The sequence below is a fragment of the Nilaparvata lugens genome, chromosome 6 (genome assembly GCF_014356525.2).
Source record: "Nilaparvata lugens isolate BPH chromosome 6, ASM1435652v1, whole genome shotgun sequence".
Taxonomy (NCBI): Eukaryota; Metazoa; Arthropoda; class Insecta; order Hemiptera; family Delphacidae; genus Nilaparvata; species Nilaparvata lugens.
Window position 1 is genome coordinate 29595974 of NC_052509.1, and position 72089 is coordinate 29668062.

Sequence of the window (72089 nt, forward strand, 5' to 3'; positions counted from 1 at the left end):
GTGTGTGTGTGTGTGTGTGTGTGTGTGTGTGTGTTGTGTGTGTGTGTGTGTGTGTGTGTGTGTGTGTGTGTGTGTGTGTGTGTGTGTGTGTGTGTGTGTGTGTGTGTGTGTGTGTGTGTGTGTGTGTGTGTGTGTGTGTGGTGTGTGTGTGTTGTGTGTGTGTGTGTGTGTGGTGTGTGTGTGTGTGTGTGTGTGTGTGTGTGTGTATGTGTTTGTGAGAGGGGTCATACGGGGAGAATTGTGCTCAAGCACAACATGAAACGGGGAGCGGTTACCATATGTGGTGCACCCGTTTGGTACGCTCAGTGTGCATCCACTCAAAACGTCTTCTGAGACTGTTCTGAATCCGAATCACTACTTTACACACTTTTTCCAAAATCACCCTGTTTCGCATCTAGAGTTCACATACTTATGCTTACAGAAAAATCCATCATATCCGTGCCACATTCATCATACACTTTTCCGGTTTGACCTACTAAACGGGACTCTGAAGTGTGTATGCTCCATGAGTATGTAGCCTACGAAATGAGGTGATCTGAGTATGCCTTTTGAGTTAATATCCTACTAAATTGGGTACATAACCGGTATTTATCTTCACATATTATGTTTTGAAAGTGGAAGTCTACAGGTTTTTTCTTTCAAAAGGAGTCACTGAAAATTGGCAACACTGTCTATAGACAAGTTGATGAATACATTCAGTGACAACTTCTACTGCGAGATCTATATGGATTCTCTACACTCTCCACACCACGTGCTATTATTCAAAAATAACTTCTCTCTTCTTCTTTGGCTTTTCCCATTGAAATGGGGTCGGCATTCCTTTCTCTTAGTTTGCCTCTCCACAAAGACCTATCCAATGCTCCCTCTCTCCTCCAACCACTTATTGTGGTTCGAATTATTGGAAAAAACAATGATTCAAATACCTCGTACCTCTCCCTTGATATTTCCAGCAAAACTAAGGGAGGGAAGCTAAAACTCTCTACGATTTGAAGCAACATTGCTAGTCTAGATTGTGCTTAGAGTTTTAGAGGGACTTTTGATATGGTTCACTGTTCATTTCAATATAGGAGTTTTTATATTATTGAAACTGACACAATAATATTGTTGTATAAGCTGTAATGAATGAGTATGGGATTCCCACAGTTTCAGATTTTTCACTTGATTGTAATAAAGTTATATTACTGAGAGTATTCACTCAAAATAAATAATAATTATGTTCAAAAGGGAAAACATAAGGAAGAGTTGACAGAAGAGGAATTCTATGTATTATGAGTTCATACTTTGTAAATTAATGAATAAACATTCAATCCTAATCAAAATAATAAAAACGAAACTCTTCAATAATTCTCGAGGAACAAGAAAACTTTACACTGTATTATAATTGTAGAACTTGATATAATGAGAGTATGATGTATCAGGAGTTGTCTATTATAGTAAGGGATCATTTCTTGAGTATACTATATGCAATCTCCCTTTTTATTCGGATTAGTTGTAGGCTATGTTCAAATTGAGAAGTTTGTTTTGAAATTCATAGAATTGACGAAATTCATTCCATGATAACACTCCAAGTGAACTCTCAATAATATTATTATTCTGTAATCGATGATAATTATTTGAAACTTGCTTGAATTCTGAAGCTGATTAATGCAGTTGAAGATTGATATAATGTATAAAACAATAATTGAACTTGTGAGAGGAAGAATCGTCTACATTTCAAGTCAGATTGAAAGCTTTGAATTTGAAAGAATTCTCTATATAAGGGCCGGTTTCCGAGCTCAGGATTTAGCTTAGTTTTTTCTTATATGGTCCACTGTACATTTCAATATAAAAGTTTTCAAATTACGTATGATAACACTGACACAATATTGTTGTATAGGCCTAAGCTGTAAGGAATGATTATGGAATTTCCACAGTTTCAGATGTTTCACTTGATTGTGATAAAGTTGTATTACTGAGAGTATTCAGTTGAAATAGATGATAATTATGTATGAGAAGAAAACATAGGGAAGAATTGACAAAATAGGAACCCTTAGTATTGATAGATCATACTATGTAAAATTATGAAAATTAAATTTTGATTATAATAATAAAAACGAGAGTTCAATAATTCTCGAGGAACAAGGAAGCTTCACACTCTATTATAATTGTAGAACTTGATATAATAATAGTGTGATGTATCAGGAGTTGTCTATTGAAGTAAGAGATCATTCCTAGAGTATAATTATATGCAATCTCCCTTTTATTTGGATCAGTAGGCTATGTTCAAATTGAGAAGTTTGTTTTGAAATACATAGAATTGACGAAATCTCTCCCATGTTAACATTTCAAGTAAACATTCCAAGTAGTCTCAGTAATTATTATTCAGTAATTAATAAGAATTATTGAAAATAGCTTGGGTTATGGAAAAACAACTTAATAAACTTAAAAGAATTTATTGTATAAAATGAGGATGTACAAAATACATAAAATAAATAAAGATATTAAGGAAGTATGTATATTCTGTCAGGCGCAAGGATACATTTGTAATTTTTAGATGAGCCAATCAGATTGCAGTGGCTGATTGACGGTAAAATGATGAGAATTTATAAGTTATCACTACTCAGTTGATGTATCGAATGTAATCTGAGTAATTATAGAATATAACATATAATATATAGGTAATTATAGCCTAGCAGATTGGCACGGACTATTTGATTATATAATGGCGTAGTAGTTGAATATTCAAATAATATGCAAATTTGGAATACGGAAGTATGATCGTAGAGAATAGGGGTAGATCAGCCCTTTTGCTTGCCAGATGCCACCATGGAACGCCATTAATTTTAAGACTTAGTGAGGCCGTATTAAGGCGTAAGTCATACAGATATTTATTTATTCCTTCGGAGAGGACGACTTCGGCCACCAGAGAACCCAAGACGACGGGAAATTCGAATCGCCATCATCATCTTGTGAATTTCGGCACAGTGAGTGATAATTAACGAGAAATATATCAATCTAGGGCGCCCTCAGTGCTTCGAGTGGAACAAGATTCAAAAAGCTATTTAAGCAAAAATTATAAAGATATAAATGAAGCTCATGTTCACGGGATAAATTGATTTATCTAATTTCCATCAGATGCCGAACCTTTAATATATATATATATATATATATATATATATATATATATATATATATATATAATATATATATATATATATATAATATATATATATATAATTTATTTATATATATATTTATTTATTTATTTATTCGTTGATATTTGTGTGATATATTTTGTACCAGTTTTTATGGTGTGTCCTTTATTTGTTTCCCCATCTCCATGCATGACCAATCTCGTCATAATCCATTTAGTTGACAGTATTGTAATATTAGTAAGATTACCATCCGACTATATTCTTTGCCGAATAAGTTGGTTTAGACAGCGATATACATATCAGAGATTCCAGAGATTTATATAAATTATCCAATATCATTAAATACGACCAGAAGAATCTCAAAATTATAGCATTAAGCTGTAGCAGCGCAAATTCTCACATCTATACTTGCGGATTTCGACAAATCAGTCACAGAAATTGTGAACTGTTAGAGCAGCCGACGTCAGTAACCGGCGAGAGCAGAGAACTACGGGAGCTCCTGGTCGAGCCAGTAAGAAATTGGTATTATATATATTCTAAGAACCACAATAATGGTTATATATTTCATTATTCATGATCTACCGATTGCAGTCAAGCAGGACAACTCGTTATTGACAGAAATAACGTGACAAACTACAGACCAATTTCTAAATTGTAAGTACCAGAAAAAATTTTTAAAAAATATTTATTAACACAATTAAATAAATACATACTCCAGAACAATATTATTTCTAATTATCAGTATGGATTCCAAAAAGGAAAATGCACTGAGTCACTTCTAGTAAATTTTACACATAAAATAAATACTCTCCTGAATGGCAGATATCATGTTCTTGTGCTATTCATAGATTATTCAAAAGCATTTGATACACTTAATCATATGATACTTCTTAAAAAATTACTTAATATTGAAATTACTGGCAAATTATTGAAATTGAGAGTTATTTGAGTGATAGACACTTCATGGTCAACCTAGGGGGCAATCACAGTGGGTTATATAAATGTGACAATTTTGAAGTTCCGCAGAGAAGCATTTTAGGTCCCATTTTGTACAATATCTATGTGAATTCAATTTCCAAAGTGATCAGACATGGAGAAGTATCAATGTATGCTGACGATACAGCTCTGATTTCGGACATGAGAATTTAAAAGTGGCTGAACAATTAATACAGTTTGATTACAACAGAATTCTGAAATTGTCCAATGACAGAAATCTCATAATTAACAGGAAAAAACTGTACTAATGCACTTTAAATCTCCACATCTAAGATGCAACGTAAATCCAACTGTATTAAGCCACGACTGTCATTGCCTTCATGCGAATGCTTCTCAGATCTGCACTCTTTAGTAAATAGTACCCGTTACCTTGGCATTATAATCGATAGCAGCCTGAGATGGTGTCCTCACATAGACTACATTTCAAAAAAAACTTCAAGCGCTTAACGCAAATGTCTTTTATTTGCATAAAAATATCACCCCTGACTGCTTGTATATGATTTATAAGTCCTTGATGGAACCAATAATTAGATATGACATTGAATCATGGGGAAGTGCAGCCAATTATCTTTTATCTAGAGTTGAACGAATACAATTAAGAACATTAAAATGTATAACTACCAGGATTCCTTATGTTAATAATATTGATCCATACAACCCACGTAGCTTTACAAATATTCTATCATAAACTTATCGCTCAAACATTTCTATCTTCTCAAAATTGTAATACTCCACAAAGAAAATTTATACTATAGACTCCTTGTTCCTCCCTCACCCTACAATTTAAGATCTCCGACAATATTTATGTAGTACCCAGATCAATAATATTTATGGTAGAAGATCCCTACATTATGTAATTCCCTACTTATTTTGAAAACTACCTCCAAATATTCATGTCATGTAAAGCGTTTTTTAACGGCTTCACATATGTAGAGTGAATCTTGTACTAAATCAACGGTGTTGAGGTTATAAATTTTGTAACTGCGTGCGTGGACGCTAAGTGTACACCAGACTGATTGATTCACTACAAGATTCAATACAATTGTCGGAATCGCGGGAGGCCTAAACGCTCGGTCACCCTTGATTCTTCTTATGACAGATTGTATAGTGATGAAATTTTCATAAGTAGTGTAGCGGACGCTAAACACTGCATACGGATACCTTAAAATTATTACCTGTGAAGAATGAGCATATAAAATCATACAGGTCGAGCAAAAATCCCGATGTAGATAATTTACGGGACTGCGTCTCTAATAAGTTCTGAAGGATTAAAAGACGGTACTTGGACCAAATATCGTTCAGAATATACTTCGAGAACAGAGTCTTGTCGGGTTTTAAGCTCTATTGTAGGAAATTATATGATCTCTGGCTGCATCTGCGGTATTGTTGATGTATTCGCTCCTAAGTCGAGGTCGGTAACAGATAAAAGCTGATATATGAGCAGGTAAGGACAAAGAATAAATATCTCGATCTGACCCCACTCGCTACATCCACTTAGACCTGTTCCAATATCCAGCTTAATTCAATTATTCCAATGATCGTATTCGATCGGTTCTTGATGATATAGAACGTATCAGACACAATAATTGACAGGCTTAAGAAATAATCGAACTCAGAAAACGAATTAAAAAATTGAAATATATTATAATAAAATATATGATCTCACAGTGCAGATTCAGAATATAATTTACAGATTGAAAGTGGTTTAACATTAACAAAAATGATTAGCAATTTTCTTGTACTTGCATGATACCATGCATGATCCGACAGAATTTTACAATTGATAAAATTTAACAGTTTTGAAAAAATAGTGAAGAATGAATAAAAAATGTTTTTTAAAATTGTTCGGGGTCGTGGTTCTGGCAGCGGAGGATAGTTAATCAACTACAAATTCTTAGAAATTCTATATGAATAAATTCTAGGCTCTTAAATGCTAAAGCGCTTGTCGGCGTGGCCAATAATTTAACGAAGAAAATTTTATATCTTTCTGCACTGAAATATTTTCGAAGCGTAGATTTGGGCCCCTTTAAACTTATAACTCACGTGAAATTCCTTGGCGGTCGTGGTTTTCTTCTTTAGATCAAAATCGTTTGATCGGCAGCAGGTCCAGGCTTTGATTTCAGCACGTGGGGAATTTTAATTTAATATTTCCTTCACCAAATTAATTAAGGGATGATTTAACTTTAAACTTTTAATTTATCGATTGATGAAAATAAATTTACAAATAACAAATAGATTAGCCTAAAATATTGGCTCACAAATAAAAAATATAAAATCGAACAAGAATTTTTTACGAATAGGTCTTGGTAACTATAAAGAGATCTGAACGGTGAGGATTTCAAAAGGGAAGTGCTGTCTTTTTCTCTAAGCTTCTTGGCTAGACCTTTCTTCTGAGAATCTCGGTGTAGTAAATTTGCATAAAAATTTGCCATTGGTAGAACGATTGTGACGTAGACGTGACGTCAGTGGCAGGCAGTAGAGTATAATTCCTTTAATTACAATAATAACTTAGTTTATATAATTCTTAAAACTGCTCAATCTTCTAGACCTAGTCCCTCTTATACAATGTATATGTGCTAGCGTATATGTTAAGGCAGGTTTGTTGTCTGATAGTAGATTAACATATGTTGTTTTCAAACGATCACCTTTTTGGTGCTATGCACTATGATTGGCTTAGGCTTGCCAAAGAGATTTAACCACCATGTGGTTCAGTTGAAGTAATAATTAATAAATTAATATTCTTATACAATTCTTATTATGTTTGAGACTGTTATAATTAATTTCTGCTGTTTTTATCAATAATATGCTGTTTATGATATGACCTAGTTAGTTACAATAAGACCTGACATATAATATAATTTCTTGAGTAATAAATAATTTTCAACAATAATACATACATTTTTATTTTTTATTCGAAATTCTTGGTCCTTTTATTGATAGTTTTTATAATTTTTAGAAATGATATTATACTTGGCATGAAACCGGCATGACATTTGACAATACTTTGAATCAGTCAGCTGCGTTCGAACTGCTTTAAAAACATCTGATCGATAGTAAACAAAGTGTAACCTCAAAATTCAATGAGCAATTCATAAATAATTCGTGCTTTATTTGCAAAATAATTATAATTTTATTGAATAATTTTCTAGAAAATATTCGGTATAGAACGGTACTCTTATCTAATATACAGTTACTGATAAGTAAGCTTTATCGCTCGGTCGCTAACTATTCCTTTAGCAAATTCTTTCATTTTAAAAGGTAATCACAATTTTCTCTCTTCTCATGAGATCTATTTGAAAGATTCATCACACAAAGTATATGTTTGTGTGTGTGTATGAGTGTATGTGCATCTGTGTACACGATATATTATCTCCCAATTAACGGAATGACTTGAAATTTGGAATGTAAGGTCCTTACAATATAAGGATCTGACACAAACAATTTCGATCAAATGCGATTCAAGATGGTGGCTGAAATGGCGAAAATGTTGTCAAAAACGGGGTTTTTTCGCGATTTTCTCGAAAACAGCTCCAACGATTTTGATTAAAGTCATACCTGAAATAGTCATCAATAAGCTCCATCAACTGCCACAAGTCCCATATCTGTAAAAATTTCAGGAGTTCCGCCCCATCTATGCAAAGTTTGATTTTAGATTCTTAATTATCAAGCTTCAGATACAATTCAAACAAAAAAAATTGAGTGGAATAGATAAGGATGAGAATCTCTACAATTAATGTTCATTAACATTTTCACCTAAAATTAAAAATAAACTCGAAAATCGAGAAAATGTGATTATCCAATTGCAAACTATTGGCAACTGTTGATTCTATTAAATGATTCACTATGAAGAGATAGCAGACCAAATACCTACTATTAGGTACTGACATAAGTAGGTATAAGTAATAGTTGGTATTGGCAGACCTCGTGTGTCTCCAGCGTTATTACCCTGTCACCAGCTGGCTCTAATCTTTGAATAGTAGACTTGAGCGCGGAAACACTACCGTAGCGTCAGGTGATCTATTTTCATAACGGCAAGGAAAGTTGTGTGAGTGCGCCACACCAGATTTTTTAACTTAAAATCTTTGTAGTGTAATATTTATTTTGTCCAAGTTTATTCATCTTCTGTAACTCATTTTGTTTCTATAACTGGGCACCCGCCGAAAAACCTTTTTGTTTGGCAGGATCCTCAACTGTTTATATTGTGAATAGAAAAAATTTGATTTGATTTGATTCGATTGCATGTAGGCTGTAGACCAAAAAATATGAGGTTGAGAATAGGCTATAGCCTCTCAATATGCTCTTGTATTGTGGATTATTTAACAGTATTAAATTGTGTCATTGCGGATTTGTTGAAATCCACTAATAGGAGAAGATATTTAAATTTCATGTAAATTCAGAAATAGGAAGTATCGTCGAAAATGAATAAGGGAAGAGATCGACCGGGATGCCAACCAATATGAGAGCAGGAGACTGAATCCCTTATAATAATAAATTTTATTCATTAACAAAGTTTATATCTCAAAAATTTCTAATAAGTAATGAACCTAACTCAGTGAAGTCGCTCTATGACATGAGTGATTTAATTAATTATCCCCATTGGGGGGAAGATGACAGCAGCCCACCAGAAAAAGACATAGGACACACGAGGCGAATCCATGTCACATCTTTAAATTTGTGAAAAATCTATGCACGTGACTTACAAAGAAATAATTTTCAGAGGGCCCTCAGTGCAACGAATTAATAGAGATTTCATAAAGCTTGCTCATTGAAGGTTTTACTTGAAAATCAAGCTGGATTTGAATTCAATTGTGCAAGTAGTTATAAATAAGGGAAAAGTCTTATTGAGAACATTGATAAGAATTAAATATTCAAATATATATCACTATTCAAAGTATTAGATATGCTCAGTTAATGATGTATTTAAATATCAGTATTATTATAATAAGAATTACAAGAACTTATTGGCTGACTGCCAGCTGGGCACTTGTAACTCCAAAAGGACGTTACAAAGGGTAGGCTACTGAGATTTAGATATTTTTCATTTATTAAAATTGAATAGTTATTTTCCCATATTGTGATACAATCTCAGTACAACAATGCTCATACCAGAATAAAAATTTAGCTTCGGAAGTACAGATCTAGAAATCAAAATGCATTTCTAAGCTTGATAGAGCATTCGTTCCTGAAATATTTTCACAACAGTACAATAAATCAGTAATAAAACAGTTCAGGTATAACTGATAGAAGAATACAATACAAATAACAATAATTTTCAAAGTAGAAAAACGGACCTGAGCTGATAACAAACCAGCAACAGAAATGAGCTTCAGGCTTTGCTTTTTTGGTCGAGTGAAGGCTACTCACCTAGAATATTCGTAGATCCAATCGCATTCACAACACAATGTACAAATGGAAAACCAGCAGTCACTAATGCAAGCATGCTGAGTAAAATTGAGTAGTGACCGTATGTAGCCTACTTATTCAATAATGTGCTTACATTTGGAGAAGTAAATGAAGAGGCCAGCTTTGAAAGCGTTTGGGAGTTGTGTCAATAACTGAGTTAGGTCCTGACAATGCAGCATGTCATTATGATCATTGACGATAATGATGGCTAGAGCTATAGTGGCCTGCGTTATGTTAATTGACTTGGGATCGACTGCCATTTGCATATGATTATGCACACACACTGTAATTAGCTGGGACCCCTGAATATTAGTGCTTTTCTCCAACCTCCTGATACAATATCATTCAATTCTCATCAGGTTCACTGTACCACTCGTCTTGCTGCGCTGAATTTAGAATGGAATTGCATTCACCCTTGTAGATTCTGATTAGATAATAATACCATACTTTCTTGAAATGTTGGAGAATGATGATTGCACAAAGTATGGAAGATTGAAAATGCACTCTTCATGAGTGAGTGGGCTGTAGACTGGTGCAAGTTGTAACGTGGTAAGGTGGGCCGTCCACTAGTACCGTTTTCGTCCGATCTAGCATCGGCCGAAAACTACCGAACGCGACCGAACGATTCCCCAAGGAAAGAAATTGGTCGTGCATTGCAACAGATTCAGACGGCAGTGCACGGCCGTCTCCGGCCGATCAATTTTCCGATCCGAATTGAATGGGATTTTCCGGCTCTATCCGGCCGAACTAACTAGTCGAGCTGAGACAACAAAGTATTCCTAACCTAAATTTTTTTAACAGTCTTGTTTGCTTTTGTTTTTTGGAGTTGTTCTGTTTCATAAAGTTGTAACTATGGACAATGAAATTTCATAAGTTTGGTTCAAGAGCATGTTCCATTGTGGGATATGCGAGACAAAAGATATCATCGTCGTGTTCAAGGAATTTGTGAACAAATTTTGTTTGATAATATATAACTCATTCAGTGGATTTTTGTTGGAGGTAACATTGTTGCAATGCATAACTAATTAAGTGGATATTTGTTTATTCAATTTTCAAAATATCAATATAATTATTGTTTATGAGAAATTTTGGTGGTGGCTCTTGTAACATTAAATTGTTTGAACTGTGATATCCATCATTTGTAATGAATGATTGGTGACCTGTTTGTAAAGGGATAAAAGGGGGCGATCCACCAGTTCCCAGACGGAAGCACTGTAATATTGTTGTTGCGTAGCATTTGATGGTAGAGCAAAAGCAGTTGGTTTTTTTTATTATCAACTAGATGATTTTCTGAATTTGAAAGAAAAAAATTTTTTTAAGGAGTCAGATTTATTTTATTTAAAAAGAAGAAATTTCTGTTTGATTTAAATGTGAATTTTAACATATTTTGGTTTTATAAAATTAGTTATGCTACAACTATTCTAATACAGAACAATTAAGGAAGGTTATGGAATTTTTAGCATTCAATCAATTTTGAAAAATTAAAATAAACTTGTTTCCAATGACTTTACAAAACGTTAGACAGAATTGTGTTGGGCAGATTATTGTGTTTTTTATTCAAACAAGTTATATGACAGTTTAAAAAGCATTATCCATTTATAATTAATTTGGAATTTCTAAAATCAAAACAATATTGAAAAATAAATTGAATGTGGAACGATACCGTTATACTGTTGATGTCCATCCTAAGCTGCCATGGTCTGAATGGAGAACCAGGGGATGTCCATCCACGGGTCAGCTCGGTCTGTCTCAGGAGGTAGGCGATGGAAAAGTGTGTGAAATTATTCAGAAGAAAAGTGGAAAGCTTTTTTCACTAGCTGGCTGGAGGGGAGACTAGAATGCTAGCCCCACTTCTACCTCTCCTCAGCGTTTTTACTCTGTCAGCTAAAACTGTCTGATCAGTTTTTAAAGTTGAAAAAAATTTATTTCTCTTCTTAGGGAAGAAACTGATGTTTGGGGGTTTGTCAAACCTGGTTCATGACATCTCCCCCTCCTCCACTGTGACAGCCGACCCTGGCTGTACATTCTTGACTCAATGGGCTTGCTACAAAATGTTTTTACTTTAGAAAATAATTATCAAACTCTTTGCGGTTCCCTTCAGGAACTGTGACAAAGACAATAATTTTCAAGTATGGTTTAAAATTATTTCCCAAAATATACAGTATATATATAGTAGAAATATACTCAACCACATATGTTAACCTTATACAGTGTAATTCATTTTATAATATATTAAATGGCTAAAATCAAATTTTCATTGATCCCTAAGTCTAATAGCTCTGATAAGTGGCACATAGTCAAGAATCATACAATAATATTTTCAAGTATCCAGAACTTTTCTTAATCTCCTATTAATCCAAGAAAATTTGTATAGTAATCCCAAAACTCTAACCTTTCTTTAAGTTCCCCTAATAGGTCTATCTACTCAATTCCCCTATGAAATCATTTTATCCATTCACCCCTATTAAAACTGTAACATAAAGTCACTTATATTTAATAAATGATGTTGTATGCAACAATCGATATTTTCAGTAATAAAAGATTGTTATTAAATATTCAGAGTAGTACTTCCTAAAATATATAGCATTGATACCAATTGATTAAACTTATCATACATTTCCCATAACCTATGTAGTAATAGTTCTTGTAATAGCAATTGACTACACGATAAAGAGAATTTATTTCCAATTTCCAATAGGTGAAAAAGTCTTATTTATTTCAATTGGAAATAATTCATTGTAATATTCATCTTGGTAGTCCAGTAGATTACATCTAATCTTTGCTTATTTACAATAATAAAATTGAAAAATGATTCTATACTAATAAATTCCATCAATTATTAGAATTCATGATTAATGCAGTGCTGATAGGTTTTATTAATTATTAAAATTCAATAATAATACTTTTTTCAAATTATAATATAGTAATCAATAATATCGATTGAATATAATTCAACTATATTAATAATGAAAATTCAATCATATTTTACACGAAATATTTATCCTTAATTACAATCTTTCTATCAGATAATTATTGAGTAAACACATTTTATGATGAAGAATGAAAAATATATGTCAGTGAATGATATTTGATCAATTATGTATAGAATAATATTCGATAATACAACTTTTAATTAAACTTCATTACATATATAATAATAGTTCCTAAAAAATATTTATTCTTGATTGAAATGAATCCTTTTTGTAGAGAAATACGTATAAATAAACATGGCAATGTATTGTGTGTAGATAAAAACAAGAATAGTCTAATATAGATATGAGTTCACATTTTTAGTAGGTACAAATAATTATGTGATAAATCAATCAAATGAGACAAAAATCCTTAACAATTTTTATTAAAAATTAAAAAAGCGATTCTATTTTAATTAATCAATCTCGTAGAGTTGATTGTGAAAACTATACATAATTTCAGTCCTTCAACTCCACCATTTGAATGGCGTGCTTCTGTTGAGATTTTCGGATAATCAGTAGCATGTGAATCTTCAGTAACAAGTATAATAATGCCAAAGTGATTATTCCTAACCAAGCATGAATAAAATAGAATGCCATGGAAGTGGAATTGAAAATATCATGCCAACTGTTTGGTAGTGTTACTTTTTCGAATAAATCTGGAGCTATATTATTATGAATAAACAGAGTTGGTACAGTAACATTCCAGTCATCTTTTAAAATATCTGAGAAATTATCAAAATGCGGATTGTTATGGGGCTGGAAGGAATCTATTTTTAGTGATTTAATATTTAGCCAGTGAAGAGGTAAAGAATGTTGGATTTTGGGAATGATTGGTGCACGGGATTCACAAGGAAAGTTTGTTCTAATTAATGTCTTATTTTTGTACTGTAGCTCACAGCTGCACGGGATAGATAGCCTATATGTAGAGTTCCTGGAAGATTTGTGGATAATATGTGATCTTCCCCTTCTTCACATTTAATTGTGGTTCCTGGCTGGTTGTTTGTTAGACTACATAGAACTCCGTCGGCGATACTTCTGTAATCTCACTATCTGTGCTGCTTGTGCAGGAGAACACACAAAACTGTTGTAGCTGCTGAAGAGTTGATGACGCTACTAAATATTCTGTACACTTTGATGATAATTTTCCCGAATGTTGTTGTCTAGGTAGATAGCAAAGCGTTGTTGTTTGTACTGGACAAAGCTCCAATTGCTTTCCAGTTAGAACTTGAATTGTTTCTTCGCTTCTCGCTATTTCATCGCAATTCATCTCTGGGTAGCCAACATGATTGATTTTTCCAGAATAGCGGGGTTGGAATGTATTTGAATAATGTGAAGTTAGATGTTTTTGTGATGAATGGAACTTTCAGTGTGATTGTCACATCCTCCTCTGTTATTTTACATGTCGTTATTGGTAGGTGGTAGAACTGATGATAATCTTCTATGTTAACTGCTATACGTTGATTTGTTGAATCCATATTCCTTTGTAATTGTGAGAGGTCTTTCTTCAACAATTCAGGTTTGATGACGTTCGAAGGGAGTAATTTCTGTTGACACCTCTCTTTAATTGATGTGATGAAATTTCTTCGAGTCAGGATATATAAGTCGGAGTAGAGATGAAAAGTGTAGCCGATTATTAGATTGTAGAGTGATTCATCTGCTTCTAATTTGGAACTCATTTTGTTTTGGAGTTGAAGATATGCTGTGTGGAACTGGTTGGAGATGTCTTTAGTGAATGAGTTCAATTCCGCCGTCACTTTGATTAAATCTTGGTGGTCCTCTTTCACAATACTTTTGAATGCGTTGAGGTGGTCTGTCAGGTGCTGTTCGTTGAATTCAAGTCCATGAAGCTCCCCGTCTGTTGCGGTACCGCAGCAAAAGTGAAAGAAGTTTCCTATTGCATCAATGGACCTTGTAGAACGATTAGATTGTGTAGTTGATAATGTCTGTGGTTTATTGGTGTAGAGAGTGTAGTCCAGGTGCTCATGTTTGATGATGTCATTTGTTGAATTATATAATTGCTCTATAATATTTGCGATAGAGCAATCAGCGTATAAACATTTCGGTGGAAAGACTTTATCTGCTTGAAGTAGAGTCATCTGCGCCGTTGGAAAGTTCATTTTGTAGCTGAGTGGCACAGAAGCTTGATAAACGTGTACATGAGGGATTGGTTGGAGAATAACTCCTGAAAACACCTTGACAGCTGCCGTTTCCATGAACAATATTATCAAAGACATTAGGGAAAGGGTATGAGGAAGCATGACTGAGCGATGGGGTCTGGCTTCTCAGAGTTGATAAGCTATTTATGATAAGTTTATATTGATTATTTGTTCTGCATCTAGAATTACTATTTATTTTTAATTTAATTTGATTAATTAATTATTGTTATTGAAGATTCGCCACTGTAATTTGAAACATATATACAGCCATAATATTTTTTCTCTAATTTAAAATTTGTCCTATTTGTTGGGTTTCTAAAAATTAATTTCTACCTGGAAAGATTCTAATGTAATTAACATACGCTAGCTAATTCCAATAGTGAAATTCACTATCACTCATCAATACATTCATATATTAATGATTATTCACTCATTATTACTTGCATATGAATAATAATAATAATTAGGCCTATTATATACAAAAAATGTCCAGTCAATAATCATGAATATACCAATCAATGTTCAAAAAAATTAAATATAACTTAATAAAATTGACTTACAATATTTAGGCTAAGATAAAACTTAAAAAGAAAGATAAAAATGAAATAAATTAATACTTAAACATACTTATACTAAATTTACTTGTGTGATTGTTGCGTTGACCGCTCGTTCACCGGCTCGTCGTTCGCGTAGTCGCTGATCGCACGGGTCTCTCGGGTTTGGAGCAGCTTGGTTTCGCTGTCCAAGTCCTATTCGTTCGACAGCTCAGGCGATTCGTCGTCGTTCACGTAGTCGCTGATCCGTGTGATTTTTGAAGTCGCTTTTGGGGCGTAGTCCAAGTGCTACTCGATCGCCGGCTCTCTGGCGACTTGTCGTTCACGTAGTCGCCGATCCGTGATTCTGTAGTGGCTTGGTCTCGTAATGAAAGTCCTACTCGATCTGCAGTTTGGGAAGGAGGCGCAGTGTAGTCGCTTATCTGTTGCAACAGGTTGGCGCCCCGTTACTGCTTAGTAGAAAAGTTCTTAATCTGTTGACAAAATTTACAATATATTATTATTTAGATCTAATTTTATTCTTCAATAAAATGTACAACGGAATATCACATAATCATTAAACATTTTAATCTTCATTTCTATCAAAGTTGTCTCTCTCATAGTAGGGCTTCAACCTGTTGATATGTACAATTTCGTGGAACGGTTGTCCACGCCTCGAGTTAATTATTTCGAAGTTCTTAGGAGACAATCTTTTCGTGACTTTGAAAGGTCCACGGTAAGGGTGATTCAATTTTTTACAGGAGTCTGGCTGTGCTTGAGGGTAGGCAACTAGAACATTTGTTCCTAGTTGGATACTCAAGTCTCTGTATTTCTTGTCATGGGTTTCTTTTTGTTTCTCCTGAACCTCACTCATAATTTCAGGCAAACTTTTTCTGATTGCCACTAGCTCATTAAGGACATGCATCCTGTCTTGCTTGATTGCACTCGGCAGGAAGGCTATGTCTAATGGGCTTAGTGGATGGAAACCGTGGAGTAGGTAGAAAGGAGAATAACCCAGAGAACTTTGCTTTGAAATATTATAAGCAAAACAGACATGACGAATATTGGAATGCCAGTTATTTTGTTAAATGTTCGAATAACACCTGAGCATTGTAACAAGCGTGGCATTATAACGTTCTGTTACTCCCTGAGTTGTGGGCATGTAACTTGATCCAGATTTTTGGGAAACTTCAAGTGATAAACACATCTCTTTGATAAGTTCGGCTTTGAAATTCGTACCATTGTCGGTATGAATAGTTCTGGGTAGACCATACAAAGAGGCGAAATTCAAAATGAGAGTTGCTGTATGTTTAGCGTCTATCGCAGTAGTTGGTTCGCAATACGCAAACCGTGTTGTGCGGTCTAGTGCCACAAAAATATATCTATATCTGCCACCTGATAGCGATAAGGGCTCTACCGCATCAATACAGACGGTGCTTAGGGGTTGATCCGTGATTGCTATTGGGCGCAGTAAGCCAGTAGGGCTACTGGCTTTTCTCTGCTCGTTTTGGAGATTTGACAAGTTGGGCAAGATTTAACATAGTCTATTACATCTTGGCGCATGGATGGCCAGTAGTACTTGTATTTTATTTTCGACAAGGTCTTATCAATCCTAAGGTGAGCACCATAATTTATATCATCATGATATTGCTTTAGTATTTGCTGAATAGCACTACCTGGTACTGCCAAGAGGTATTGCAGCCCTGTTTTAGTTTGCTCTTTATAAAAGAGAATATCATCGCGTAGGGTATAGTTGCGTGATTTTCGCGCAATTATTTTATCTGCTTTATCTAGATCAAATTGAGCATTGTAAATCTTACTCAGGAAAGGATCCTGTTTTTGCAGTAATCCTATATTAACAGTCAAAATATTGTTTATATTTTGCCATTCTTTTTCAATTGTTTTTTCTATTGGCGCTCTGGAGAGGGCATCAACTAATTGTAACGATTTTCCAGGCTTATATACAATTTCAAAGTCGTATTGTACCAATTTCGCAGCTAACTTCGCTAAGCGTGAATTTGGTTCTCGTATGCTTTTGTAATATTGAAGACTTGCGTGATCAGTTATTACTTGAAAATGTTTGTTAATGATTAGCGATCGGAAATGATTCACACTATAAGTTACGGCAAGCATTTCCAAGTGAGTAGCGGGCCAGTTTTGTTCATTGTTAGTAAGTCTGCGAGATACGTAAGCTACTGGTTTTATTATAGCATCCGTATCTTTCTGTGCTAAGCAAGCAGCGATCCCTATGGAACATGCATCCGTAATAACATACGTATCTTTGTTATCACATAAGTGGGATAGTATTGGCTGTGTCATTAAATAATTTTTCAAGTCATCAAACGCATTTTGGTGGCTCTCGTGCCATTCAAATTTGGCGTCTTTATGAGTCAATTGTGTAAGAGGGTATGCTCTTTTGGAGAGACAGGGAATGAATTTCCTATAAAATGATGTAGCTCCAAGAAATCTTTTAACTTCAGTTATATTGGTAGGTTTGGGCATTTTTTTTTATAGCCTCTACATTTTCCGGAAGTGGCGAAATTCCCTGGTCTGATACCATGTGCCCAAGAATTTTCAATGATTTATAGCAAATTTTGGATTTTTCGGGGTTTAATTTCAGATTTGCTGCTCTCAGTCTTCTAAACACTTCTTCTAGATGTTTCTTGTGGTCATCAAGTGTAGAATTCAGTGAGATAAGAAATGTTTGAGGGCTGACGTGTTTTAATTGAGCTCCCAGTTTTCCTGATTTTATAGTGGGTTTTTGTCTGTGTATCCAGCTGAAACTTTGCACACGTGTTGTTGTGAATAGTGGCTACAGGACTGCGTTTTTACTTTTCCTTCACACCTAATCTGAAGCGGTGAAACCACATATTTTCTTGCTCCATGCCGTCTCCGCCTGTTACTCGTGCGGCTGCTGGTTCAAAATTTGGCAAAGATAAGGCCAACCTTATCTCTCATTCACCGGCTGGGCAGCAGCGATTTAATCAACATCAACAACAACAAAGAGGGGTTGAATCAGCCGCATACTTCTTCGTCTTGCTCAATAGCTGACGGCGTTCCTGTTTCCATGACGACCGAAGGACAGTTGGAGGCGGCTCTCGAGAAACTGCTGTCAAGTGATGCATTTGTTGACAGAATTGCTGCCCGTCTTGAGGAGCGCTTGTGCGAGCGTCTCTCTCAGACAATTAGTGCACAGGTTCTCACTGATCTCGATGGACGGCTTGAGGCGGTGGCGCGGAAAGCTAATGATGCTGCAAATGAGTTGGTCAACATCAGAACTCGTATCGCGGATCTTGAGGATAGTTTCGACTCTCGACTTGATGAATTGGCTCAATACTCCAGGAGAAATAATATTCGTTTATCCGGTGTTCCTGAGGGCGAAGGGGAGGATGTGACTGGAGCCGTCGTTAGCCTGCTCAACGACAAGCTGAAGGTCGAGATTGTGCCGGCCGACATTGACAGATGCCACCGTGTCGTCGCCCGATCGCCCCTGCTCCAGCCGGCGGCCCGTCCTTTGCGCGTGAGCCACGCCACAGACAGATACTCATCAAGTCTGTAAGTTATCAGAAGAGGAATTTGGTTATTTCAAACAGGCGCCAATTGAAGGGTTCCGGCTTATCTGTGTATGAGGATCTCACTATGAAGTGACGTGTCTTGTTTAGAGAAATGTGTGGAAGATTTGGTTTTAGAAATGTGTGGAGTCGTGATGGTGTTGTGTATTGGAGGCTGAACGGGAGGGTGGTCTCTCAGTTCTCAAACGGCCGTGATAGTGTTGTGCATGAAAATCAATTATTGCAATGAGTGTGTATTGGCTATAATTCACACGTATGAAAGTGATTTTTTTTTCTTTTTATTGAATCTTTTGTAGGTGTATCTTAAGTTTATTTTCTCCACTCTCCTGCTTGATAGCTGAATATCCTGTAATTTCTTAATGTGTATGAATCTCTCTGGATGAAAACGGCAGAAGAGAAGATTTGACATGTAAGACGGGCTTTTTTGCTCCAAAACCCCCTCCCCCCTCTCCCCCTCGTCCATCCCTCCTCCCCTTCCCCCCACCTGTAGGGTGGGGGGTGTTCTAAAAATAGATTTCCCCTTCCCCTTGCCCAGTGGAGGTGAGGGGGATGAAAAGAGAGAGATATATCTTTCTCCCTTTCTCTCTCCCCTCCCCCTTGCCCAGTGGATGTGAGGGGGTTGAAAAGAGATATCTTTCTCTCTCTCTCTTTCTCTCTCCCCTTCCCCTTGCCCAGTGGGGGTGAGGGGGTTGAAAAGAGATATCTCTCTCTCTCTCTCTCCCCTTCCCCTTGCCCAGGTGAGGGAAAAAAAAATTTCCCTTTTTGGAGGAAAAATTCCCTCTCTATACTGACAGATTAAAGTGAATCCATATTTCTACATCTAATGCTATACTGTCAAATTGAAGTGAATGCTGGATGAGGGAAAAAAATCTCTTTGAGAGGGAAAAATTCTCTACTGTCAAATAAAAGTGAATCCATTCTCAAATTCTCTACTGTCAAATTAAAGTGAATCCATATTACTACATCTATACTGACAGATTAAAGTGAATCCATATTGCTATACTGACAGATTAAAGTGAATCCATATTCCCATACTGACAAATTGAGGTGAATGCTAGATGAGGGAAAAATTCCCTTGGTGTCAGATTAAAGTGAATCCATATTTCTAATGCTATACTGACAGATCAAAGTGAATCCATATTGCTATACTGACAGATTAAAGTGAATCCATATTACCATACTGACAAATTAAAGTGAATGCTAGATGAGGGAAAAATTCCCTTGGTGTCAGATTAAAGTGAATCCATATTTCTAATGCTATACTGACAGATTGAAGTGAATCCATATTTCTAATGCTATACTAACAAATTGAGGTGAATGCTAGATGAGGGAAAAAAATCTCTTTGAGAGGGAAAAAATTCTCTACTGTCAAATTAAAGTGAATCCATATTTCTACATCTAATGCACGTGTGCTCACTCGTCACCCTCTCCCCCGTCTAGACAAATGACACGTGCGCTCTGCTCTCTGCTAGGTTCCTCTAGAATAACTCCTGCATCGAAAACCGTTACATTCTGTTACATGAAAAAATGTCTAAATCGATTTATCATCTGTGACATGTGTTTAGCCTTTAAAGTTACTTCACTCTCTCTCGTAATATCTCATCCTTTTACAAGATTTATGTAGAAAACCGATATAGTCAAAAATGACTAGGGTGAAATTTGAAACTGCAGGTGTTTAAATACTTCACTCTCTCTCACACAAGTGTTTATGCAATCAATCATAGTCAAAAAATGTCTAGGGTGAAATTTGAAACTGCAGGTGTTTAAATACTTCACTCTCTCTCACACAAGTGTTTATGCAATCAATCATAGTCAAAAAATGTCTAGGGTGAAATTTGAAGCAGGAGGGCTGTACTTCACTCTCTCTAATAATATGACATCCTTTTACAAGATTTATGTAGAAAACCGATATAGTCAAAAATGTCTAGGCTGAAATTTGAAACTGCAGGTGTTTAAATACTTCACTCTCTCTCACGCAAGTGTTTATGCAATCAATCATGGTCAAAAATGTCTAGACTGAAATTTGAAACAACATGTGTTGAAGTTCACTCTCTCTCATGCAAGTGTTTATGCAATCAATCATACTCAAAAAATGTCTAGGGTGAAATTTGAAGCAGGAGGCCTGTACTTCACTCTCTCTAATAATATGACATCCTTTTACAAGATTTATGTAGAAAACCAATATAGTCAAAAATGTCTAGGCTGAAATTTGAAACTGCAGGTGTTTAAATACTTCACTCTCTCTCACGCAAGTGTTTATGCAATCAATCATGGTCAAAAATGTCTAGACTGAAATTTGAAACAACATGTGTTAAAGTTCACTCTCCCTCACACAACTGTTTACAAGATTTTATGTTTTCGGAGCCAATATAAAGTCTTTATATTATTTGACTAAATCCATTTTTTCTGTAATAATTTGTACTACCTGATTTTCGGAAAGGTTGTGTTCCTTGGCCTCAATCCAGTTCATGTGAAAACTTACCTGGGCATATTTTGATACAATGTCCAGGGCCACTCTGTGGATGAATAAATTCAGATAGTCAATGAATGGAGCCAAACATTGCAGTCTCATGACAGTACCCTCTCCCGAATTTTTAATTGCCTCAGCTATTTCATCACGAATGCTTTTCACAGCGACTCCCATCTCGTTTTTCTTAATAAAATCTCCTATATCATTTTTAGTTGCGTACTTTTCTGCAATTTGCTTAATTAGAATAGCAATAGCATCTTTTGTAATGAACTGTTCAATACCTTCCATAATATTAGCTCTTATTGCACTCGCCATTTCAGATAATCGTTTTTCAAACTCTTCCTTTGTTAATGAAGAACTAATCAATTTCTGCAAAGCAGATTCTAAATATTGCTTATCAATTGACGATGGCTGTGTTTCATTTACTTTAGTAAAAATTTCTGTACTAAGTTGTTTTAATTTAGTATTGAGATAGTTTCTGTCCAGCACCTCCAAATTCTTAATTTTATCTGATACGGCTTTTAATTTCTCATCTAAATAAGCTTTATCAACTTTATCATTGTTAATACTGAGCAACTGAGATGAAAAGCTGTCTGTTAATGTTTTCACTTCACCTAGAGTGGATTCTAAATTTAGAGTTCTCTCTGCAATAGCTTTATCGATATTAGCACTGAAATTTTGTAATGTACTTAGAATATGTTCTCTTTCAATTATGCTCACTCCAATATTCTTTGTATTTTCCGAAACGAGTTTGGTTATTTGCGAATCTAAATAAAATTTCACAGCTTCGCTGATTCCTTGTTGATTTATCGATTCGATTATCTTCTGTGTTATCGAGTCAATATCACACGTAAGATTAGCAACAGCTCTGCTAGCACTAGCCATATCAATTCGACCGAATCGATGTAGAGTCATCGTAACACTAAACAATTAATTTTGCTTCTTTTAGCTCTTCAATTATAGACGCGATCTCAATATCATGCCCGGTGTTGCCAGTAGCTTTTGAGGAATAGAGTAAATTTAATCTTCCCACTAATTCGTCAAAATTATCAAAGTATTGATAAATTCTATCATGAGAATTATTTTTTGCAAATTTCAATAAACCCCACCCCTTCTTTTTACTAATTTTTTTACTGGGAAATAAATTTTGAATCATTTGCGATTTAATTCCCTGATTCGTTTAACATAGCCTCTTCGATCTAAATGTATGCCTGTAAGTGTTAAGATTTTTTTATACTTATCCAGATCTCTCTGATTATAAAGATTTGAGTTTGGTCTCGCACTGAATAATAACTCAAGTAGACCATGTGTTAAACGAAATCTTTCATTATTAATATCTATATAACCGTTATCGAATATTACTTGCTGATTTCCAATATAATACACGTCATCTTTAGAATTATATGAAATTCCATGACTGATTGAATTATTCAATTTTTCCGCATGAAACGTTTTTAGATATTGTGACAGCACATCATCGTTTCTGCTAGAACCAAGTAAACTGTTTTCAAATTTAGTCGAGCTTAAAAAATTGTCTGTTGAACTCTCATAACTCTGTTCATCCCCCTCCTCATTATCATCAATTTCCATACTCTCCTCTTTTACTTCTTCCTTTTTTGGTTTTACACCAGAGTGTGAGAATTTGTTTTTTCCCAGTTCAATTATGGGCTCTATCAACGGCGAGAGTGTTTTCCTATTGTATTCCTCTGATCGTTTTTCAAAATTGACTAAGCTTTTATGCTTCTCTCTAATTACTTTTCTCAATTTCTTAATCTTTTCGATAAAACCAACGTTCTTTCTATTCAGTTTTCTGCTGCTGTATGACAACATGACTGCACAAAGAATTAATCTCTACTGAACGGTAAGAAACGTATCGAGCGAATCTCGGTATTTGCCGCTATTAATTCCACACTCGCTCATAATAGTTACAAAATTATGAGGTTTACGATTCCAAACTTTATGACAAAGTTTAACGAAATCTTTATAAGAAATATCTCCTCCAACATGATCTCTGTGAATTAATTTCAGACTCAATAAATCTACCTTGAAGATTATAATCATATTCGCATTGTCCCTAGTGAAATGTTTCTGTGTAGCTCCATAACTCTGAATTAAATATGCAGTGTCAATATTACGATGTCGTCCCATGGTAAAATATTCTCTTATTTGAGGTACGTGATTAAGTTGGAAGTCGTCGAATATGACAAGAGAAAATTGTTGAATTTTGTTCGGGTGAGGTATAGATTCCGAATTGCTGTTTATATGAAATTCAATACCCTTCATTTTTTAAAAGACTTCTCTCAAAAACAAGTACTTATCTTGATACTCGCTCTTCGTGTGCAAGTATATAGTTTTAAATCTCAACCCATTCTTTGAAAAAATTAAATTTAATAGCAAATTGGTCTTGCCACAGCCTGAAGAGCCTATTATAAGGATCCTTGCATTATGTGGTAACAACTTACCATTTTTACACCATGTCGGCATTTCTTTCTCTCTTATAACATTGTCGAAATTTACTATCGGAATCATGTTAGTCATGTGTACAGCATGTGATTTGATAAGGAACTGATAAGTTATCAGAGAGGAGGGCGAGTCAGCACATGGCTAGACAGAGGCTCCCTCCCACTGATAGAAGTTTCTCACTTCAACTGGCCCTCTCTTTCCCGCACCCTCTTCACGAGAATGCATCTGTTGCTTGAGCCTTAGCAAATTAGGAAACTTTAGATTGAAATGAAAAGCAATGTTTGATGAGGAGCTATTATATTTTCAACGAATGTACATCATGATATTTACACTGAATGGAATGTATTTACAATAGATTATTCACAATAAATGTACATGATATTTACAATAGATTACAAAAGATTTTTTTCATCTAATAGTTGATCTTTACTAATATAACTAGGTGTTGAAAACCCAATCCATTTCACTAGCAATCCTTTTTTATCACGTTTTAATATTTTTTCAATCAAATACACTTGTCTCTCCGATTCATTTGATTGTGTTTTTTTAATTTCTTCTGCATAAAACCTACCACTAATTACTTCTCCGTTTAGATCTCGCAAGCTATGTTACAGGTTGAGAAGGAAATATAGAATGAATTACAAAATACTCTGCGCTCCAGTTTATGTTATAAGATTCATCAAAAAGAACCCTTTTCTTTGAGATTCGTACAACATCTCCTAGCTTAAATTTCGGTTTTGAATTTTTCAATTTATATCGTCTATTGAATGCAGAATTCAAAGACATTAAAACATGATTACGATCTTTTTTCCCCACATCTTTAGGTTTCATTCTAATGGATGAATGCATTGTTGCATTATAATCACGAACATAACATCTCTAGTTGTGATATCCAGTTTTTGGTTCCATGTTCAGTTAAATATCTATAATTTTTGCTTTAAGTGTTCTATTGAACCTTTCAACTATGGAGGCTTTCTTATCGGTAAAAACATGATAATGTTTAATACTATATCTATCTAATAACGCTTTAACTTTTGAATTAAAGAATTCTGTTCCCTGATCTGTTTGGAACAGCTTAACTCCCTTATTTTTAGAAATAATTGGTTCGAGAGCATTAAATACAGATTGGCTTGCCTTGTCTTTTAATGGTACACAATATGCAAATTTTGAAAAACAATTAATAACAGCTAAGATATATTTGTAACCCTTATTAAAACGCGATAAACTCGTCATCTCAATGAGATCTGCTTGAAGCAAGTCTTTTTCACTTTTCAACTCATATTTGCGAGTGGAATAGTTCACACGCGGCACACTATGAAGCTCTAAAGCTAGCTTAGATCTAATAATATCCATGATATTTACAACAGTCAAATCAGTGGTGTTGGATGATTGTCACGGGACATACTGAGCAATCAGTTAGAGTGTTGTGGGCACTCTATAATGTCCAAATGGGAGAGTATCAACACCATTCTCAGCAATGTACCTCTTATCATCATAAGGACTCAAACAGATTTTTGCACATTCAACCTGATACATGGTGTGATTATAGGATCTTAACATATTAAATTTTTCAATGTGTTCACTACGTTCAAACAATGATTTCTTATATAAATTAAAATTAAGTTTTCTACATTTCACTCCGCTCTGTACACCCTTTGCTATACATTTATTTACAGGTTCCTCATTCTCGTTACATACTAAAAATGAGTAAAGTTTGGATCGAAGTCCAAGAAATTTATGGACAGGTTTTGAGGCGGTCTCATCCTTGAACTTTCCTACAGCTTTATTTCTCTCCATGGAAAAGCAAGGGTGGGAAGGTGGATAGTTAGAAGTATCGAAAAGGCTCAAATTTTCTCTAATCAACTGATACACATCTTCGACTTTTAGGTTTAGAAGAAAACTGTCGGTATCAGTCATACAGAGTTCTATACGATCCCATGGTATAATTTTTTGTAATTTGCAATAGAAAAAATCATACATATGGAATTTACTCAACTCCAGTACGGAAAAGCCGGAATAGACAGGCTTGTTCATTTTAAGTTCAAACTTGCGAGAGAAAACTGTGATCACGTTCGGACTAATTATTTGCCAGAATTACATAGTGGATTTGAAATGTACTTATCTAACCGTTTTTCATCCGTGATAATTTTAACATTCATTCGCTTACAAGCAGATTGAATAGTTTTTCCAAATATCAAGTTACAACAGGCCTTGAAGAAGGATATTTCAAATTTATTTTTCGCATTCTGTCTATTCCGGATATTGAAGTTGATGTAGCTTTTCAGCCAGGGAGATTGGGAAAAGCTAATGACGCGATGCACTTTCAATAATTTCAAACCGAGCTGAAGGTAGAGCTTTAAATTGACATAGTGAACAATGTAATTTTCACGGTCAAAAAGTGTGTTCATGAGCTTTTTGGTTCCAGTTTGACCGTTCTCATTTGTTTGGTAGTTGACAGCAATTCGCGCGGCGGCGTTTGGTGGAGAGGCGCGAGTGGGAAGCTGGCGTGCTTATCATGTAACTCTTGAGGGTACTTGAGATCACATTCTATTATATATCCGGTTTCTGAATTGCTGTCCAAATTCGCGAAATCAAGCTTGGAAATTTCTTCCTCTGAGAGGAATTTGAAATTTCCAACAGGTAAGCTTCGGCTCATAGCTTCCAAGTATAAACTGTTTGCATCGATATAAAGGAGATAATTAGACGGTTTTGAAGGATCGTGTGTTTCGGGTAGATGTTTGTTATTTGCTTCACAATAACGTTTACCGATAAATGACACCCACCCCTCATCTCAGTCTCAAACATAAGATGCATGTCAGGATGAGTGGGCTAATCAATTCTAGTTCGAATTTAGTGTGTTTCAGCATGTAATTCCAGGTGAAGTGCGCGAGAGGAACAAAATGGGTCACATCGAGGCCATATGAGCTGAAAAGCATAGACCTCATGGATTCAAAAACTACCGCTAATAGCATTACGTCCAAACATAAATAAAAATCGTGATATTCACCCAGATTTTTCAGCTTGAATGTTCAGAACACTCTTTGCGCATGCTCATATTCTTCGCGAGACAGAGGTGTATCAGTTAAATCATTATGAAAACATTCGATGGAGGGAAGCGATGTTTCCGCGAATTTTTCGGGACAGCTCATGTACGAGTAAGGATATATTCCTTTTTTCAACAAGAGCTGTCTGTGTTCGCGAGGTGGATCACGAAAATAATCGTTCGAACTTCTTTTCCATGTCTGTACTTTCTACCAAATTACGCACCAATTTTTCCAAGGATTCAGACATAAACTTGTAGGAATCTAAAAATTTAATTTTGCCTACTGAAAGTGTCAAAAATCTCTCTGACGTATTTGCGATGCAGGAAATTTCTTTTTTACATTTACCAAGCGATTTCAGAATAAAATGCGAATCAAAACTGGAGAAATTATGAAAATAACATGATATGTACTCTGGAGTACGAGCTGTTAAATTACAAGAAACATGTGCCGCACACAAGTAATTACGGTTTCATGCGCGTGGTGACGACATTTAATATGCTGTCTAAAAACGGTTCAGCACAAAGCCCGCAGTTTACTGAATTTTGAAATTCGCGCTCTTGACTTTCGGATAAAGCTTGCATCGGAATTTCTCGTTTCATATCCTCATACAAAATGTCGCCGAGATCTGTAATTCCTGAAGAAATTTCTCCATGATTTTTTCGTCTAAACTACTCGATCTATGGAGTACAGGTCCGTAGGCGATTTCCCCGTTAACATCGATAACAACGAAACAATAGCCACAGGGAATATGACGCGCTGTTTTCTTTGTGTAACTACGAGTAATTTCATCAGAATCGGAATCATCATCATCTGTGATATTAACAACATAAGTTTCTGAATCCACGTAAATGGTGTACTTTTTCTTCAACGTCGCGCCTAGTTTCTTGAATTTATTTGTCTCTCCGCATTTAGGATATGAAACGCGCTGAGTTTCAAACTTGGAACAAAGTTCCACATGTTTCAACAAATTTGCATTACCATCACAATTCTCAGTTTTGTTCGATGTGAACCGGTGAAAACAAAAATTGCAAATGTGTACTTGACCGTCATGTTTTGAAAGGTGGGAGAGAAGACATGATAGCCCATTGTTCCCGTTCGCGGTATTTACTAAACAGAAATGAGTTTTTCCTGCATCGCCTTTTAGCATTAAAAGATTAATTTGGTGTTTACGAGTGGGGAAAATGCTTGTATGGAAGGGGAAAAACTTTTTGTTCTCGTACGTGATGACGTGAATTGCAATATCCGGATTGAGTATTTCAAATTTCTTAATATCGCGTGTCGTCACCGGGAAATTTACACCTCACGTATTAAGTGTGTGAGCAAACTTGCTCAAATACTTTACAGTCAAGTCCGAGTTCCTTGGCTTCTGATGGAAATACGCGAGCACTGACCATAAAAAGCATTTTTCGTCAGAGAGATTTTTGACATTTATAATGCAATGTTTGTTTTTCAAAAACTGGGGTGTTTGGATGAAACTGGATGTGTATATAGGATTAAATTTAATCACGTTCACATCCAGTGATTCAATTTTCTTTAGCACCCATCCACTCCCATGTCTTACGAAATTTTCGAAAAATGAGAGGATTTTTTTCACAGCCAAGAAAAAATGCTCATTAAAATCTTCATAGTTCTCAAGCACGTTTAGCGCTATGTTGGAGTAACTATGTAGATTTATTAGAGATGAGACAGTCTCACCAACCTGCTTGTCATCCATCACCACTAATTTATACGCAAAACATTTAATACTATAAACCACTTAACATTCCTATCATGGCGTGCCGCATGTTCCCTAATTATATCAAAAACTCAACGTTTTGACCTCTCAAGCACATTGGTGATGTCGATATCCTCAGCCTCGTCATCGAGGGTGATGCGATGACAGACTGCTGCGGAATTCACGCCACGTAGTCTGCGTTCCCTCGGCATGATTCTGAAAAACAAAAGAATAACGATCAGGATGAGATAGAGTACAACAGCATGTTTAGTTGTGAATTGTCATTGGTAGAAGAAGGATGTGTGTGAAAATGATATCTCAAGATCACATAATGTTGTATGAGAGATTAAGATTATTATCTTTTGATAAAAGATGGTCGAAATCTTCTCCGCATTTGTCCGCAGAAAACATGGCGAAAGAGGGATTTATATTCTCATCTGCACCAGACATTGTGCGATGTGTATTTTTTTTCAATTTATTTGGGAAAATGGGAAGAAAGTGACATACCAGCAATAGAACATGCAAGGTACAGTCCGAACTGTAGAAGGAAAGATAATATAACAATTGAAGAGGAGAATTTCGATAATAATATTCTACGAGAATATGAAGAAAGATATTTAACTTTTGTGTAGAAGATTCATCCGTTCAAGGAGAGTATTTTGAAAAGCATCATCATCTACATTGTGACTTTTGTAAATCATTATCCAATAAAGCAGAGTATTTTGCGAGAAATGGTTATTTCTTACATAAAAATCCATTCTATCTGCAATGTGTCTATTGCAAATATATTATCGAAGATCCATTTGAAAAAGTAATACATTTACCGTTTTGTTTATATGAAGAGTGTGAGAAAGAAGAGCGGGGCTTGGATGTTCCGGATATACCGTATTGTAAAGATGAAGTAAAATCGCATGCATGCAGTATATTGTAGAAGGTTTTTTTATCCTCCGAGGACAAAAATCCTCTCCTCCGAGGACAAAAACTGTCCTCGGAGGACTATTTTCCTCCTCAGAGGATAAAATCAAAGTAAAAATGTACTTACATGTAGTGGTTGATGCTGCGTGAATCTCCTCGAGTGTACAGGTGTAGATAGCGAGCCTATGGTACAGGTGTAGATAGCGGTCTATGCTATGATTGATCCCCCTCAGGTGTAGATAACACCTTTGACTCCTTTTCAGATTGATTCCTCTCAGCTGTGTTGTCTCGACGAGAGCTCAACTGGTTATGAGGTTCGGAACTCGAGTTGAGAGGCGAGAAAATGCTGTGAAAACAATGAAATATTTAATAACTGAACTGAAATCATACGAGAATGCTATTCCTCTATCTTGAAATGGTGTGAAATATTTGATAATATTAGAAATCAATCGAAAATGCTATTCCTCTATGTTGAAATGCTGAGAAATATTTAATAATATTAGAAATCAATCGAGAATGCTATTCCTCTATCTTGAAATGGTGTGAAATATCTAATAATATTAGAAATCAATCGAGAATGCTATTCCTCTATGTTGAAATGCCGTGAAATATTTAATAATATTAGAAATCAATCGAGAATGCTATTCCTCCATGGTGTGAAATATTTAATAATATTAAAAATATGTTTGAGTGAGTTGACATGGGGGATTTCAGCTTCTAGCAGGTGTTTTCACCCTCTCATGCTGAGTTCTAGACGAGATTTTTTTTTTTCGTCTTCTAACACATGGATGCTATTTGAAAAATGATCGAGTGTCGGGAAGAGAATACTTACAAACCGATAACGATGTGGGAGCATGTGTTGTTGGGGAGAAATTCAAATTTTTTTCGCCTTGTAGCACGCTCTCGCTCGTACGAGCCTGGAACAGAGAGAGAAACGTATGCTATATAAACAGAAGCAATGAGAGGAAAATTATCATTTACATCTGAGCCACCTTCACAATGACTTTACAATCTTCTCCATCTTACATCCTGCCGGATAGCCCGCCGCAGCGCGTGCTCAACTATTGGCAGCAGCAGAAAGCTCGCAGCTCAACTACCACCTCCGCTGCCATGGGTGCCGCCATGAAAGAAACTGATTAGAAATTATTGTTTAAAGTACTCGATCATGCAACAATGTTATTTCAATAACTGATATTACTCACTTTATGCAGAGAATTCGATGATGATGACAATTCGATGATAATCTGATGTAGAGATCTTGATCTGTAGTATGATCTGAAACAAATAAGACACTAATCAAATATTTTTCAACAGAAACGAGCTGTAATGCACGAGCACTCCTCACTCGTGCCGCTGATGAAGGAGGTGCGATGAAGGGAGGAGGAGGAGGAGGAGGAGGAGGAGGAGGACGAGATGGAGTTCGTATCAATTGTAAATGCACCAACACCCAAACCATGGATCCCGCTGAGGGAGTTAAAGGAGCGCACTCCCTACCCCATAGTTGGTGCAAGGGAACAGACAAATATTCACGGACGACGAGTAATTTTAAAAATTACCAATGTAAGAAGCAAATCTACGAGTGAGGTGTATTTACCGCAAAGATTTGCTTCCTGCATTAGCTCAGAGAAAATACACCAATTTAATCTCAAGTGTAAAAATTTTTTGATGCTGGTAACACATAGGTCGCCAAATTGGTCCGATATAAAAATTGTAAGCAATAACAATTTTTATATCTGTATACAATTCATCGACCTATGTGTTACGAATTGTATAGATGTATGTGTGAATAGATAAAATAAAATGTAATATTCTTTCTATAAAAATTGTTTTCAATTCTTACCTGTTGTTGTTGTTGTTGTTGATAAGTTTGTAATGAATAGTAGAAACACGCAGAAGAAGAAATGCTGCTTCACCTGCTCTGTTGTGAATGATATTTAATAAGGTGACTGAGTCTTTTATAGTTTGTTGCGAGCATGCTCAGTAGTCTTTACCGCTACACACATACACACACACACACACACACACACACACACACACACACACACACAACACACACACACACACACACACACACACAGCCGTACAGGCAAGCAGTGCTGGCTTCTCGCTCGCTCCTCCTACATTAGCACGTGTTCCTACAGATGTGGGTGGACCTGCAATGCCACCATCATTTCCCCCCTTTTCAAATCGCATTCACCTTTCAGATTTGAAATTATATTCTTATCATTCAAGCAATGTATCATAGCAATAGCGTGTGAATTCATTTCCAACTCGATTGAAAATTAAACCAATTCAATTCAATTCAAGTTGATGTATTGATTAATTAACCTCAGTTAATGTTCAACCATTGAGTTGAAAGGTAATGAAAAATGGTATGTAGGAGAAAAAAGCAGAGTTCGAGGAAACGGGGTAAAGGAATCTTGAGTTCAGCGGCAAGAGTTTTTGAAGGTGTGTCAGGTTTGGCAGGTAATGTGACATCAACTATTTTAAATAAGGTAATTGACAACCTGGGAGAAGAATATCATATTCCGGGATACGAGTATTGCGGACCGGGCACAAAGGTAAATGAAAGGTTGAAGAGGGGTGATCAAGGTATAAATTCATTAGATAGAGCTTGCAAGATACATGATATAGCCCATACTCAAAATAGCGATAATAAAACTCGAGCGGTAGCTGACAGAGCTCTAGCAAACGCTGCATGGGACATTTTCAAAAATCCTCAAACACCCCTTGCCGAGAAAGCACTTAGCTATCTTCTTACAAATGTCATGAAAGCTAAAGCGGCGTTTGGTGGGTCTTTGAGAAAGAAGAAGAAGAAGAAGAATGAGAGGAGAAGTTATAGTAACGATATTAGACGCAAAGCTATAGCTCAGTTGAAAAAGCATATTGCAGGAAAAGGATATTTTTTGAAGCATTTTCCTAGTATTATTGGAGGAAGAGTTCTACCCCTACCCCCATCATCATATGGAGTGAGTTTATTCCCTCAAGTTAAGAAACGTTGAACAACAAAGAAGAGTAGGAAGAAGACAAAGAAGAAGAAGAAGGCATGAATATTGAAGGAGAATTGAGTAATTATGATTTGATTGATTGGTCGAAATTATTACAGATTCAGCTAAGAGGAATATATATGCTAGATGCATTACCCAAAAAAATTCTGAAAAACAAGAATGCCATTGTGAATTTAGCAAGGGAAAGCAAGGATGGGACACATTGGGTAGCATATAAGAAAGTTGGCTCTAATGTTTGGTATTTTGATCCAATTGGAAATTTACAACCTCCATACGAATTGGACAGATATTGGAAAAAAGAAAATGTAGTAAATATATTTTATAATGTGGAGCATATGCAACCATTAAATAGCGATTTTTGTGGTCATCTTACATTATTGTTTCTTGCAAATCAGTTGTAATTAAGTGTTTGTGGTGAACACACAAGATGGTAGTTATTACATTACGATCTAACACGAGTAACCTCTATGAACATTTACAAGAAATTATAGAATTGGATAAAAATCGTGAATGGGAAATTGGATTGATTAATTTTTCTAGTTACAATAGTATTGCAAACATTAACAAAGGAACAAATTCCAGCTTCAAATATGGTGATAGATTAATCGAGTTGGATACTGGTCCATATGAAGTTGAGGATATTATAAAATCTTTAAAGAATAAATTGAATATTGATGGGAAGAAGAATAAACTTATTATACGTGCAAACGCAAATACTATGAAGATTGAAATTCATTCTGATAAACCCATTGATTTAACACGTTCTGATTCGATTGCTAAGATACTTGTTTTGATAATGTTGTTTTGCAGGCAAATAAATGGCATTATTCCAAACATTTGGTTAACATAACAAGCGTTGACAGTATTGTAGTTGAGTGTAATTTAGCTTGCGGCAGTTACTCTGAGGGAAAACAAAAACATATAATCTACGAATTTTTACCAAAGGTTCCTAGCAGTTATTTAATAAACGAAGTACCATCACCGATTATTTATGTACCTTTGAATACGCATCGAATTCAAACTATTAATGTAAAGGTAACGGACCAGAATGGATCGTTTATTGATTTCCGTGGAGATACAATTACAATTAGGTTGCACATACGTGAAAAGTAATGGGTTATCTTATTTTCAACCCACGTTTGAATACGTGCATGCACAATCAAGTCATTAGAGAAAGGAACGCGATAGTGTCAACACCTAAAAACAAACGTGCTTTGTCGGCTAAAAGCGCGAGAATATTAGAAAAGTTGGGTTTTATAGTTGATTGGCGAAATGTCAGGAGGAGCGGCAGCAATTAGTGAAATTCTGGATGTGGAGACAGACCTTCAGTTTTATAATGATATTACTAAATTCCAATTTCACACTCATACAGTTTATTCGGGGCAGGAAATAAAAAACTCTGACAAGGCACGTATTGGCATAAATTCTTTAGATGTGTATTCTTTACCTTGTAAATCATTCATATTGATTGAGGGAACAGTTAACTGTACAAAACCGGGAACAGAGCCGACCGATGCACCAGTTGCAGCAGACTATAAATCAAGCAGTAACGTAATTGGCAACCTTTTTGATGAAATACGATATGAATTAGCAGGTCAGCAAATTTCTAAATCAAGATTGATTGGATTAACATCCACAATTAAAGCTATTCTAGTGAAGAATACTCTCGATAAAAACACATATCACTTGGCTGGTTTTGACAGAGCAGGATATGAGCTAACAGATAATAAATTCACTTTCTGTGTACCGCTGAAATTAATCCTCCCGTTTTTTGAAGATTTTCAAAGAATAATTTTAAATTTGGAACTGGAACTCGTCTTATTGAGGTCACCGACAGATCTCAATTGTGTTGAGTCTACAAGTGGAACAAGCGTTAGTGTGAAAATTACAAAACTACAATGGAGAATGCCCTACATAACTTTAGAAGATCATGTAAGACTGAAATTTTTGAGACTGCTCGATGCTGACACTCCACTGAAATTAGGTTTCCGGCATTGGGAAATTTGTGAATTACCAAATTTGCAAAATTCACTTAACCATTCTTGGGCAGTTCGTACCACATCGAGTTTTGATAGTCCAAAATACGTTATAATTGCATTTCAAACTGATTGTAAGAATAAAATTGAAAAATCAATATCTAATTTCGATAGCTGTGGTATTTACAATGTTAAAGTATATTTGAACAGCGAGTATTATCCATATGAAAATCTGCTAGGTAAGAAGGAGGTATATACTGCATGTTCCTGGATTTCGCGCCCTCGTATTATAATCATTCAATCAATAGCGAACTTGGAACAGAAATTGACTTTAAAACGTTTTGTGAATCAACACCGCTGATGATTGTTCACACCAACCAAGTCATTTGAAATCATCGACAGATGTTCGTATTGAAATGGAATTTAATAGTGCAGTACCTGCAAATACTTCCGCGTATTGCGTTTCAATTAGCAATCGTGTGATGGAGTACACACCTCTCACAAGCATGGTGAAAGAAGTTCAGTAATTTTATTGATAGAGCGCGCCGCCTATATAAGGTGTGCATTCTGCTCAATTTAGTTCATTATCAGTTTCACCTTTGAACAGACAACATGTCCTATTCTTTGTGTTCTGATATTTTGGACAAGCCACAAACTACCAGTATTCAGTGCGATCTTGATAGTTTCTATTATGAAGCAAGTACACCGAAGCCGCTGCAGGTGGAGGAGGAGGAGAGGGAGAAAGACGAAGGATTCGAGGACCCCGCCCCCCGCCGAAGATAAAGAAGTGGACAAGCAGACGCCTACGAAAATTGCTACGGTTAATCTTCACTGGTTTAAACAAGATTGTAATCAAATTATTGTGGAAGAACTTGCCATAATTGATCAGTTTAATAATTATATTGTGTTACATTTCAAATCACCATTTGCAAAGACAGAATTGAGTGCAAAATTGTATAACGATGTAACATGGTTAGAACGTCACTATCATAAAATAAAATGGGAAGATGGAGATTTAGAATACAGTGAGTCATTAATATGTGATTACCTTGCAGGTTATGAGAAAATTTCCACAAAAGGAACTGAGTAAGCAAAGTTTTTAAGAAGATTGCATAGCAACGTTCAATGTATACCAGAGGATTTTCCAAAACCTGATTTCAGCTTTTTCACTAGTTCATGGTGTTATGCTGCGTGTAACATTCATAAAAATAGACCACATTCTCGCTGTGCTTTATTCTCTGCCCAACATTATAATTCTTTGTTGTTTAAAAATATGTATCAAACAAATAATTTCTTGTGTGAAAACAATTGAATGCAAAGTATGAAAATGGCTCCGATGTACACGAATTCACAGAAAAGAAACTTTGCTCGTTATGGATTCTTCTACAACGGAAAGGATCTACAATGTGTTTATTGCCTGCATGCATTGAGACTGCATAAAGCGCGTACATGTTGTCTGTCGTCAATTAATGAAGAAAGACCACTTAATTACTCTATAATAGTTCCTGCCTATACTTAGTTTTCTTCATTCGCTCAACAACATGGATCCGAGGAAGTGGTTGGCTGCTGACAACGAATTGGAAGTGAGGTTAAAAAACTGTATTGATTGGTACAATGAGTGTGAAAGTGCAATTAGGAAATCAACTCCTGGAAATTATAGTTTGGTGAAACAATTGAAAGACATTTTTCTAAGCACGGTTAATTTAAATGATATAAGAGACTATCTATGTTATTATTGTCCTCATAATTTGTGTATAGATAAGCTAATTAGAATTGAAGATGAAATTATGAATAGTTGTGCCGAAATGTGTAAATAAACGTTTTCTGCCTTCAAATGATTTTTCATTCCAATATCCCATTCATGATTTTTAGTTTAGTTGCTGCTTAGAGCTAGACCAGACAACACGTGTGGGGTGATCTTTTTTATACAGACACGAGCCCCTATAACACGTGCATCTCATCAATTTAGAAAGAGAGATATATCTTTCTCTATTCCCCTCATTCGAGACATGTCAAACATCTGCGAGATGCAGTGTTATGGTTTTTCAAAATTCAAAAAATTAACTCGTCTCTTGATGTCAATTTCATTTAACGAATTTGATTCAATTGCGAAGAATATTAAATTTTCAACAAGATGTCAAGATGTTGATTTACCGTTAACAAAAACAGAAAATGTACACTTTTCGATTTTATCTGAGATTTTCGAACTGCTCAATATTCTAGACAGCGGCCATCTACATTATGATTGTACAAATGATTCAGCATTATCTGTTGTTAAAAGTTCCGATGAACTTTGGGAATGCTTGTACGATATTGCAGATAAAAAATGTAAAAGAACTTAGATCATTGTAGAGATTTATAGCAATAGATGTGAGAGAGAGAGAATTTCTCAATTCAATTAGATGTAGAGAGAGTCATTGACCTCACTCTGGATTCGCTAGTATAGAGTAATATGGATTCACTTTAATTTGTCAGTAGAGAATTTTTCCCCCTCAAAGGGAAATTATTCCCCCTCATCTATACTGGGAGAGAGAGAGAGAATTTCTCAATTCACTTCAATCTGTCAGTATAGCATTAGAAATATGGATTCACTTTAATCTGACACCAAGGGAATTTTTCCCTCATCTAGCATTCACCTCAATTTGTCAGTATGGGAATATGGATTCACTTTAATCTGTCAGTATAGCAATATGGATTCACTTTAATCTGTCAGTATAGATGTAGTAATATGGATTCACTTTAATTTGACAGTAGAGAATTTGAGAATGGATTCACTTTAATTTGACAGTAGAGAATTTTTCCCTCTCAAAGAGATTTTTTTCCCTCATCTAGCATTCACTTCAATTTGACAGTATAGCATTAGATGTAGAAATATGGATTCACTTTAATCTGTCAGTATAGAGAGGGAATTTTTCCTCCAAAAAGGGGAATTTTTTTTTCCCTCATCTGAGCAAGGGGAAGGGGAGAGAGAGAGAGAGTTATCTCTTTTCAACCCCCTCACCACCACTGGGCAAGGGGAAGGGGAGAGAGAAAGAGAGAGAGAGAAAGATACATCTCTCTCTTTTCATCCCCCTCACCTCCACTGGGCAAGGGGAAGGGGAGAGAGAAAGAGAGAGAGAGAAATATATATCTCTCTCTTTTCATCCCCCTCACCTCCACTGGGCAAGGGGAAGGGGAAATCTATTTTTAGAACACCCCCCACCCTACAGGCGGCGGGAAGGGGTGGCGGGATGGACGATGGGTGAGAGGGGTGAGGGGGTTTTGGAGCAAAAAAGCCCGTCTTAAATGTCAAATCTTCTCTACTAACGGCCCCACCGGAGTGGTTTAATCAATATTTATATGATTAAATGATTAGCATTGCTGAAAATGATAATATATATTATATAGTATGTAATATGGTTATAAAGTATGTTAACATTGAATTCCGTAGCCCACAATAAATTATGTGTGGTGATACAACTATTTTGTTATTGAAGTTTTTGGGTAAAATTCTATATCATATTTGATAGGCGAAACAATTAGGTAGAATATGGATAAGAGTAATTCATTGTAAATTATAGTTCTAGGTAGTCAATTGATTTAAAATCAACTAATCGCTCTGCTATCACTGAATTTCCAATTATTATTATTTCATTTCAGCAATGATATATATATATATATATTTTTTTTTTGACAATCTACATACAGTAATTTTGATTTAACAAATTTGTAAATTCTCTTTCAATGTGGTTGGAGAGTCGGATTCAAAGTGTGTTTCTATTTTATCGTGAGTGAAGTTTGCTCAATGGATAGAAAATAGGTAGAAATGATACTACCGTTTTATTGTTTCATTTCATTTACAAATACAATCAGTGCTGTCATTTTTGTTTATCTCTTTCTAGTAAGTAATATAGTTCCCTGTTTCACTCTTCATTTCTTATCTGGATTATCAATTTGTTATCGTTTTCTACTTTCACCACTCTGATTAATTAAAGCAGGTTATTATTAAATGACTGTGGAGACTCAACTATATATATTGTCGGCCTATATATTGATTTGAGCTTACAAACATTTAATTTGTTGTATATATTTAGACATAATAATGTATTTAAATTTATTTTCCTTACTATAATTAATAAAATATCAACTATTATCCTATTTGTGGCTTTTGTTTCTGGTAAAATGTCTGAATTGAGCTTTTACTATCAAAATGTTAATGGATTAAGAACTAAAACGCATGAATTTTCGAAAAATCTTTTGAATTCAAATTTTGATGCCATAGCTTTATCTGAAACTTGGCTCCACTCTCATATATCCAACCAAGAGCTATTTGATAATAGGTATACATCTATATATCGTAATGACTTACCAAATGACGGAAGAAGAGGATGGGGAGTTCTTGTAGCTGTGAAAGATTGCTATAGCTCTGAATTGGTAGCTTCTTCCCGTGGTGAGGGTTTCGAGTCTTTGTGTGTCAAACTAAATTTCGGTTATTGTGATGTATTTCTTATTGTTGTTTATATTCCGCCTGCTTCAAATATGTGTATTTTTGAAAATTTCTATAATCATGTTGAGAGTCTCAATGGGTTAATTGATGGTAATATTATTATGGTTGGTGATTTCAATCTTCCTGAGATTAACTCGGCTGATTACAACTTATTTACTGGTTCCTTACGTGCACGTAGACTAAATAATATTTCAACATTGTTTAACTTAGAGCTCAAGAAAAATATTCTCAATGTAAACAACCGTACTTTGGATCTGGTACTTAGCAACATTGATTTGAATGTCCAGCGGGATGCTTCACCGTTGGTTTTTGAGGATGCTCATCATCCTGCTCTTGAACTAACATTTATCATACCTTATCTCAATTTAAACCGTAATTCCAATTATTTTTCTAATAACCTTATTTATAACTATAAAAGAGCTGACTATTTAAACTTATACATTATTTTGAATGATATCGATTGGTCCTCTCTCTATTGTATGACAGATGTTGATGAGGTTGTAAATCATTTCTATAATACTTTATTCTCTGTCATTGATTGTTGCGTACCTAGAAGGAATCCTGTGAAAAGGCAAGGTTATCCCTTATGGTTCACAGGGGAAATAATTAGTGAAATTAAACTTGAGAACAGAATGGCAAGGAAGCGGAGACATTCTGATTTTCATAATCATAGATTTATATTGATTAGGCGTTCATTGAAAGCCAAAATACGTGAAGCCAATAAAAGGTACCTAATTACTGTTCAGTCCTCAGCGAGAGGTAACATACGTAGTTTCTGGTCTTATGTGAATAACAAGCGTATTGCTGCAGCACGGAAGAAGAAAAGTATGTTTCTGAATTCATCAGTATTCGAGAGTGGGGTGGATATTGCGAATGGTTTCGCCAATCACTTTGCCTCAGTATACGATGGTTCGATGGTTCCTTCTGCCATGAACTCACCGGTTGTGTCTGATCAGAATATTTTAAATTTAAGGACTGTTTTCATCGAAAAGGTTGAGACAGCTATCAAGTTACTTAAGCCTAGGGCATCTTGTGGTCCTGATGGTATTCCACCTTTCCTGGTGAAGGGATGCTGCGATCTTTTGTCTGTTAATCTTTGCTTCATTTTTAATTTATCTCTAAAACTTGGTGTTTTCCCGAATGAATGGAAGCTCGCTAGGGTCTCACCAATATTAAAGTCTGGCAACATGCAAGACATTGCTAATTTTAGACCAATAAGCTTGACAAATGTTTTTTCAAAGATTTTTGAAAGTATCATTTTCGATTCTATTTACAAGCACATGTTAAACAGTTTCAATAAACAGCAACACGGCTTTTTACCTGGTAAATCGACTACTACAAATTTAATTGAATTTTCATGTGATGTTTTGCATGGTCTGGAGTCTTCTGGGAGGGTTGATGTTGTATACATTGATTTCCGAAAGGCTTTTGACCTTGTAAATCATGATGTTCTACTACACAAACTACTGGCCTATAATTTCTCGAATTCTACTGTAGGATTTATAGCATCTTATCTGAAGGACAGAAAACAATTTGTGTCATATGATGGTTGTGATTCTGATCTATATGCAAACGTATCTGGTGTCCCTCAAGGTACATCATTGGGTCCTCTTTTATTCCTCATCATGATCAACGATCTACCTGATGTATTAAAAAACTCTAAATGTCTTTTATTTGCCGATGATGTTAAGATATATGAAACTATTACCTGTGTAAATGATTGTGATACATTACAAGACGATATTAATGAGATTACCACATGGAGCTCTGTGAATGGTTTAAAAATTAATGTTAATAAATCACACCATGATGACATTTTCAAGACAGAATCTTCCTTTTAATTTCTCTTACATGATGGATGGTTCTGCTCTTCCAATCAAAATATCGTGTAAGGATTTAGGAGTTTATTTTCAAAATGATTTCAGATTCATCTCTCATATTGAGCACATTTTAAATGTTTCTAATCGACTGTTGGGCTTTGTTATTAGAACTTGCAAACACTTCAGTAATTTAGATACTATAATATATCTGTACAAGTCGTTGGTAAGGAGTAGATTGGAGTATGCCTCAATTATTTGGGATCCTTATTATGCTGAATATTCTGATTCTCTTGAAAAAGTTCAAAATAAATTCCTTCGCTACCTGTATTTTAAAAAGTTTGGCCACTATCCCTATTTTGCATATCCACATCACAACTCAGAATCATGTTCAAAATTCCAACATTGAAGTCAGACGTAATCTCCAAGCCATCTTACATTTATATAAAGTAGTTAATGGTCTTACGCAGCATCCTTTTCACCTGGAAAGATTGGGCTTCTATGTGCCGACTGTTTCTCGTGGGAGGTATTTTTCGTTTTTTATACCAAGATCTCGAACGTTGCAGGATTATAACTCACCCATCAATCGATCCATGAGACTCTTCAACACAGTATCTCGTGATATCGATCTCTTCAATCCGTCTTTGAATGCCTTTATTAAATCATGCTCTATAATACTTGAATATTAGTTCTTTTGTCAATTTTTAACTTCAAGCACTCTCTCTCCTCTCTCCTTCTGCTATCTATCTATGTCTTTACCTTACGTCTTCTCTATTTTCTTTTTTTTCTTTTCAATTTTGTTTAGTTTAAATGGTCGACTTTTTTTTATTATTTATATTGAACTTATTCTTTCTATTCTTATTTCGATTAAACTTATTTTCTTATTTTAATTAAAATTATTTATATTGTACAATAAGAATAGCATTTAATGATATAAATAATTAGTATCTTATTTTAAGATTCAGCATGTAATTCTGAAGTTTGTTTAATTTCTGTATATGTTGTTTTTGTTTTCTTATTATTCTTTATTATTTTGTGTGGAGTGCGGTTTTGGGCAGTGTGCCTGTCGCATCCACACTGATTAACTACATTCACTACAATGTATCTTTTTTTTCCAATAAATTGAAATTGAAATTGAAATTGAAATAGAAGACATGATATAGATATCGTCAATGTGAATAAGAACGGATTTGTACAAGATGTCTGATAATAAGTGTGTCATTCCTCTCATGAATGAGTTTGGGGATAAATTCAACCCCATAGGAGCGCATTTGAAACTGAAAAGTCCTAGAGGTGTATTAAAGGCTGTGAGGTGTTTCGACTTTTCAGCTATTCTCATGGAATAAAAGGCTGAAGTCAAGTCCAGGGTTGAGAGGAATTTTGCAAAACTTGAGGCTTCCAATATTGTAGAAGGATTTGGGAGAGGATATCTATCATTTAGAATCTTATTGTTGAGTTTTTTATAATTTACCACAAGACGAGGCTTGTTATTCTTGTTATGCACTATAAATGCGGGTGAGGCGTAATTCGATTTGGTTTGTCCGATTACGTTTGCTTTTGAAAGTCCTTTAAGGATTTCATCCATTTCTTCTCTTTCTTTAGTAGCTAGTTTATATGGAGGCGAAAAGATAGGAGTATCATCTGTGAGGTTGATTGTTACTGGTTCAAGAGTTGACACCGGAATATCATACTTATGTTTCGAGAATACATCTGTGTATTTCGTAATTATTTTTTCAAAATCTTTATAATCTGTTCCCTTCAAGTTGGGATTTACATCAATTTTTTGAGTATCATGAATTATAATATCAATATTCTTCTTTTCTTTGTTTTGTTCTTGAATGTTATATACTGATTCAACGAGAGGATCCTGTGTTATAGTATTCTCTGTAATATTTTTCTTAATATCTTCAATATTTGAGCTTTGAATACTCATGTATCCAATGCATGCTCTGATTTTTAAAGAAACCATTCTTTGTGAAAAATTGTAGGCAATGAATTTTATTTCTGTTTCCGTGACTTCCTGAATCGCGAAATTGACTTTTTCTCTATTAAGATACATCTCATTTGGTGTGAAATGCAAGCTCACATTTTCTTGTACATTCCTCACTGAAAATTCAGAAGAGTCATGAGATTTTATAATTACATCCGTCGGTAACCGAATAGATTGAGATTCATTATAATCTGTATTGGGTACAGATTCATTAACAATGGGCGAAAATTGCGCTGTATAAGCTGTCCCGCTGAGAGTGCCGAGTGATTGCCCACTGGAAAAAATCAAAGTTTTACCTGACGTGTTGAAAACGTCATTTTGATAATCTTGCTTCGCGATTGTTCTTACTTGGAAACAAACGTCGCTATCTTTGCACAAGGTTTTATGCTGAGGATTGAAAATCCTAAATTCATTGTCTGTTGGAAAATTAGACAATAGCAAGGGAATAGGATATGATTCGGCAGGCTGTATTCTAATATCATTTTCCGTGTAAACTGAATACGCGACAGAAACTGGACTTTCTGAATGGGAATGAGATACTGTCTCTTCACTCGTTCTCATGGGAATCGTTAGATCTTTGTTCAAAATAATTTTCTTACAAGAGAAATCAATGAGAACATTATTTTCTTCCAAAAATCGATTTCTCAAGATTATGTCTGTCGATAATTCTTGTACTATGAAGCATAATTGAGAAAAGAGTTTTTCTTGAAATGAGAATTTAACTTCTGCAATTCCAAGGAATGGAATCTCTTTTTGATTTGCAGCGTACAAAATCATGTCAGGTTTTTCTATTATATCATTTTCTTGTACCAAGTGCTTTCTGGCTAATGATATATTTGATCCAGTGTCAAAAAGGATGATAATGTTTCGTTTATTTGACATGGCTTTAATGTGGACAGCCGAATCTATTTAATTGCATGCTTCGGTGATTTTGGAGCTGGAAGGATGTTTGTTTGACAAATATGATTGAGGGTCTTGTATTAGATGTATCAGATTTTCTATTTTATGAATTATTTCCGGTTTCTTTTCCATTGTGTTTAACGGTTTGTTATCGAGTGAATATTTATGTATCATATTGAGTTGGAAATCTTTGAGGCTCGCTATTTCGTCATCTTGTAAGAAAGCTTCTAGAGTTCTGTACTTCAAGTAATAGTATAAGACATTCAAAAATTTTTCTACATTTGTGCAGAGATTGTGTTCTTTTGACTTTTCTCTTATGCGTATCACTCTTTTGATAGTCGGTTTGCTTGTGAGTTATGAAGAAAATCCATAAGTGGCGCAATGTTACATTTTTACTTATCCATTGTGGTAGTGATTCGTCATCAGAGTCAAGTAAATCATGTGTGATTTGGTCATTGAATACCTGAATTTGAGTTGCTATAGGGAAAGCATAGTTGTTCATTATGTAGTCAATAATGTGTGACAAATTCGATTTATTCATATTATCTTCCATGCGTAGGGGTTGTTGTAGTATTTGAGATTTAATTTTAGTTGGGTCTGTGTTGCATACCTGTTTCAATGGTTCTTGCTTATGATTTGGAAGATCCGATTTATCAGTTTTTTTCATGTATGTGTGTTCTCCATTATTTTTAACATCGTGAGATTCCTGTCTGGTATCGTGTGATGACGTAATAATTTTACTATCATTTTGGGTGTTGACGGGTTGACAAGATTGTTTTGATGCAGCTAGAGCGTAGGTCATAGTATTCTTTTGCTCTTGAATTTGTTTAATATTAACAGGACATCCGTTATTCACTACGCTAGTGTTTTTGGATGTCCTATTTATGCGTTTTTTGAATTGGCATTTCTCAATTTATTGTAATAACAACTATCTGTGCTGTGACCCTGCTTGTTACATATAGCACACGTTACTTTCTTTTTCTCTTCTGGGTTGGTGAGACCGTTATGAAAACAATCTTTTGTTGTGTGATTGGTATAATGGCAAATTTTACAAGGTGTTTTATTTTCAGAGGTGCGCGCTTGTTCCTGTCTTGGCTGTTTATTATAGCCGTTCTGTTCTCTGCGCTTTATATTTCTGAAATCCCTGTTATGGAATCTATTATAAGCCTGTTGGTTGGGATTCTGGTTCCTAGTTGTGATTTGATTGTTATTTTGGTTGAGGTACCCTGTTTTCTGATTTTCATGAAATCTCTGGTTCTGTGTTGTTTCTGGTTGGTTGTTGTTAGCTAGACATTTCATGTTTAATAGATGAACGTGTTCAGTTTGCTGGATTAATTTCTCCAATTTTTCTGTTAGTTTGTCCATTTTTTCGGTTTGGACTTCTGGTTTTTGAATTTGTTCGAAAGTTTTGCTGATAGGCTGTGTAATCCCTAGCCGATCATCAGTCATGAACTGGGACAGTTCGTATTTTTGAATGTTTTCCTCGAGCTGTTTCATTGTGTTATTTGGTAACATGCAAATTTTATCGAGTATGTGAGGTAAAAGTCCTCGCATTATGTACCTCACTTTTCGCGTTTCACCCATTTGTGGATCTATTTGTCTACACAAAAATTGTATGTGTGCCATGTAATTCTGTATTGTTTCTGAACGAGACATTTTTCTGTTTGCAAGTTCGATTTCCAGTTTTTCAATGTGTGCTACTGGTTCAAAGTATTCTGTCATTTCCTTTTGTACGTTCTCGTAATTTAAAGTATTTTGTGTTTGTAATCTGTCACTTATAGGTAAAGTAGTGAGCGGCACTACCTTTTAGATAGAATGGTGAGTAGAGTAAGGAATCTTCTGAACTCCATGAATTCGCCTTTGAGGTCCTATTAAAACCACCGAAAAAGTCATGTATGTTTTCGTGTGGTGAGGCAGAATAGGTTGGTGGTGTGATGAAAGACCTCTTTCTGTCAGCCATTTCGGTTTCTGTATCTGAATTTTTTTCAAGTGTTTCGGTTGGGATGCAAGAATTCGTATAGGTATCAATTGTTTCGGTTTGAGTGTAAAAATCTGTAGTGAAACTTTCTGTTTGAGTACATGAATTTGTTTTAATTGGTTCAGGGGGAAAAATACGTTAGTTTTGCTGGCAGAAGGTGTTAATAGTTTATTTGGTGTATTTTCAAGGCTTTGTTCTCCTGCGCTTGCTAGTCTGAGATTTCTTCTTAGGTGGTTTTCAAGGACATATAAATCGGGATAGCTATCTTTTAACGTATCTGAAAGTGGGACTCGATCTATAATGTATTGAATCGCTCTATCACGCTCTTTCTGATATTTTGAAATATCATTGAAACTTTCTTTAATAAGACGAAGATTTGAGCGGACAAACTCAAGATCAGCGTTAGCGGGAATGTAAAGGTTGTATTCCTGCGATAATTGTTTTGCTGTTTCCAAATTAAGTTTGGAAGTTTGAACAGTACGCAAGTCAGTTAGAGTAGTTGAGGACATATTTCCTAGCACAATTCATAAAAACGAGATACATTTTATATATATGTATAACATGCAGTAGCCTATAGCTGGATGATTGATCTAGGTCAGGCACGAAACAATAGAAAGCAATAAAATACCAATAATCAATAACTGTAGGATGACTCTTCTCACGCTCATTTGCGTTGACTGCTATTCAATGACAATATATATAATAATAATTCAAATAAAAATTTATATAGCCTTTGCACTCAATATTTCATAAATAAGTGGGCTCAGATAGTTAATAATCTTGGCATTGAAATAAAACATTCATTGAAAACACAACTTACTTCGTAATAACAATACACTTTTTTCCTGTAATGAAAATTCATTCAAAATGGTTTGCTATTATGTATTAGAATTAATTCACTGATGAAACACCAGTTTTAGTTCTATTCAATTTAATTTGATTACAAGAACTTTTGATTTGAGTTTTGCAAACATTCATGTATTTTATAATTTGAGGGACGGGGAAAGTCCAACATTTAATGTTAGATTAATCTGCTTTAATGTTTTTATTATTACCTTATTAATTTATTTGTGTAATGAAGAAATAAGCTCGGCGTAACCTCCACCATTTGTAACATTAAATTGTTTGAACTGTGATATCCATCATTTGTAATAAATGATTGGTGACCTGTTTGTAAAGTGATAAAAGGGGGCGATCCACCAGTTCCCAGACGGGAACACTGTAATATTGTTGTTGCGTAGCATTTGATGGTAGAGCAAAAGCAGTTGGTTTTTTTTTATTATCAACTAGATGATTTTTTGAATTTGGAAGAAAAACATTTTTTTTTAAGATTCATTTTATTTAAAAAGAGGAAATTTCTGTTTGATTTAAATGTGAATTTTAACATATTTTGGTTTTATAAAATTAGTTATGCTACAACTATTCTAATACAGAACAATTAAGGAAGGTTATGGAATTTTGAGCATTTAATCAATTTTGAAAAATTAAAATAAACTTGTTGTCAATGACTTTACAAAACGTTAGACAGAATTTTGTTGGGCAGATTATTGTGTTTTTCTATTTAAACAAGTTATATGACAGTTTAAAAAGCATTATTCATTTATAATTAATTTGGAATTTCTAAAATCAAAACAATATTGAAAAATAAATTGAATGTGGAACGATACCGTTATACTGTTGATGTCCATCCTAAGTTGCCATGGTCTGAATGGAGAACCAGGGGATGTCCATCCACGGGTCAGCTCGGTCTGTCTCAGGAGGTAGGCGATGGAAAAGTGTGTGAAATTATTCAGAAGAAAAGTGGAAAGCTTTTTCCACTAGCTGGCTGGAGGGGAGACTAGAATGCTAGCCCCACTTCTACCTCTCCTCAGCGTTTTTACTCTGTCAGCCAAAACTGTCTGATCAGCTTTCAGTTTTTAAAGTTGAAAAAAAAATTATTTCTCTTTTTAGGGAAGAAAAACTGATGTTTGGGGGTTTGTCAAACCTTCTGGTTCATGACACTATGATAGTAGTTAATTCAATAATTGACACCTAGACTGACGTAAATGGTTCCAAGGGACGACCATATTCGTCCATTAATCAACGGCCGGCAGATTCGTCCGATCCAACGGCCGAACGGATCGGTTAAATACGGTTTCAGTGGACGATTACCCAAAGGATGGAATTCCGTTTTTCTGTTGCAGAGACTGTCATTTGTGAGTTGTGAGAGAATGTTTGTCTAGATAGTCTTATAATAGGACTAAATGCATATAAACTGGAATTATTATAAATTAGTACAGTACAGTATTTTCATACACCCTACCGTGAATTGCCTAATATAATGCATATGTAAAAACTAAGACGAAGAGCATTATTCACAGAATTTCGAAATATTCATCATCCTTACTCGATATTTGAAAGGCATTCTAAGAATCGTATCAACTCATAAAACCATTATTCATGGTTTCAATGGTTCTTGAAATTATTTATTGACTTCTTGAAAAGATTGATGACTTCACCCATAAATTGACACTCCAGGCAGAAGACTACCTCATACATCATATGAGGGTATTATTAAAGGAAACCTGGATTATTGTTGTGATTCTCGAGATCTACTAATACATTTTAATATGTGTTTGAATAAACCTGATACAAAAATATGTTTACCAGGTGGAAAATGTCCATTCCTTCTGTTATTCTATCAGATTCTATTAGATAAATTGGTTTGTCTTGATTTATCATTGCGCTCTATTCAGTTAATGTTCTTCTTTTTTAAATCAAGTAATCAATCTACGTCTACAAAATCAAACTATTGTTAACTATAATGCTCGCTCGTTAATAAATCACCGAAATAGAAGTCTTTTCCCGTTCTTACTTCCCAACAAGGCAGGCAGGATAGATAACACCGATTCAGGATAACTGGGAAGCAGCTATTCCTGCTGATATGAATGTTCGGTTATGCTTGTGTATTCCGAGCATTAGAAAAGATGAACGATGACTCAGCTGTAGCGAGTTCCATTAACGGAGAAGTTCCGTGCCGCTAAGATCAGATAAGAATTTCAAAAGTTTTTCCTCTAAATACCTTCCATTCAGCGCAAAAGTATTTGGCTTTTACCCTCCTTCAAATACGTGTATGTTTATTTTTGTGCTTGTGAGTGTATGTGTGAGGGAATGGGAAGATTTTGTCCGCCGTGAAATAGAAACAGGACCAAGCCTTGGCAGTGAGCAATCGACCGTTAAACTGTTATGTTCTCATTCTTTCTCTGGAAAGAACCAAACGAGACCCAACTTATTTCATAAAGTGCTTTCCCGGCCTGCACATTTTGCCAGCTTTAATCTGTTAAAAGACGACCTCGCCCTGCAGCTGAGAGTCCCGGCCCACAGCCGAGGATTAGGTTTCTCAATTATAGTAAATTCTACATCGGTCCTCACACAAACCTTGAGATGTTGCCATTGTGCTCAACTGTATAATACACTCCCGATGGAATTGCTATGTTCTGCTGACCACAAAAACATATCGTCCCTTTTCTGGTATGAGACAGTCTCTATTAATTTGCGCTTCCATCGCACCCATTGAAAATTGCAAAAGCTCAGGTACGGAAGGATTTCTGCATAGGCTATCTTAGCTTTCAATTCAATTATCCTTAAAAGTACTTGTTTTTATATTGGTATGATTCTGAACCAAGTTCGTCGTTGAAGAGAGTTTTCGAGTCAAATATAGATTTATATTTTTTCTTTTGGCTCGTGATTTTATCGGGGTGCTGTTAAGTTGATTGGTAACTAAAATTGACGAGTGATATTAATCATTTTGCGGAAAATATCCAAGCTGCATCAATGGTCTTGAAATTCTCACATTCTATTCTATGGAAGTAAAAAAATCATGTAACAAATCTGCGATTTAATTTAAACCAATAGAGCAAACAATTACATAATTGTAATTGTATACTCGCTCAACGGATGAAAATATACTCATCAACGCAAATAGATACTCTTTACAAAGAGTTAATTCAACTATGACAGTGAAACAATAATGTGTTTGAAAGAACGGAATGAAGTTTCCCAGCATTATCATTTAAGCATAGAGCTTTCGAGTTAGATCAGCTGAAGAATGCACGCTTTTCCGATACAGAAATTCTATTGATCCGAACGTAGTACTACTGAACGGTGTTCATTAGAATTCATTATTTATTTGATACAACCAATACTGAGTATAAACCCAAAAGAACTATTATTGAGACAATAAATGTTATATTAAAGAGAGTTGATGGCGGTTTGTAGAAGCATTTTTGTGCAGACAAGTAAGTCGTCGACAATTGCTGGGATCGTGTTAATCTTGTTAGGGAGGAGGGTAAAGTCTCTCAGACACTGGCTAAGAATTTCGAGAAGCCGCTGTCTCCTTGATTGCGATTTCAAGTGCGGTTTTCAAGTGCGGCCAACCGCCCGTCACTTGAAACCCAGACTCAGTTTTGTGCTGTGTCACACAGTAGTGGTGGGTCATCGTTTTTCGGGGTTTTGTTTGCTGGGTGAAAAATGATGCGAACAACGCAACAATAAATCTTGCTCAGACATGTCACCCTTCGGAAGCTCCCTCATCCTCAACGTCCCTCCACCAATAAGAAGCACGCCTTCGAAATTTGAACCACAGCAGTGGCAGACGCAGCGAAAAACGGGCTGCTAGAAGAAGAAAAATTCGCGCTGCGCTCTTTTTCTTCGGCAAAGATTCTTTTCCAGTTTTATTAATTTTCATCATCGCCCAATGCGCGATCAACAACGGCCTTGCCGACACATTGTTGACGCTCCACTCCCCCAACTGATATTAATCATCATCCTGCGCCGTTTTTCCATCTGCTGCAGCTAGTTTTTGAAGCAGTTTGGTTTGCTGGTGCATAGCGACGCTGTTTTTTCCACGTGGTTGTCTCCGTGGATTGATAGTGCACGACAACAGCAGCAGCAACCAATGAGAGGCCACGACACGTGTGGGCTACGGGAGACTACGTTGCTGGCTTTCTCAAATGATTGATAATATCATCAAAGAGCAGCAAAACCATCGGATTGGAATGATCACAGCAGCGTTTTTCACGATATCTGTGTTGCATTTGAAACTGATCATCAAAGTCAGGGATCGCTTTTTGCTGTAGAATGAACAAACAGGAAAAGAAGTGTGGAATATGCTGTTAAGAGGATATTATATTTGATAGTGAGCGTTGGCTGCAGTTCACAACTAATGAGAAGAGCTAACAAAAAGCAACAAGCTGTAATGGAAAAATGAATCAATAATACACGAAAATTGTCTGGAGAATCTATCATTTCTCTTGTAAAAATTAAAGAACTATTCCATTTGGGAAAAAATGTTTTTATAATGACTATTCCAATGAATATTGTCCAATGAATATTGTTCTTTTTGTCATTTGATTCTTGCAAAAGTTATTAAAAAAAACTTTGAAAATAGACGATTGCACCCATAGAAATATATGCTCACTAGAGCAGAGCTGGAGGTATACATATCCCTCACTTCTGAGAACGTTTTATCTTCATTACTGATTGATTACATGACATTTCTTGAAAGTTGATAGTGTTATTTATGATTTCTATATCAATTGCAATTCCATACTTGATTTGTATTTACTGGGAACAATGTCTCCAGTATGTTGAGCCTGATAATTCAAGCAAATAAAGCAAAAAAATTTCCCTACAAACTAGTTTGTTCCAATTAAAAGATAAGATTTCACATTTACTTATCCGGTAAAATACTGTAACAAGAAATCGTCTTCAGTTGTCAGACATTCATAAATCTCTAGAAAACTAATGCCAGATCACAAGAGGATGGTGGCTAGTTTGAAAAACAGAACTGGTCTTTAGAAATGCTATTTTAAACAATTTCAACTCTTCTTCTTCATTGAATCAGATAGAAAACAGTATTACTTACAAGTACCTTCGTTGGACAACAGTTGGCCACTCCTCTACAATATAGGTTTAGTAATATTCGTTTAGTCAATCATCGTTTTAGATTTACTTTAAGCACTTTCAACTTCTTTAAGTTATAGCTGTATTAAGAAGCATGACTTTCAACATCACACAATACAATTTAGAGGCGCACATGACAATAATAACCACTTGGAACACGGTCTGCTTGCTAGACGGTGTTAATGTTACCAAAAACGTGTACTTGTAACGTCATTCATAGGTGCCACAAACAAGGTGCCAACGAGCACTTGGTGACGTCATTCGGTGCTCTCTCCTCAATCACAATGAATGGAAAAGTGTAGAGAGCGCGCTATCAATGACAGAAGCAAAGAAGTCGTAGCTTTTTATCGTTTTCCTTATCATCCCATTCACATTTAGCCGCTTTTATCGCGTTTGTCGGCGAGCAGTCAGAGTACGGAATTTCTCACACTCTCTCTTACCCTCTTCGCCATCACTCTATCACTCTCTCTTAGTCCCGATTGGAGAGGCACTCTTATGTGCAAGATTGAATTATCACCGCTCGGCAGCTTTTCCTCTTCCCTGTTAATAATGTTCTCAAGTGCCGCCATCAGATTCGAGCTGGGGTTCGGACAACTACTTCAGTCTCAAAAATGCGATCACTTTCACAATAAATTTTCTCCTCCTATTACATTTCTCCCCTACTCTTATCAATCTTGTCTTTGTTGCTCTTCCATTCGTCATTTTTAGAGGCCACTCTTACCTGCACGTATTAATGCTACCTTGCATTCTGGAACGTTCTTCAGTTAGCGTTAATACGAGTACTGTAACTAGTAGCTCTGTGAACAGTAGACCTCGCGCAGTACAGTACCTCCTCTATAGTACATATTCAACAGTTCTTTCTTATCTCAACTCTGAATTAATCCCCAGTACATGTCTTCAAGTTGTACTGGCAATTGGTTGAACATGCAGATCCCAACACTCTTCACTCCTCTCTCATACATAATAGTCCGATGTATGTAATCTCTCAAATCTTACCTTTTTATAATTCTGTACTTCAGTAGACCACAAGAAAATAGTCCCATGAGAGTAGATGCAACTTTGCCAAATAAGAGTTGATCAACATTGTCTACAGCTGATTATGAAAATAAAAATTAATAAAATAGAATTATAGTACCCTTTTGAATTATTAATAAATTATATATGAAAATGAATGTCTATATGTGTGTTTGTTTGTTTGTTCCCTTTAGACTTAAAAACTACTTGACAGAACGGCATTAAACTTTGGGAATATTTTGTGTGAATATTAGGGACGGTTCCTGACCAGATATTTTAATAGGGGGGGCTGATAATAATTATTTATTAATACATTCTACAGACCTATGTTTTCGTACTTGCCGGCCAAGCGGCTACCGAAGAACGGAAAAATTATCATGTTGTGATAATATGATTTAGCATCTAAAGTTACCAGCTGTAACTAGTAGTTCTGTGAACAATGGACCTCACGCAATTCACTCATCCAAGTCACCTGTCCCAGATCCAGCGGTGCCAGTCTTCCTACTAAATAATTATCTGTGATATGTTTTACAGTCTATCATAAACTTCCTGGATTTTAGAAATGGTGAAGATGATGAAAGTCTTCTTCACATTATTATAGAAAATGAATTGGATACATCATTGTTATTATACAAAATGCATGGCGAAAACTGCAAATAGATATTTCAAACTATTTTGGAGTAATTATGTCAAACTTATCATTGTAGTGAGTATCTCTGAACAATAATGAAATAACTTTGAAACTGTTTGGCATTGGCCTACTTATCATAGGGAGCCATAAGGGTGAGTGTGAGCCAAATGCTCACACGCGACCACTGATTTTCTGCAAGTCCGTGCGACTACTCGTGTGTTAATGCGCAAACATCGTGTCTTGAAATAATATTATAATATTCATAACCTTCCTATTAGAAAAAGAAGCAATTAGATTCAATATAATTAACCAGATTTTTCAAATTACTTTGAATAATGATTTTAGATTTGAGTACATTCCACATTGTCAGCTGCCATTGTCATATTACCTTTGTAAACGAAATATATGCCTAGGTTGGATATTATTTCAAAGGATATTAGAAAAAATTCTCCCCAGATATTGAACTTGTGAAGTTGTGCTCCTGGGGGGGTTATCTCTTATGATAGAGTCCCACGTTATGAAGCTATTGTGAGAAGTTGTGGATTGTAATTCCTTCACAGATAATACGATGTTTCTGGTATTTATAAGAGCAGTCTCTAAATTCCCTCTTTTGCGAATAAATTCACAAAAAAATAAGGCCTTCCGGCTCGCAAAATTACTGGGTTCAAACCTCAGCTCTAGCTCAGTGGTAGAAACATGAATTTTATAAATACAAATAATCACCATAAGGTTCAGTGATCGGTAATTGGTAATTCTTACCGCTGCTTCTATGAAGTTCTTGAAGAATACCAGTAAGGAAATTAAAAGAATATTTGATGACTGATTATCAGTAACCATGTACCACTAGAGAATAATCAGGACCAACTATAGTTGTTTCTAGTTGATTCTTAAAACGCTCGTCGTGAATACAAGTATTCACCAATATACATACCCATTCAAAATTCCTTAGAACTTACAACGCCAGTTCTTGAAGCTCTCTGGATCCTTATACGATATAACTGGAACCTTATTAATATAATTTCTTAATATACTTGTTCTGGCTGATAGAATGAATATCATCAAAGGATGATAAATATTGAGTGCTCTGAATAAGGTTAATATTATTTGATTCTATGATTTTAAGTGCTGCTAAATATTTGTTGGTACCAAAACAGCTCAAACTATATAACACGAGATGAGTTGGGATATAATAAAAAATTCTATAAGTTTGTATGCTGACATAAAACACAAAATATATTCCCACAAAAAAGATGTGCATAAGATATTCGATAAATCTATAATTCACTTAAATAATCTACTTTTAAAATCTGAATAATTATCACAGGCTTTGCTAATATTCACAATAATGAGTTTCAAATTCATAAATATATTATATTTAATACTGGTACTTACACTTCCAATCAATACAAAATTCTGCCAATAAAAACCTGTTCGGTCTATAAGTTTGATATGGTATACTTTGTTCAATAAACAAAAATTAATATTTAATAAATTAATATTCAAACATGAGATCTCAGGGATTTATATGAGTTCGGGCTGTGCATGGAAGTAAGCTTCCTACATATATAAATAAATTTATAAATGTTCTTATGAACTATGTGATAATGTTCAACACGTGGTGACTTTTTATTTTAATTCTAATTAATTGGAATAGCGCTTTTTGTTTTAATAATTACCCCCACTGAACGTAGAAAAATGAGCTCATTTGGTTTGACTTATCACTCACTGACTGAAGTTCTAGATGTTCTCGTGGATTGAATTAATTATTTCCAATAATTAATTAGGTAGGCTCCTTCTCGTCACTGCTGGGCTAACGCGTGATCCAGATTTTTATAAGTTTCTTTCGAATTAAAGCTATTTTTATGGGAATCTTTACAATTACGAACTCCTTGACAGCACTGAGTTCACAAATAATTAACATTCAACAAACATACATTACATTTAAAAAAGGGTTTGGCTTAATAATTCATTAAAAATTTTTTTAAAAGGAAGAAGAAAAAGCCCTAAACTCCATGTGCATCCTCTCGGGTTGGGATCTTAAGCCAGAAGAAAAAGGTTTTCAGAAAAATTTTCCTCTTCCTAGAATAATTCTGTAAGCTACTCTCTGATTGGCCTTCAATTTAATAGACTCAATACAATTGGTTGCCTTGGGAATCAGGGCTTCCTCGGCTTTATAATAGAAAAATTAAATAAAAGAAGTTTTTATACAAATATATGGAGTGTTTATCTTAAATTGAATTCATAAATAAATCGTAACATACGATTTTAATAGATAATACATTTAGTTTTTATATGAGTTTTGTATACTCTTGATTTATCATGCTTTTTTGGATTATAATAAATATTTATACAGAAATAATAGTTATTTGTATTTCTACACATCGACTTCCTCCAGTATACATAATATATCCTTTATGAGTGAATTTTATATGATTCAACCGTCATATGGGTTGATCGAATAATCAGCTGATTCGTTCAGTATTGGTTCTAATAATTATCGATTTATCCAAGATCAACTAATTCTTTTCAAAACGTAAACAAGTAACTCTAACCTCAATGTTCATGCATTTTATTTTTTTTTTTTTTTTATAATCCGCCAATAATAATTATGCCGCTTTATAATTTTTTGATCTTACCAATGGGTTCTCATAATTATTAAATCACAATAATACATGTTTTCTTATCGTTGTTGATAATGCTATTACTCCTACTCGCTAATAATACTTGATTTGAGTTGATTTACTCTTTGGATAGGTCTAACCTTCTTTCCATTTTATAGTTCTATTACCTTTCATTGGCTCATTTAAAAATATTTGGTGGTTTCAAATTACCACGTGACACAAAACGCCCTCTGATTTCTGATTTAAAACGACAATTCGAGAATATAATATAAATTTTATGATCCAGTTGGTTTTGGATCAGAAATCATACATGTTACAAAGTCTGCTAATAACTCTACTGAGAATCCTACCTCCTAACAATTCAACGACATATACAACAATAAATAAATTCAATTCAAATACATACGCCTTACATCGGCCAATCTCCTTCTACACACAATACACAATATAAACTATCTCCTCCTCCATACATAATATAAATCTTTTTTCTAATCCACGCTCCGCCCTCAGGCCAGAAGCACATTTGAACGTTGGTGCAAAATCATTGCCAACCTAACAAACTGGTAATTCTCCGACTTGCAGAGTATAACATATTTTCTCCCTCAACATAGAACAGTGACTTGTACATTTTCATTTCATTCTCTTGCAGAAATTGGGTTTTGTTTTCATATAATGGATATTTTTAAGGATAATCTTTGGTAGGTTTTATCAACAAGAACTTCTTATTCCTCTAATACATTGAGACTTGGGATTAATGCTTTTGGTGGTAACTATGCGGTTTGATCATTTGGCGGATAATTTTAGTGATTTTCTTAATAGTTTATACATAAATAATAATAATATAATATTTTTATAATATCTCTACATGCAATTCACATTTATATGACACTTGATCTTCTTATTCGGGGTATCAACTTTGATGATTTAATAGGCATTGACTACTCTGGTTTTCGTAGTGGACAGCTGGTTTACGTTGGCTTCGGTTTGTCACTTGTCGTCATCTTGATGTCTCTTCCTGCTACATGAAGGTAAGTTGGCTTTTAACATTAGAAGTTATTTATTCTCTTGTTTCATTAATAAGAAAGGTGTTAAAAATGGTTTCTAAATTTTTTATTTCTTTATTTTCAGGTGTTGTTATTAGAAGTGGATACTCGTCTGCTAATTAAGTTTATTGTTGGCGTTCGTCTGGTATGTATATCTTGTCAGGTAGGCCAATGACGTTTAACCAAAATATTATTGTTTATATCCTTATCGCTTAGTGTCTCGATAATACGGTTTGAGATTAGAAATATTTTCCCACAAAGTTAAATTTGGTTTGCTTTCTGTCCGGTTGTTATTTATAGATGAGGCTGTCCTGATGATGATTTATTCTTCATAAATATAAAACCCCGGTATCTTGTATACCTTTTCAAACAATTCTTAGCTTCCTTAATGGTAATATATTTCAATCCATTCTTTTTCCAATCATCTTGTAGTCTTAATGCATTTTTCCTCTCACTTTCATTTAATATTCTTGGTTTCAGTTCGTTATAAATTAGTAGGCTCATAACAATAAACATTTTTATAATATTACCTTTCCCATCATCAATAATAGATTCTTTTAATAACAACAACATAATATCTTCTATCATACCTACAATGCTGTCCTTTATCCATATCACAGCCATAACAAATAGTATACAATATATCAGAACATTTATCATTCCTTTAACAATATAATCTCTCAACATGTAATAGTCAGGTACTTTCACTCTCTTATTATAATTTCTTATTTCTTTTAATCTTCTTAAACACTGTTTATCCTTCATCAAACTCAATACGTAGTCCACTTTATTATTATCATCCATGCATGTTTCAATCGTAGTTTTCCTTTCAGTTCCGTTTTTAACCCTGTATGAATCCCTATTAGTCCTTCCGTTAGCTCCAGTTTCCTTCCATTTATTAGATCCATTTTGCCAGTCACATCGCTGATCTTCTGCTTTAAAGCGAATGTGTCGCGGATGCATGCCGTCGATCTCCGGTCCTCCATCCTGGTTTCGGTCCGGTGTCCTCTGTTGCCTCTTGAAGCAGGCATGCGGCCGATAACCTCTCTTCCGTGGTTTTCTTGGTCGCTTTCTCCGGTGGGCCTTCCTGGTGTTGGACTCTAGGGTTCACTCCGATGTCGTCCTGCCGGTCACACTTTCGGCTTACTTTGGTAGTGGTTTGTTCTTTGAACCTAGTGTGCCGCGGGTGAATCCAACGATGTTTGGACGGTGGCTGCTCAAACTTGGTATGCTGTGGGGTTATTGCATGCTGGTACACAGGTTCGGTGCATGACTGTGGTTCATTATTTTTAGGCTTGGTTATTGGCAATTCTTTAATCATTTCTGTGTCAATGCTGTAAAATATTTTCGGTGGTGGGCTGGTTACTGGTGGTAGTTCTTCGGGAGGGAATAGCAGACTTAATATAGGTTGTTTTTTGCATACCGAATTTGATGCATGTTTGATATCTTTATTTGGTGGCGGGCTGGTGCGGTGGTGGATTTGTTCTGGTGGTTGATTTACTGTAGGTTTTTGTTGGTCTGTTATTATTGTGCATGCCACTGTATAGGATGTGTTTAGCCTATTGCTATTTTGATTATGATCGTCCTGATTTGTGAAATTTACATCCTGTTTATCGTTTCTCTTCCAATGACGTCTGCTGTCATAATGTGCTTCTTTGTGATACCGTTTATTATTGTAATATTGGGATCTGTTCCTGGAATTATTTTCAATGTACTTTGCACTTTGCACATTTGCTCCAGCATTTGCAATATAATTTTCACTATTATAATTTTTTCTGAAATGACTATTATTATTGTTTTTAGATTGAGTAAAATTTCCTGCTTGTCTATTTATATAATTTGGCTCAGAAGTATCTGACTGGATACAATGTAAATGTTCTATCAATTCTTCACAACTGGAAATCGAAGATACTGCCAGTGTCATACGAACATTGAAAGGAAGCTTTTTTGATAAGATGTGAACCAGTGATGAATCAGTTAGAGATTCGTCTAACTGATCGTTTCTGCTCATCAGATCTGTTATAAAATCAGTGTAGGATTGTCCATTTCTGCTATCGTAAGTGCATAAAATAATTTCTGACAATGCGTCCATCTGTTTACATTTATTCCAATACTGCTGCAGGAATTGGGAGATGAAGTCCTCCAAGCTATTGATATCTCGCATCCGGCTCTGGAAAAACATCAGCGGCTCGCCGAGTAATAGACTGGACAGTTGGAAGCGCCATACTAACCAAGAGGTGGGTATCAATTCCTGAATAGCTTTTATTTGATCTATGAATGGTCTGGGTTGCATATGACGATGGGAATTATCGAATTTTCCAAGACTTTGAAAAAGTTGAGTGCCGTTTACTACTTCATTCGGTGTATACTGCACTCGACTGACAGGGATATTTTCCATACATGTCTCTATTCTGGAGACTCGTTCTTCATTTGTGATCCATTTATCATTCATAATTTTCTTATTTGCATTCATTTCATCATGTAATCCGGTTAGCTTCAATTGCTGTCCGCCTATAGCATTCTCCAACATGCCGTATCTCTCACTTGATTTTGCCCCCTCCTCCGCTAAATTTGCCATACATGTCTGCACGTTACTTTGTTCCTTGACTATCTCTATTATTTTCTTATTATTCTCCTCCACTTTCGACTCCATCTCGCCCTTATTTTCTAACACCTTTCCCATGACAGTTCCCATGATAGCGGTGCCCAGCTCCTTACCCAATACGTCCACCTGTTTTTCAACTTCCTTTGGTACGTCATCCAACCGTTCATTTATTTGACAGGTGACATCATCTATACGAGTTTCTAATTTTTTGATGACTGCAGATTGCGTATCTATTTTGGTATCTATTATATTTCTCACTTCCTCCCTGAAGCTAGAAAATTTTTCATCCATAGCTTTGACATCCTGTCTGACTGTTTTGATCTCTTCTTGTAGGACTTTGGCATTTTCTTCCAATTTGTCCTGGATTATTTTGATAGTTTTGCTGTTTTCCCGGGCTGTTTCCGCTCCTTTAGCTTGTCCTGCTAAGAGTTGACTGAACATGAGTTGTATTTCGTTTGTAGACTCATTTGCCATAAGATTGGTAACATAACCGACTGAAGAGTCTAATGTTGTATTGCATTTTTCCAGGTTGGTGGCGACTGGTGGTTGACTGGTCACGTCGGATGGCGACTGGGTGGCGGCACTCTCCGTTCCCTCGGCGATGCTTGGAGCGATCTGCGAAGACGCCGGTACCGGGTTGGACGCCCTCACTCCCTCAGCCGGACTCTCATCGGAATTAATCGCATCGACGACGTTATCAATCTTCGTAGAAGACAATTGGGCTAAGTTTTGCGGGTCGAAACTGATGGAGCATATGCTGCCTCCCTCTCTCTCTCGTGGGGTCTCCGCGACGTTGTCCTGTGGTTGTTGATTGGCCGGTGTCGTAGCTACATAGTTTTGGGGGTGGTCGCTGAAGTAGGAGATTTGCGAGTTAGCTGGTGACTGGTTCATGGTGACGTTATTATGGAATACTTCGAGTAAATAGCCAAGTGTGTTGCCAAGTCTCAGGAATATTAAAATGGATTCAGTGATAGTGCCTATTCTGGATAAAATTGTGTTGTGTTAAAGTTTCAAGTGTCATGTACATATATTACAAAAAGACCTTCGAGTGCTACAGGTACGCTTATCAACATAGACAGATATGGCTTACAAATTACACTAATATAGTTCTTAAAATTCTAATTAGGGTCTTATCCTCCTGAATAACAATAGTATTATAATGCCTCAAATAACCTATAACCTGGTCAGCATACAATGTCTAGATTCAAAGATCAAAATCAAAATTTTACTATAGACTTTTATGGAAATTTCCATCCAATTTTCTCTATTATGAGAATTATGTTATCAAACTCGTGTGATACAGTTTGTCTGTATTTATGCAGCTTGAAAAAATTTTAATTTGAAGAGCAACTCAATTATTTTAGCCAGAACTTACAATAGATTATCAGATATATCTTGTCGAAACAACTTCAGATTATGTTTCTTGCAGCTTTCAGTTTTATCAATAATTTCATTAATCATTGATAGTAAGATTGAGTAGGTAAGCTTTTCATCACGCTCCACTGGTTGGGTGCCATTGTGTGAAGTTGTGCTCCTGGGGGGGTTATCTCTTATGATAGAGTCCCACGTTATGAAGCTATTGTGAGAAGTTGTGGATTGTAATTCCTTCACAGATAATACGATGTTTCTGGTATTTATAAGAGCAGTCTCTAAATTCCCTCTTTTGCGAATAAATTCACAAAAAATTAAGGCCTTCGCAAAATTACTGGGTTCAAACCTCAGCTCTAGCTCAGTGGTAGAAACATGAATTTTATAAATACAAATAATCACCATAAGGTTCAGTGATCGGTAATTGGTAATTCTTACCGCTGCTTCTATGAAGTTCTTGAAGAATACCAGTAAGGAAATTAAAAGAATATTTGATGACTGATTATCAGTAACCATGTACCACTAGAGAATAATCAGGACCAACTATAGTTGTTTCTAGTTGATTCTTAAAACGCTCGTCGTGAATACAAGTATTCACCAATATACCCTTTCAAAATTCCTTAGAACTTACAACGCCAGTTCTTGAAGCTCTCTGGATCCTTATACGATATAACTGGAACCTTATTAATATAATTTCTTAATATACTTGTTCTGGCTGATAGAATGAATATCATCAAAGGATGATAAATATTGAGTGCTCTGAATAAGGTTAATATTATTTGATTCTATGATTTTAAGTGCTGCTAAATATTTGTTGGTACCAAAACAGCTCAAACTATATAACACGAGATGAGTTGGGATATAATAAAAAATTCTATAAGTTTGTATGCTGACATAAAACACAAAATATATTCCCACAAAAAAGATGTGCATAAGATATTCGATAAATCTATAATTCACTTAAATAATCTACTTTTAAAATCTGAATAATTATCACAGGCTTTGCTAATATTCACAATAATGAGTTTCAAATTCATAAATATATTATATTAATACTGGTACTTACACTTCCAATCAATACAAAATTCTGCCAATAAAAACCTGTTCGGTCTATAAGTTTGATATGGTATACTTGTTCAATAAACAAAAATTAATATTTAATAAATTAATATTCAAACATGAGATCTCAGGGATTTATATGAGTTCGGGCTGTGCATGGAAGTAAGCTTCCTACATATATTAAATAAATTTATAAATGTTCTTATGAACTATGTGATATGTTCAACACGTGGTGACTTTTTATTTTAATTCTAATTAATTGGAATAGCGCTTTTTGTTTTAATAATTACCCCCACTGAACGTAGAAAAAATGAGCTCATTTGGTTTGACTTATCACTCACTGACTGAAGTTCTAGATGTTCTCGTGGATTGAATTAATTATTTCCAATAATTAATTAGGTAGGCTCCTTCTCGTCACTGCTGGGCTAACGCGTGATCCAGATTTTTATAAGTTTCTTTCCAATTTTATAGTTCTATTACCTTTCATTGGCTCATTTAAAAATATTTGGTGGTTTCAAATTACCACGTGACAAACTGTACCTCAAAGCTATTCATTATAATTTCTGCTGTTGACGTCATTTGAATTCAATGGAGTTTGGCGCTGAGTAGTTAGTTTCCAATCTTCCCCATCTACTGGTGCACTCTAGTGCATAATTGTTCAATTGTTTGTTTTGTAGTTTTCAAGTTCAGTCGGTTTGCATAGCTGCCTTCGTTGACAGGACAGTTCGACTCGTTTGTTGATTTTTATATCTATCGGAAATTATTAATTTGTAATTCCCTGTCTCTGATTGTAGGGAGAAATGATTGATTTTAAGTACATGTGAGAATTTGAGTATTTTTTACATTTAAAGTAGTAGTGGATTAATAGTAAAATTGAGAAGCAGAACTCCATACATGATTCAACAACTCTTTGCAGTGCCTGGCTACATCATAAATCATCAGAGGTCAAGTGATTTATTTACATTCCTCTATTCCTAAATTCTTCCCTTTACCATAGATCATCGGCCGGGGTAAGTTTTAATAATAGAGTTTTTCATTGCATCATGAATGGATTCATTAGTATTTTTCTGTCAAAATATATTGAATATTAAATCGATTAAAATTACAGTCCACTCAATCAGAAATTTGTATAAATAGCTGCAATGTTTGATTTTGAAAACTGAAAACTGTTTTATATTTTTTCCAAAATACTAACTTACCAGTAATTATTTGTTTTTTTCAAATGTAAGAATATTGATACTGATGGGCTCACATCATAATACCGTGACTGCAAAACAAAATATTGAAACCATAGACCTCATAGAAATAGACACGGCTTCTCCAGACGTCTATGTAATGCATGCAATGTATTTTTGTGTTTTTCTCTCCTTTGGATATTGATGAATCGCTATCTTCTCCTCTGAAGCTTGGGCAGTGCAAATTCAAAGTAAGAGCTCAGGTTCACAGATCTGCCTCCAGTTCGCTTAATACAGTTCCAGTCAAAAACAATGTGCATAAAGAGTCATTATTTTGTGGGATAGCCAGGAGAGAGATATGTACAAGCACCTGAATGGACTGGACGATTTTAACGTATTTGTTCATTGCCTACCAGGTGCGAAGATGATACATGTTATTGAAAGAGGTATGTACATCATTGAAGATTTAAAAAAGTCTGACTACGTCATGATAATGGCAGATTAGAATGATTTTGGTAGGTTTGAGCCTGGTTTTGATTACCAACCAAAGCAGGATAGCTATATAACCATAAAAAGCTGTAATTTTCACTTAATAGCTAAAACTGTGTTACAAAGATCAACTGTCCTTGTTTGAAAAGAGTTGCAGGTACAAAATACTTGGGTATCAGAATAAATGAACACCTTAAATGGGATGCTCATACTAAATTATTGTGCAAAATATCTATATCTATGGATATAGATTCTACTATAGTGAGGTCCAGGTTATAATGGCAGTGAAGGAAGATAGGAGAAAAGGGTTGCCAGATCTCAGCCTTGTCATCCAAACAGCTGATACTGGTATATATCTGATGAATTAAACTGTTCATTATTGCTGAAATTAGTTAATCATATTTTATTTGTCAAGAAAATATATTTTTTAAAGATGTGATAGTGAATTTTCATGATTGGGATTGAATATTTTGCCAATTAGTTGAATTTCTACATTGTTGATAAACGATGTGGCAACATCTCAAAGCGTGAAAGCGCCATCTGCTTTGTTGAATGATAGACAAGGATAGCAACACCATTGCAAATCACACACTGCCATTATAACGTAAACCTCACTATAGAATACTTTTTACACTGGTCACTCTTGTCATACACACGTCACTAAATAAATATTTCGTACAATAAGGCCAGTTTATTCACAATTTACAAGTAAACTAATAATTTGAATCTTCAAAAAATTTTTCCCGGTTACATAGCCTATACCATGAAATATTGAGGGGGACGCGTCCCCCGTGTCCCCCCCAGGATCGATGCCCATGGTGAGTGCCATACCGTTCCGCTACTATTTACCTTATCTGAATGACGACATATGCTTCACCAATTCAGAGTAGATGATATTTACCATGTTAAAGGACTTTTTTCCGCAATAGCTCCACCTCCCACCTCACCACTCACCACTCGGTCACTACTACATCCCCTCCCACTTAACCGCCCAAGAAGCATCTAAAAATAGCTTTCTACCCCTCCCCCCCACCACAAAATAGTTTTCTAAAAATAGATTTTCCCAAGATAGATTTCCCAAAATAGATTTTCCCCTTCCACTCCAGTATTGATGAGGGGGGAAGATGATGATGTTGATGATGATGATGAAGAAAAAAAGTAGGAGAGGAAGAAGGAGAAGAAAAGGAGGAAGAAGGAGAAAAGAAAGAAGAAGGAGACGAAGAAGAATAAAAATTTCTCTCTCCCAGAAAAATTTTCCTGAGAAATTCCCTCTACTGCTGACAGATTGAAGTGAATTGAAAATCTCATCTCACTGCCAGATTGAAGTGAATTGAAAATCGTCCTTCCCCTCTATACTATGTCTGTTACTGCCACATTAGAGTGAAACGAGAATCATCTTACCATACTATGTCTGTTACTGCCAGATTGAAGTGAATCGAAAATCTACTTACTATACTATGTCTCTCCAACTGCCACATTAAAATGAACTGAAAATTATCTTTTCCCTCTATGCCTTTATAGTATATAATCTCACTCTGAATCTATTGTCCATAGCTTGCTTTCCACCCAACAGTGAATCCACATGAATTTGTACTTGGCATTATTGTCAACTCCAAATTCATATAGAATTTTTCTGTACAAGCTGTGGGCGTTATGTATAAAGTGTTTCCCCAACTATAACTGATGTATATATAATTAGAATGAGCCAGCATATCCAAATATACATACATTAGTTATAAATCAGGCCTTTATCACTGTGGGGATGTGCCGAAATTTTTTTTTTTTGAGATTATGAATGGATTAACATTGTGATTTTCTCACGGTATTGGAGTAGTTTCATGATGTCATTCCGCGCATTATGTAATTAGATTCTAATATTTCCTCTATTGTTTTCCAATGTTTTCCTAGAATTGTTGTTTTGTTAAATTACTTAGAATTGTTGTAGATGCAAAATCATCATCAAAATCAGTTGAACGTCCATTCTATTGCTGAGTCTTCTACTTTGACTGAGGGAATCTTCCTGTATTCTGTCTTTGTTAGTTGTATACCTTTCTCGTTCTATTGAGGGAAATTTATTATTATCCCCACCACGTCCTTTGTAATTGGTAATTTTCTTTTGACTACATTGCCAGCCCTGATACCTATTTTTGAGCCTGATTTGGTTGACTTGGAGACCTGAACAGGAGACTGATTTCAGATTCTGTAGAGTACAGACATTATTTTCTGAGCTGATTCAATCATGACATATTCATCTTGTTTTTTGTTCTCTCCTGGAGACTAAAATTATATGATCGGGAATCATGTATTCCATCAGTTTCTAATGGCTTATCTTTTCTCCAATAACTTATAATTGAAGTATTTTATTCAATTCAGAGCGGTTGACTGCTGCACTTTATTATTATTGTAGGCAATGGATTAGTGACAGTCAAAAACCCATTTGAGGGTTTTTTTGTGTGTGTATTCTTGAATACTCATTCGAGGATCGTGCTGTAAATATGCCTTGCTGTCAAACGAGGGCTTACGAATTCGCCGACCGAGATGACTGGTGATATTGGACATCTGACCTTGCCATGCAGGGCTGGAAGATGATCTTTGATCTAACGCCACAAGCCCGATGCCTGGAGGCCATCACCCTTCATCTTCATCCCTTTGGACACCAGACTTGAGGACGACATATCTTAGATAAGTACTTGATACCCCCACTATTATATCAGATGTGCCCCCGTATATATGGTCTCTCAAAGACATATTGTATTTGGTCTTTTATAGACATGAGTATTTGGTCTCTTAAAGACATGAGTATTTGATCTCTTAAAGACATGTTGTGTTGGTCTCTTAGAGACAGATTGATCATTAGATTATCCATGTAAAGATGTATTTTGTAATATTCTCTATATTATTCTCATTATTATAAGAGCAGTCAGTCAACCACATATCTATGTCTTTAATTCCATGACCCTCAAACCACTAGAATTAGGATCACATTATTGATCAGATAAAAAATCTGCAGACCTCAGGGCCTAGCACAATTTCAACAACTAAGCCTTCTCCGACAAAATCATTTGTCACCAGGAGAATGACTTAGGGATTGTATCACTCTCTCATGTATATGTAAATGTTCATTAGACGAGGTATCAGAGGTGGAATAACAACATGCATTCATCAACATGCCGGTGCCAACTACACCTACACAGGAGCACCTGTCGACCCCGAGAAGCCTACATCATATCTCTTGTACACAGATGCGAACAACCTGTATGGCTGGGCAATGTGTCAACCGCTGCCATGTTGGGAGTTCCAGTGGATGGAGAAAGATGAGTTGGAGGGGTTGAGCAGGGGTATTGATGGTGTTGGAGATGTTCAAAAGATTGGCTACATCTTGGAGGTGGATGATGAGTACCCTGCTGAGCTTCACGACTCCCACAATGATTTTCCATTCCTAGCTGAGAACAAAAAAACACCAAAATCAGGATCGTTGAGATTGATGACAACTCTAAGCAACCGTGAATGATATGAATGTCATTACCCTCAAGCAAGCAGGACAACATGGATTGAAAATCACTAAAGTTCATCAAGGTGTGAGGTTTGAGCAGGAGGACTTCCTAGCACCCTACATCATGCTAAACACCAAACTTCGATAACAGTCAAAAAACAAATTTGAAAAAAATTTCTTCAAACTGATTAACAATGCAGTTTTTGGTAAGACAATGTAGAATGTTCGGAAGCATATGAACATGGAGCTTGTCAACAATGAGTATCGTCTAAGGAAACTGATTGCACGACCAACCTACAAGGATCGCATCATCTTTGACAAGAACTTTTGTGCCATGACACTGCACAAGTAGAAATTTGAGCTGAACAAACCTATCTACATTGATTTGACAGTTTTGGACATTAGCGAGACCCTTATGTACCAATTCCACTATGATGTGATGGAACCAATATACAAAGAGAACCTGCAACTACTCTACCAGGATATGGACAGCCTATTCTACATTGTGAGAACTGAGAACCTCTACAATGACATTGTCAATAACCAGCAACTGAAAGACACCTTTGATACATCTGTGTATCTGACCAACCAACCACCCATGCTATTCAAACACAAACAAGATGGTACTTGGAAAGTTCGAGGATGAATATGCCAGCAGAGCTCCTCATGAATATGTAGGTCTATCATCAAAGCTGTATGCCTGCAGATGCTTTACCAAAGATCTGAGTCAATTGAAGAGTGGTTTGATAGAGAAAGCTTGAGGAGTGAGGAGACCAATACTTGGACAAGAATTGTTGAAATCCCACCCAGATGCTGAACAATACATCACCTTCTAGGACTACCTTGACTGTCTCTATGAGAACAAAGACATCTCTTGGAAGCAGGTGATGTTTGGTACCAGGAAGCATCAAATCATGACTCTGGTGCAGAAAAAGAAGGCGCTAAGCAATGCTGATGAAAAGAGATATACATATTGGTTGATGGAGTTCATACTTTGGCATTTGGACATCATTCTCTTCCTTGTAAAAGGAGCAATGATGATGATGATGAAGAAGTAGATGAACCATCCGCAAAAAGGCTATGCCAGAGTGATGATGAGTAACAGCCATCTTTAGAGAACTGGGAATTATATAGATAAAACGATCTCATACAGAATGTACTTTAGGATACTGATAAAAATCAATAATTGTTAAAACATGATGTCAATGCTATTGAACTCATAAGAGTCAATGCTACATACATTGATTTGTGCAATGTGCATTCTGCAGAGTGATTCTAGACCTTGTCAGCAGAAAACTTTGTCACATGGACTTCTGCCCTAAATGATGTGAACATGAATATGGGTGGGGAACGAGCAGTGGAGGGAGCTCTCTGCAAACAAGTTCACTGTGCATACAATCTGCACACCTGTCTTCACCCCACATTTACATTGCTGGACTTTCTGGAGGCGGTTGTTGCAAGGTCAGTCGAGGTCTATGCACTGTACTAAGAAGAACGAGCATCCATTGTTATTACTACTCCAGTTAGTACTGCAACTGCTACAACAACTCTTGCTGCTAGCACTACAACTCCCGCTAGTACTACTCCATCTAGTACTGCTGCTACTACAACTCCTGCCACTTTGCCAGACCCAGTACCAACATCAGCCTGCAGTGGAGCAAGCAAACATGTGTGAGTGCGGAGACTGTCTACCAGTAACCAGCAAGCAATGGATCATACAATCATTCCTGAACTTTGGAGATAAGGATCTGCCTGAACTGTTTGGAATGGCTCAAAACTTCTTGGAGACATTGACATACATTTTCCACTACGCTGAAGTGTCAATCTGCACTGATCTATGTGAGGGATCAGTCATCTTGAAATTCGTGTTCAGCAGAGGATTTTGCAAAATAAGCAATAGACTTATCTTTATGCAGGAAGTTGGTTAATGATGACTTCCGCCTACATCATGGTCCAATTAACTGGGCAACTTCTTGTTATGATGAACTTGGGGTCATCATTGACTTTCAAGATGCCGACATTATGGTCTGATAAACTTGTTGCCTATATAAATGCTAATTAATGAATTCATATCGCCAGTATCAATAAGACAGTGATAGCGTGAGAGCTGCACAGACAAGCTTGTTGGAATTTTCTGACAAGAAAGGTTACAGTCAAAGGTCTTGATGACCTCTATTAGGCTGACCTTGTTGAGATGATACTGTATGCTCAACAAAACAAAGGTTACAAGTACATTATTACAATCATTAATTTTCTCAGTAAGCTTGCATTTACTATATCAATTAGGAATGAGTCATCCAATGACATTGTTGGGGCTATGCGTCCTATATTTGAAAAACATCCAATGAAAAATCTACAGACCGATGATGGTGAAGAGTGGTTCAATACAAAATTCCAACAACTTGTGAAACAGTATAATGTGAATCATTACTCAACTAGATCAGATAAGAAGGCATCTATAGTGGAATGCTTCAACAGAACACTTAACAGTTGATGTGGATCAAGTTCACTGAGCGAGGAACCTATCATTGGACAGACATTCTAACCTCACTTTTCAAAGTGTATAATGCCAAGATTCATTGAACAATAGGTATGCGGCCAGTAGATGTGCAGAAGAAGCATGAGAAAGTGCTACTTGACCAACTCGGTAAACAGCATCTAGCCTATCGAGAAGAGTTGCAGAAGAAGAATGCTGAGTGCTGAGTGTAGAGGTAGGTTCTATCCAGGTCCTCATCAGGATATTGTGCCTGGTGACAAGGTTAGAATAAGCAAGTATAAAAAGGCTTTTGATAAGGGATATCCAGCCAATTGGACAAATGAGCTGTTCACAGTAACACGTGTACATCCCACAGTACCTGTAACATATGAATTGGAAGACCATAGAGGTGAGCCTATTCAAGGAGGATTTCACTCTGAAGAAATTTTAAAGACAGAAGTGCCAAGTGTCTTTGAGATTGGAAAGGTTTTGAGGAAAAAAGGGGACAAGCTGCTAGTGCATTGGAGAGGATACAGTTTGGAGGCCGTTTTGGTTCAAGTCACGACTCGTGGATTGACAAAAGTGACTTGATCTAGGATGAGAGAGGTTGTACAACGGCGAAACTTGTTCAAAGTTATCGATTTTGATTGTGTGGTGAAGGGTTGTGGTCTGGAAATGGATAATATGAGGGAGCGGCATGGTCCTTTGTTACCCAACCATATAAGATGCATTAAATATGGACCTTCAGGGTTTGATAAGACAAATCTACCGTTCAACATGCTTTTTGATCCAAATGGAATACATTTTTCAAATGGAATACATTTTTTTCCAAAGACTACATTCCAGTCCAAGTACAAGTTACTTAAAACCATCATGCAGGGACTAGGCGATGGGATGGAATATGTAGAGTGTGGTACAAGTGAGGAAATACCTGAACCCCATGAACTGCCTGCCAATTCATTAATTATCTTTGATGACGTAATTTGTGAGCAACAGGATGCCATCAGGGAATACTTTAGTGCAGGGAGACACAGAGATGTCAATGTTTTTTATCTGGCACAGACCTATAGCCGCATTCAAAAACAGCTGATTCGTGACAAAGCAAATTCTCTAATCATGTTTGAACAGGATGAGCTGAACTTGAAGCATTTGTATAGAGACTATGTCGGAGCCAATATGACCTTTGATCAGTTCAAGGACATGTGTAACAAGGTTTGGTCATCAGCTGCACATGCATTCCTTGTCATTGACTGCTCATCAGGAAAGAATGCTGGGTGCTACAGAAATGGTATTTACACCTATTTAGTTGAGGTGTAAGTCTAGTAGAGTATCAGTCTATTATTGTGAGGCAAGCAGGATGATTCGACCTTGTCAGAAGACATTGGAGGAGGTAGCTCCTACCATCAAGGAGATTACAAAGCTAAGATGTAACATCAAGAGAAAGCATAAGGAGCTCACACTTTGAAGAGAATTGACAGAGGAGCAACATGCAAAACATTCCAAACCGCCAAGTGAACCACTGGAAAAAATTATCGAGACTCTTCAGATTCCTGCAGCCTAGCAGCAGCCACCTCTAGCTCAGCAACAAGCACCTCCAGCTCAGCAACAGCCACTGGCAACCATTAGCAGAACAACATCAGATTATAATGCCTACACCACCAACAACTCCAATCCAAACCAGGCATGTTCGACGTCCATTACCACCATAACAAGAAGTTGTTGAGGAGCAGGAGGAGGAGGAGGAGTCACCAACCTATGAATCATTTGGAGAAGCAGCAGGCTCCACTCCAGCTCCAAGTACTTCAGCAGTTGCAAGAAAATTATTGTCCGAAGCTAGGACGTGGAGTGATGAGGAGGAGGAAGAGGAGGATATTGAGGCAGTGTTGGATAACAGCAGTCCTAAGGAAGTGTACAACATTTATACTCAAAGTGGATTGAGTGGAACCAAAGTGGGTCCATATGTTTATAGAGCTATGTTGAATGATAGTAGTGCAGATACTACATTTGGACCAAGATTAGCTAGAAACAAGTATTATTTGGGTAGTAGGCATCTAATCTTTCAAAGTGATGGCTCGAAGATTGAACTGACTGACCCTGCAGATGAAGAACATAAAATGATTTTTGATGCAACAGCTGGACTATGTGAGCTGATTTTTAAAAAGAAGCCTAACAATCAACTTGTTATGTCACCTGACTCAAATGGATACAAACGCATTCTGTATTCGACCAATTTGTATAGGAAAAAATATGACCCAGTTGGACGTATCATAAACTCCAATGATGTCAAGTACAAGAAGACAGTTAACCCACTGATAAGGAATGGTAAGCATAGTGGGAGATTTACAAAACATGTTGAAGAGAGCCAGGGGTGCCCAGCCCCCCCAAGGGCAATGGCGCAAGCCTCCCCCAATCCAAGTGTAATGCCCCCCCCCAAAGTATCCCAATTCCCAACCCTTTAGTTTTTTGCATTAGTCAGTGTATGACAATAAAATTCACATCTTACATTCTAATCTTCCAAAGGGCATTATTTACCTTTGTTCTTGTGAGGAATTCTTTCTGTTTTCATAATATTGTAAAAATATATACCGGTACCATCATTTCTTATCTCTTTTAAAATAGAAATAAAGAATCTTTTTGATATTATT

At 35.7% G+C, this 72089-nt stretch overlaps 1 protein-coding gene across 1 annotated transcript; it reads right to left on the reverse strand.

The window, feature by feature from the left end:
• Window positions 1-12754: 12754 nt before the first annotated feature.
• LOC120351885 lies at window positions 12755-51738 on the reverse strand. The gene is made up of 2 exons (XM_039430633.1): window positions 51433-51738; window positions 12755-15688 (listed from the first exon to the last, which is right to left on the reverse strand). Exon 2 carries the CDS (start codon window positions 14761-14763, stop codon window positions 13759-13761), a length of 1005 nt encoding a protein of 334 aa, XP_039286567.1. The 5' UTR covers window positions 14764-15688; window positions 51433-51738; the 3' UTR covers window positions 12755-13758.
• Window positions 51739-72089: the final 20351 nt, after the last annotated feature.

Coding starts and splice junctions, on each gene's coding strand:
- LOC120351885 (XM_039430633.1), bottom strand. CDS start 14,763: ATGCTTCCTCATACCCTTTCCCTAATGTCTTTGATAATATTGTTCATG.